This window comes from Varanus komodoensis, unplaced genomic scaffold, assembly GCF_004798865.1.
Source record: "Varanus komodoensis strain SLA01 unplaced genomic scaffold, ASM479886v1 scaffold29_1, whole genome shotgun sequence".
Classification (NCBI taxonomy): Eukaryota; Metazoa; Chordata; class Lepidosauria; order Squamata; family Varanidae; genus Varanus; species Varanus komodoensis.
Window position 1 is genome coordinate 10,845,155 of NW_025335759.1, and position 68,918 is coordinate 10,914,072.

At 49.3% G+C, this 68,918-nt stretch overlaps 6 protein-coding genes across 14 annotated transcripts in view; 2 read left to right on the top strand and 4 right to left on the bottom strand.

Moving 5' to 3' along the window:
• LOC123025896 (C-X-C chemokine receptor type 3-2-like) overlaps positions 1–719 on the bottom strand; it is a 2,406-nt gene extending 1,687 nt beyond the window's left edge. The window contains exon 1 of the mRNA XM_044435031.1: positions 668–719. Coding sequence (XP_044290966.1) covers positions 668–712 — 45 coding nt within the window. The 5' untranslated portion in view covers positions 713–719. The remainder of the gene's footprint in view (positions 1–667) is intronic.
• LOC123025895 (C-X-C chemokine receptor type 3-like) overlaps positions 1–11,547 on the bottom strand; it is a 20,589-nt gene extending 9,042 nt beyond the window's left edge. Inside the window, exons 1-3 of one of the 3 annotated variants that reach the window (XM_044435029.1) lie at positions 10,939–11,547; positions 4,528–4,600; positions 3,106–4,410 (exon numbers count right to left, since the gene is read on the bottom strand). In XM_044435029.1, the coding sequence (XP_044290964.1) occupies positions 3,485–4,410; positions 4,528–4,600; positions 10,939–10,941 (1,002 nt within the window). In that variant the 5' untranslated portion in view covers positions 10,942–11,547 and the 3' untranslated portion in view covers positions 3,106–3,484. Of the gene's footprint in view, positions 1–3,105; positions 4,601–10,938 lie in introns of those variants that run through there. The other 2 variants (XR_006415208.1, XM_044435028.1) reach the window with 2 other exon arrangements.
• Positions 11,548–20,072: 8,525 nt separating this feature from the next.
• Positions 20,073–34,014, bottom strand: LOC123025897 (very-long-chain 3-oxoacyl-CoA reductase-like). Of its 6 annotated transcripts, none has more exons than XM_044435034.1 (13): positions 33,840–34,014; positions 33,660–33,711; positions 32,419–32,495; positions 30,939–30,985; positions 29,918–29,993; positions 28,944–29,054; positions 28,114–28,178; positions 27,396–27,440; positions 26,633–26,667; positions 25,331–25,412; positions 23,801–23,866; positions 22,073–22,231; positions 20,073–20,351 (listed from the first exon to the last, which is right to left on the bottom strand). In XM_044435034.1, the coding sequence occupies exons 2-13, from the start codon at positions 33,698–33,700 to the stop codon at positions 20,190–20,192; spliced, it is 966 nt and encodes a 321-aa protein (XP_044290969.1). In that variant the 5' UTR covers positions 33,701–33,711; positions 33,840–34,014; the 3' UTR covers positions 20,073–20,189. The 6 variants fall into 6 exon arrangements, with proteins under 6 accessions (XP_044290969.1, XP_044290968.1, XP_044290970.1 ...); XM_044435033.1 differs by having other exon boundaries at positions 33,808–34,014; XM_044435035.1 differs by having other exon boundaries at positions 33,955–33,983.
• A 109-nt stretch (positions 34,015–34,123) lies between these two features.
• Positions 34,124–35,646, top strand: BLOC1S3 (biogenesis of lysosomal organelles complex 1 subunit 3). 2 transcript variants are annotated; one of them, XM_044435222.1, is made up of 2 exons: positions 34,124–34,172; positions 34,861–35,646. In XM_044435222.1, the coding sequence occupies exon 2, from the start codon at positions 34,872–34,874 to the stop codon at positions 35,445–35,447; it is 576 nt and encodes a 191-aa protein (XP_044291157.1). In that variant the 5' UTR covers positions 34,124–34,172; positions 34,861–34,871; the 3' UTR covers positions 35,448–35,646. The 2 variants fall into 2 exon arrangements, with proteins under 2 accessions (XP_044291157.1, XP_044291158.1); XM_044435223.1 differs by lacking the exon at positions 34,124–34,172 and adding an exon at positions 34,579–34,602.
• A 267-nt stretch (positions 35,647–35,913) lies between these two features.
• LOC123025995 (galectin-9-like) lies at positions 35,914–47,504 on the bottom strand. The gene is made up of 11 exons (XM_044435221.1): positions 47,400–47,504; positions 46,043–46,131; positions 43,323–43,518; positions 42,059–42,178; positions 40,984–41,049; positions 39,842–39,889; positions 39,147–39,164; positions 38,976–39,005; positions 38,440–38,528; positions 37,549–37,714; positions 35,914–36,799 (listed from the first exon to the last, which is right to left on the bottom strand). The coding sequence occupies exons 1-11, from the start codon at positions 47,427–47,429 to the stop codon at positions 36,656–36,658; spliced, it is 996 nt and encodes a 331-aa protein (XP_044291156.1). The 5' UTR covers positions 47,430–47,504; the 3' UTR covers positions 35,914–36,655.
• Positions 47,505–56,854: 9,350 nt separating this feature from the next.
• The window catches only part of NKPD1 (NTPase KAP family P-loop domain containing 1), a 15,013-nt gene continuing 2,949 nt past the window's right edge, over positions 56,855–68,918 (top strand). The window contains exons 1-3 of the mRNA XM_044435306.1: positions 56,855–57,006; positions 62,092–62,113; positions 65,980–66,151. Coding sequence (XP_044291241.1) covers positions 56,855–57,006; positions 62,092–62,113; positions 65,980–66,151 — 346 coding nt within the window. The remainder of the gene's footprint in view (positions 57,007–62,091; positions 62,114–65,979; positions 66,152–68,918) is intronic.

The window sequence follows — 68,918 nt, forward strand, 5'->3', positions numbered from 1 at the left end:
GGGGTTAGGATGCTTGGGGGCAGTGGGGCAGGATCAGACGTTCCTGATCACTGGACTGGGCTCGGAATAAGCTGGAGAAGCAGGGTGGCTCATTCCGAGCCCAGCTGGGGGGCAGCTTGCAGCTCTGTCAAAGAGAGAGAGACAGAAAGAGAGGGAAACTGACAGAGAGCTTAGAGGTTTTGTATGCTCACCTGCACTTAAGGCAGAAATTAAACGTTGCCAGTTCTATTCTAGCCAGGAGTTGTGCAAGGAACTGAAAACCCCATGTCCTCAGGACAAAAAATACAAATGACCATATCTACATAATTTGCGTGTGTTCCAGAGTCTGTTTGTGAGGTGCCCGCCCCCCGTGGACGCTCCTATTTGTAAGAAAAGGAGGCATGGACAGGGAAGAGGGGAGGCACTGGATTTCTGGGGGAAAGACCCCCTCATTGGAAAGCTTGGGGAGCAGCAGGAGGTGCCAAGCCCCTGTGGGCAACAACCCAGCTAGCCCAGGGGAATCCTTGGGGGGGGGGGTGCATTGCAACGAGTGCCCATGGAAGAGCAGGGGCGCCCAAAGCTCTGGCCCCCAGGTGGAAGCATCAGGGCACCAGCGGTGGTGGCCCCCCGAGCCTGTCTTTGAAGAGAAGCGTGGCCCTCGTTACCAGAGAGAGTGAGCAGCACATACCTTGCCGGTCTCATAATCCACGTCCCAGAAAGAGGTGGTGGCCATGGCCGCTCCTGCCGCCGCTACCAAACCCTTTCTTCAAAAGCCCGCCCAGGTTATGTGGCAAGGCAGCTGTGTTGTGTTGCGGCCTGCCCCCTCCCCGCCCGGGCTTCCAAATGTGGAAGAAAGATCACTCTTATTCTGGGGACAGTCCCTGGCAGTCCCCCCCCCCCCCGCATTATGAAACCATCCCAGATGGGGAAGTAAAGCTGATACAGAGGAAGGGCAGACACCTGCTTGCGCACCTCCAGGGGCAGTTGGCCCCTCAGGTATTCTGCAGGGAAGGCCTGCCCGCATCGTCTTCCCTGCGACATCTCTCCCCCCTTGCTGCGGCTTGCAAGACACGGGAGGAGGGCGAAAGAGGTGAGGAAACCCCACTTCCTTTCACAGCAGCCGCCGTTCCACAAAGGAAGCTGTCCCTGCAGCCACGAGCTTCCCGTTGAATTTCGGCCAGCTTCTCTTCAGAAAAACCAGCTCCATTGGCTCTTCCACCCCTTGAGCTGTTTGCCTTCCAGGTGGGCTTGCTCTAAGTCACCTTACCCACCTGCCTGGCCACGGAGGTCATCACAGGTTCTGCACGGACATGCGGCCTAGTTGGACTCCACGCAGAGAAAAGCTGTCAGTGGGGCCATCCCGTTCCTTCCCCCTGGAAGTCGAACCCTTTCTGGTTTTCAGTGCCTCCTGGAAACACTTCTCTTCCAGGAAGGCTTCCTGAGCCAATCAGCCTCTTTTTAAAAGAACAGTTTTATTGATACAGTTGCATGGCTCTCACTCCCTTATTTGTTTTTAATCTGTTATTGCTCATTGCTCTAAATTCTCCATACCCAAATTTGGAGCAGTATATACATTTTGTAAATAAGCAAAGAACTTTAAGAATTAGTACCTGCAGTTCCATTTTCCCTTCTGCCCTCCTCATCCCCCGTTTCTTTTGTGTGGTGTCTCTTTAGATTGTAAGTTTGTGGGCATTTTTTATCGCTGGCATAGGAGAGCAGCTTTGGGGCCCTTTCAGCTTTGGGGAATTGGTGCTTCAAACTAGGCAGTGTCTGAAAAATGGGGACAGGTTAGCGAGGGTGACCCAGCTCCAGGCCCAACTCAGCTCATACACCTTGGGCATAAAGAATTTATATACACATCACCTTTCCCCTTCTGAACAGGTCCGGTCTACAAACAGGTCCAATTTCTTATTCTGCCTTCCTGTCTGTTCCATCATGCAACCACTAGGTGGTGATGTGGTACAGTGGAATTGCACAAACGCACAAGGGTCTCCTGTTTCATTCCACTCTTTCAAAGTAATACCACACTTTCCTTCATCTAAAAGAAGCCACAGAAATGGTCGCAACGCATAACAGACATGCTGGTAGATGCAAGTGTCGTCTAAAGCACTCACAAATTATTGTGAATGAGAAATTTCACAGTGCAATAAAGGATGCGCATAGGGAACCACACAGAGACAAGAGGGAAGACTGGCCAACATTTGTCTGTTGTTGTTGTTGTTGTTTAATCCTTATACCTTGCCAGCCTGCAGTCCAGAACAGATCCCTCCTGAAGGAATTTGACCATCAACCGGGGTGGGGGGGGGGATTTCCCAGCCGTGCCTTGGAGGACATGCACACTTCTAGAGACACATGTGCAAGAAAATCCAAGCTTACATGCACTGTAAGAGCAATGTACAGCCTGCAACATTTCCCAAGCTAGTGAAAACCTACACTCTTTGTGACTTACTAAAATAGAAGGATATTTTACATGTCTTACTGAAGGCATCTGGTTTGAGAAAGATATGCCTTTCTCAACCAAGTCCTATTCACATGAATCGGGTTTTGTGGAGGACATGTTGCTCAGGCACTCAGGATGCAATCCTGTGGCCTCCCAGTGCTGCCCGGTATGCATAGGATTATTCAGGGTGGCAGCTCCGAGCTGGGATTCCGAATGCCCCATCCCTGCCCTACCCTCTCATAGCCAGCAAGGAAGGAACTGGGCAGGCTGCCTCTCCGAGGTCGGAAGCAGGCTTTGGGGAGGAGGGAAAGGGGCCGGTTGGTGGGCGGAGAGGGACTTGGGCCAACAGCTTGCGCTGTACACAAATGGCACAAATGTTGCGGCCATCTTCCTTCTCCCTTTGCGGGGCACAAGTCCATGCAAGGGATGCACATGAGACTCCACGCTTGGCGCTTCTGTGCATCAAGGGCTGGAGACACAGATCAAGGTAAGACCATAAGAAGAATCTTTTTGGACAGAGTGAGGTCCATCTACTCCAGCTTTCTACTGTCAGCAGTGGAGAGCCCGAGTCTCCTGAGCAAGGAATGAAGGCATCAGCTGTGCGCATGTGCGCGCGTGCGCGCGCGCGCGCTCTCTCTCTCTCTCTCTCTCTCTCTCTCTCTCTCTCTCTCTCTCTCACACACACACACACACACACACACACACACACACACAAGCAGGTCTACAGTTCAAAGGTTCCACTTGGTGCTCCAACAGAAGACCAGCTCTGCCCTGCTCCTTAGGGAGCCCGAAGAAGCAGAGATTCAGTTCCGAAAAGAGTTACATTTGAAGTGCTTTGGATGTGACTTTCCAACCAAACAAATCAGAATTCTTCTTCATAGGGTTTGTGATGAGCAAGCTGCAAACCAAGATGCACACACAGGACCCACAGCAGAAACGTTCAAGAAGAGACTGGGCAGCCCTCTGAGCGGGATGGTGTGACTTGGTGTCCTGCAACAGCAGGGGGTGGACCTGCTGGCCTTCATGGCCCCTTCCAACTGTACTCTTCTAGGAGTCTAGGACCTCCTAGACTCCCGTATAGGAGGCTTCTGTGCTTCCAGACCAAGTGGAATCTTTGAGGTAGCCCGATCTCCTGGTGTGCTTCTTCAGGAAACTCTTGCTCACACAGCCTAGCCAGGCAAGCAGCTCAAGGAACCGGCGCTGAAACTTGACACTGACAAAAGCATAGAGCAGTGGGTTGAGGCAGCAGTGAAGGAACCCCAGGGTTGTGGTGACGATGAGCGCGATGTCCACCTCCTCCTCCAGCTTGCAGTCCCGCGTAATGACGTCGCAGTCGATGAGGGTGTTGATCATCTGGGTGAAGTGGTAGGGCGACCAGCAGAGGAAGAAGGTGATCACCACGGCCAGGATGACTCTGAGGGCCTTGTGCTTCTGGAAGCCTTTGGAGAGCAGGAGGGTGAAGATGATGTGGATGTAGCAGTAGGCCATGGTTATCAGGGGCAGCAGAAACACCACCAGCTGGTTCAGGATGCTCAGGGCAATCTTCCAGCCTTGGGCCGAGTGAGGGGGAAAGCTGAGGAAACAGCTGGTGATGTTCTGGCGAGAATCAAACTCCACGGTCAAGAAGTTAAAATCTGGCAGTGTGAGGAGAATGCAGAGGACCCATACGCTCAAGGAGATGCAAAAGATTTGGGAGGTGACGTTCCGGTTGTACATGCGGATGACAAAAACGATGGAGAGGTACCGCTCGATGCTGATGCAGATCAAGAAGATGATGCTGGCGTAGAAGTTGATCTTGAAGATGCTGCCCACCAGCTTGCACAGGAAGCCCCCAAAGATCCAGCCGTGCACCTCCTGAGCAGCCCAGAAGGGGAGAGTCACCACCAGGAGAATGTCTGCGAGGGCCAGGTTGAAAATGAACACATCTGTCCCCGGCAGGGCTTCCTTGGCTCGAAGCAAGACGGCGATCACCATGCCGTTTCCCCACAGGCCTGTGAGAAAGATCAGGATGTAGAACGGAGGCAGGAAATGCCGTGCAAAGTGCTGCATGGGGTTGGAGGTGCAAGGAGGGGCTATGCAGCAGGTGCTACCGTTGTAGTCATAATTACCATCGTAGTCACTGCCATTATAATCGCCACTGGAGAAGTTGAATTCGCTCAGAACAAAGGTGTTCCTGCTATCCTAAAAGGTGTAAAAGAGGGAAGACTGTTAAATGCCTGCCTGCCTTCATCGCTCTCTGTTCTGCAGGAAAATCAGGGTTTGCTCTTTGGACTTTCTTTTCAAAGCAAAACTCTTAAATGCAGCTGTGCACTTGTAGACAAGGGAACCACGGGTTTTGTTTGGTTTTGTTTTGTTTTATTTAAAACTTTTGTAGACCGTCCCATTACCAAAGTCTCGGGACTGTTTAACACTGCAAAATGATAAAAAAATTTAAACACAGCATCCTAAAATTTCGCTAATAATAAAACCCCAATTAAAACAGTCAGGTCTTAAAACATGGGGATAATAAAAAGGGTGTGGCCCGGTGCCAAAAAGAATAAAGTGAAGGTGCCAGGCGAGCCTCTGTGGGGAGCGAATTCCACAACTGAGGCACCCCCGCAGAGTAGGCCCAATACCACAACTGGGATGCCACTGCAGGTTGTGATTGCAACACGGACGCTGCATTGTCTGAACCCAGCCATGCTAACAAACCATGGTGAACAACCCACAGCTTACAACACATCAACAAACCGCGAATTCACTTCACGGCTTGTTCATAATTAACCAGCAGAGTGGCTGGGTTAGCGCAACACAGTAACTTATGCTTCCACAGCAACCCACAATTCAACCACAATCCACACTCCATCCATGAGTCAGTCATCCGACCCGGGATGCTGAGCCCGTGATGCTGAGGCAGCTGGGGAGAGCCAGAGCAGCAAGAAAGGAACTAAAGCCGATCATCCCGTGTTGCTTGATCCTCCTCCTCCCTCATCACCTTTTCACCTGTCTCTGCCTCTGGTTCTTGCTGCTGCCTGCTTATCTTCCCCTCCTCTTTTCTCGCTTTGACATCAGCATCGCCCTGGCCCATCTCTCCTCCCTTCTTCCCCCCACACTTTCTCACTCACCTCCTCTCCTGCCCGGCTCTGTTTCACTTTCACCCCCCCTTTATAGAACTCTTTCCCCCACATGGCTGCACCACTTCCTTCATGATGCGCAGCCGCCGTTGGCACACATGCTTCACCACTGCAAATGTGCGGTAAAACCTGACATACGGAACAAGCAGGACCTCCTTTGGCCCGTCCCGAAGCGCCCATCCCTGAGGTTCTGGGGCCGGCCCTGGCTTCTGGGCTTAGGGGGCCGTTGGGAGAGGGGGCCGAAGTCACGAAGAACCACACATCGGTTATCATGCGGCCCCAGATCACACGAGTGCAAAGCCACCAGGGGGAGAGTTGCTGTGTCAACTGAACCCTCTGTCGGGGGAATTGGTTTAGAAACCGCCACGAGCCGTGGCAACTCTGAGGTGGAGCATTAACGTCCCCGCAGCGCCGCATGTTGCACGAACACGGAGAAGTCGTGTTACAAGCCACGTTCGCGCTGAAGGGCTGAAGAGTCCTTGGAAAAGGAGTAAGCAGCCCCTGGCCAGGAGCCTGTAGCCAAAACCTGCCAGGACGGTGCCCAAGCAGCCCCTGGCGCGGTGGCCACTGGCTCCCCCCGCCATGCTGCTGCGAAGCCAGCAGAGCGAGCTTGAGAAGCGGGTTCCGTCAGGAAAGACCCCTTTCGCCTTGAACCCCAGCAGTGTTACCGCAGGATCACCCAGGCCCCCTGCAGGTACTCCTGACAGCGTGCTGCTGGGTGGTGGCTCTCCTCACCAACTACATGCTTTTAGAACATGCACAGAGTGTTCTATAGATTCTGAGTCGCATGGGCCCAGCAGCTGGGCGGTTGAGGACGAAATAAGGTGAATACAGTCAGAAGAAGGTGAGAGGACTGCACGGGGGCTCGACACAAGGACATTTGCTTGCAGGATATTAACTTAATGTTCCAGGGATTACTGTGAGTCTTGGCATGCAAATCCATATATGCCCAGTCGCCCCCTGAGATCGGCGGGAGAGGCCCTCCTCCGGGAGCCCCCCGTGAGAGAAATTAGGAGGGTGGCTACTCGGAGGAGGGCTTTCTCAGCGGTGGCGCCTAAGTTATGGAATGCGCTCCCCAGAGAGGTCCGCCTGGCGCCGTCGTTATTTGTTTTGCAGCGCCAGGCGAAGACCTTTTTATTTAAGCAGCATTTTAAATGTTAATACCACTGAATTTTATCTGGCCAGGGCGGCTTATTTTATATTGTGTGTTTTAAATTATTATGATTATTTATATGTATATTTTAACTTATTGGTTTTATTTATTGTTGTAAGCCGCCCCGAGGCTTCGGTGAATGGGGCGGCATAAAAATGTTTTAATAAATAAATAAATAAATAAATGAGGGTGCTTGCAATGCAGGCTGACCAGTTCTTGCTGACCAGCCAAACACCGGCCCTGGCAGCTTCTTGGGGAAGCCACCAAGTCCCACTTCTTAAAGCAACAGCAAATGTCAAACAGCAGCTGGCTTGCAAGTTTGGGTGCCTCCTTGAGAAAGAAAGGTGCAGGCAGTTTATAACACAAAGACAAACCAGCATCCTTTTTCGGCCAGGATTTAGCTGAATTGCCCCCAACACATCGGCCGATGTGCGGGGCATGGAGTGGGCAGCGGCTGTGTGGAGAGTCCCCGCCTGGCAGCTCCTCTCAGTGTCCCCGGGATGCCGGCAGAAGGACGGATGGGGGAAGGGGGAGGGAGAGGAAGAGGAGGAGGAGGAGGCAGCCCCCGCCCCCATCCCCAACCGCCTGCCAGACACAGAGGAACCCGCTGCATGTGGTCATGCTTCTAGTGACTCGAAAGTGACACCTGAGCCTTCAGAACTTCCTGCCGCCATCAGCTTTTGTATCTCACAGGTAGAACATCGGCAGTGAATCAGCTCCGACTCAGACCCGAGACAGAAAACTTTCCAGCATGCTCACCAACTCTTCCAGGAACCCTTTTGAGCTTTTCTTCTAAATGAGTTCAGTGTAAGCCAAAGGGTCCCCCTCCTTTTACTCCCCACAATTAATTTGACTTTCCCAGCCGTTCATTTGCATGAATGTACAGCAGAGCCTCCGAGTCCACGGCAGCAATTGATCAAGCCGGTCAAGAATAACGCCACTTGATTCAAGGAGATCTTGTTCTCCCTGCAGTTGCACATATGTGGGATCTAAAGAGACCGAGCGAGTGCTTGTTCTCAGCCAGCTAGGAAGGAGATCGATATCACAGTATCCGGAGTATCAAGGAATCCACATGATCCCTTCTCTGCCACAAAAGCAGGTTCAGTGGGTCAGGGGGCGCTGGCTGCCATCCGGCTTTGCTTGCCCAAAGATCCCTCTGAGCTATTAGGGTGGGGTATAAATGCAGATAATAAATAAAATAATAAATAACGATAGCCAATGCTGAGCACAAGCTGGGAAGAGCCCTCTGGAAAAGCCACTGCTATGCCAGATCAGCCATCAGCCAGCACCGGCGCTGGCTCCAGGGGAGTACAATTAGCAGGCAGAAACTGGTCGGTCTGATAGCTGCCCCTATTCAGGCAGGGAGAGAAAGAGGGACGGCCTTCCAGCTCCCCTACACTGCTCTGAACCGCCGGTGGCAATGATTACCATTTTTTAAGGACCTTACGGGCGGAAGGAGGAAGGAATGGAGCTGCCTGGGCAGCATGGCCCACCTGGGCAGAGACAGGGTGGCCAGCCCAGCTCAGCCTCCCGAGCAGTGCTGTGGCCGAACGGAGACTCCCAGGGATGCTGATGTGCCAGCCCTACAAGTTCCCATTCCCTTTCAGTTTAGCTGTAATCTTCACTACATTTAGGGGAAATTCAGGGAAAGTAGGCGATTCCATTCATGGTCTGCAGAAAACACAAAGAAAGAAGTCCTAGGCCGAGCCTGACACAAGATATCACTCGAAGCTAAGATCACCAAAAAGAGACTGTCACGCTTGGGCCATGTCATGAGAGCTGACTCACTCGAAAAGGCCGTCCCGCTGGGTGTGAGCCCCGGAGAAAGCGGAAGGGGCTGCCCTGGCGCCTATTGGCCAGACGCCAGAAAGAAAGACACCAGCCTGGACACGGCAGCCTCGATGGAAGTGGCGCGAGACAGAGAAGCACGGGGAGCGACGGTCCATGGGGCGGACAAGGGTCGGATACGACTGAAGGGTCGACAACGATGCCGAGGAGGTAACAAAACGCCTGGAGATAAAAACCTCTAGAAATGTTTGCTGGGATGGACGGACTCCCTGGCCTGTGTCGGGCTTCTCCTTCAAAACGTAGGTCTTGCGTGTGATGCATCCCACACGTCAAAGTTGTCGGACTTTACTACTGGCTTTTGCATCAGCTAGTGATGAAAAACAGGGATGAGAATAAAAGCCATACAAAAATGCGCCTTTTGGTCTGCCTTTTGCTGAAATGTAATGTTCTGGATGCGTTTTTCGATGTACACTTCCCCCAGCAGTTTACAATGCAGCATGATGTCTTGCTTTTTGCACACAATCTCCATTTTGTGCACATTTTCCCCAATGTGTACATTTTGTCCGAGTGCTGCCCCCTCCCCTGCCAACGCAAGCTGGAAAGTTCACAAAAATGCGAAGCTTGGAACGCAGTTCTGTCTCTGCTCCCCAAAGACAGAGGTGAGTGTTTGGCAAACCTGTTTTCAAAATGGCATATCAGATTTCTGGCCGACTTGTCACCAGGGATTTGTGGTTTCTCTCCGCAGCCCAACTGCTGAGGTTCCATGCACAGAGACCACTTTTGGGGAAGTGCAATTGCGAAGGGGCAGCAGCCGAGGATGTTTCAATTCCCTCCCACACACAGCCTGTCCCCGCAGAAGAGCGATCCAAAGAATGCCACCTTTCTCGGATCCAGGCCACCTTCCCTCATCCAAAGCTGAGCACGGCTTTATGCACCGACTATCCATGTCCAGTTTCCGTGCCACTTCTCCCCATCAGCAGCAGTACTCATCAAAACGAGGAGATTAAACGGGCTGAAAGGGGGAACTGTAATTTGCAATTTGCTGATTGGAATGCAAGATATTTTTCTTGCAAACTTCTGGAGTTGGTTTGTCCCGTCTTCAGAGGAAGTGTCATGTAAATAACACTGAATCAAAATTGCTGCACTGAAAGTCCCGTTGATTTTGATGAGATGATTCCGCTCCTGTGCCTCTTTACACTCGATCTGATTAAGACTTCATCCATATTAAGTATATATGGGATTGCAGCCTTAACCATATGTCACTTTCTCCCTGAGGGTGCCCAAGAATGCAACGTCTGTTGCATCTTTTACCGCAATTTTTTTAAAGTGAGAGAACTTCCCGATGGAGCACTCCTAGTACTAGAAATTGTAAAAATTGTGTACTGATCCCCTCCTTTCCTTCTTAACGATTTATTATTTTACGAGGAAAAATATGGGAGTAGCAGGAAAACACAGGAATGTCACGTGTGGAAGATAAAGACATTCAAACCCATTGCGAAATTTCATGAGTGAGACAGAACCGTTGCACAAGAAAAGCATTCTTGTCTCATGATTCCCATCTATTATCATCGTTTGCGTTTTCAAAATCCAGTAAGCCAAGTCTGCAAAAGAGGCGAAAAGCTATTTCTCCAAAATAGTAATCCATTATTATTAATACAAGTCCCCACATATTACTTGATTCATTTAAGAGTACCCCTGAAATTGGCCATCCGTTGAACTTCCATCCATGAATTTTGTCCTAAAATCAAGTTCTCTTCCTCAGGGCTCTCCAAGCATCTATAGGGTTACCCCATTTTTGTTTTTTTAAAAAGTCTGCTAAAAAGTCACCCTGTATCTTTTGTTACCTTGAGAGTTTCAAAACAAGCAAAACAACTCATTTTACAAAACTAAGGCAGAAAGCCTGTGCAAATTTACTCAGAAGTAACCCTCATCGCATTTAAAAGGACTTGTAGCCAGTCATTCATATGCAGGACCAGACTCCAAAGCAATCTCAGAACCACCTGATCGAACCTGGACATGATCCCATTGGCAAAGCCGCTTTTCACTCCAAAAGCTGTTCAGATCCAGTTCTCATTGCTCAAAAGCACTTATTAAAATCACAATAATTAAACCCAGTCTTTAATGTACCCTGATCTTCATTCCACTCAAAGAAGGCAGCAATCCATGGAGAACTGTTAACCCCCCAACCCTTTCTGGAAAATCACACTTTCTTCAATTAGTATTCGGGCACTTTTCAAAGTCCTCAGGATCATTTGGACATCGTCTCCAGGGGAGCAACATTAAAGGCAAGGCTCTTTGCTCTAATTAACATAAGCAACCTACAAAATAGCACTGTGACAAAATTCACATCTCCAAATTTGCAAGGGCAAACCAGGTTGACAGTGGCATGATCAATAGGTTAGGGGCTCCCCCCCCATCACAGGATTTTAAGCTTCCGTCATGGATCTGACCTGAGTGGGACTCACCATGCCTGGAGCGGAGCACAGAGGCTGCAAAGTGACGCTGTCCGTGGCGTAAACCCTGATCAGGGCTCAGTGCTCAGCGCTTCTCCCATTATGTAGCTGCCTGCTGAACAGGAAGTCTGTGCCTGGGTCAGAGCTGAAATACTAAGAAAAGGGAAACTGAAGCAGCAAGTGCCCTGAGTACTCCAGCTGAGGTTGCTCACCTTCCAGAAAAGGTGCGGAAGGGAGACAGGATAGAGGCAGAGGAAATCATGTGTGGCCTGGGATTTCTCTCTCTCCCTGGTACTTCCAGAACCCAGAGGGAGCATCCCACAAAGCCGATGGATGAGCGATTCAGGACACATTGCTGGAAGGATGCTTTTGCACCGCAGAGTTAAACTACGGAATTCACTCCCGGCAAGCCACAGGGATAGCTGAAAGGGGACTGGACACACCCATGGAGCAGAAGCCTATCCGTGGCTGCTAGTCCTCATGGTGACTCCCTACTTCCAGCATCGGGGCAGGGTGTCTAGGCACACCAGTGGCTGGGGTGGGGAACATGGGTAGGAGGGTGCAGTTACACTCATGCACTGCTCGAAGGTTTATTGGGGCAGCTGACAGGCCCAAATGCTGGGATGGAGGGACCCCCAGTCCAATCCAGCAGGGCAGTTTCTAGCTTCTTGTTTATTTATTTTTAATACTTACAGACCACCTCATAGCCCAGAGGGCTCTCTCAATGGTCTACAATAAAATACAGTAAGATCAACAGTAGCTATAATAATTCAGTCATTATTCTTCTGCCCCAGTTCTCAAGGAGTGCTTTTAAAATTCCCTTGGTATACTTTATCATATGTTGTGTATTTTCTGTTATGAGAAATATGGCTATACCATGGCTCATAAACTGGATGGATAAATCATTCAATCAATGAACAACTAGGCAAGGATGTCTTTTCTGCCAAAACCCAGCCTTGCAATATAAGAAGGATTTTTAAAAACCCTGGGGCCTCTGACCATGTGCAGAATGCATCTCCACCCCCATTTTGGCAATGTTTTACCACACTCAGTGTGTGGCTCAAGGACGTCCTGATAGAGGAGGTCTACTTCCTGGTGGGCTTTATCAACTGACACCTCATTTTGAAATCCAGCATTGCCTGAAATGTGTGTTCTTTACATGGCACCAATTTTATATATTTATTATTTATTATGTGATTTCTAAGCCCACCCCATCAGTCACACAGCTCCTTCTATTAAAAGGAAAACCTGCACAAACAAGCTTAATTTGCATGCAGGATGCCAGGAGTTGACAAACTCCTTCATTATAACGAGACTTCATAATTTAGAATCACCAGCATTTTTCAACGACTCCGCTCCCTGTCTGTTCACAGGAGGTGACCAGATGCGACATCACTCCCATGAAAATGAACAGAAGAAGCTGCTTGGTCTGAAGCCCAGTGTTAGCATGGCAAGATAAAACAACACGGAAAAAGACTGTGTTTTTAAAACAACGTTTGCTTTTTTATTTCTTTTTCGGGGATCTTCATCAGGGTGTTTTGTAAAGGCATATTTTGGGACATCCACTGGGGTATTTTATCAGGGAATTTTATAATGCTAAGTCACCCTAAAAGACTTAGCATCACCGTAAGGAATGATATTCTCACTGGGAAAATTGTACCTCCCCTAGCGTGAGGGAGAGGGCAATTTGGAGCAGAATATCCAGCCCAAGCCCCGACTCCACCACAGCACCGGAGCATCCCGGAGCTCCAGGGTCCCAACGTTGTGGCCCCGGGAGCACATTTGGAATTTGGAGAAACTGTGGTGGGCGCCATCGCAAAGACCAGACCTGCCCACACCTGCCCAAAAGCCTGGGGACAAAGCAGAGCTGAGATGGGCTGAGCCTCGAAACACAAAACCACCACCGAGTTGTTTCTGAGCTGCTTTCAGAACTACTCCTGGTTAACCAGGGTCCAGGAGGAGGAGGAAGGCAGAGCAAACCAGAACAGAGCTGCTGACCGGTGCCAAAAGGGACGGGCTGCCCACGTGCGGCAGCCTTTGAAAGGCTTTTTAAACCAGAAAGTGCAGATCAGCGTAATCAGTGTGGTGTGACGGGTCCCTGGCAAGAGGAAACGAGGTGGCATATAACTGTCTGTATAACTGCAATGCAAGGAGAGCAGGCCACCTTCTCATCATGCAGATGAAGCTGCCGGTCAGAGCCCAGGGGCCGTGGCTGGCAAGACAGCCAGCAGCAGCCTGCTGGGGATGTGCTGAGCTCAGCCCCAAAGGGGGAGCACTTTGATCCAGAACTGACCTGGTGCAGCATTGACTGCAGCAGAACCCGAAATGCTACCAACGTGTTTCATGATTTGATACTCCTCCAACATACGTGGACAGATAAGGAGGTTTAGGTGGATCTCTTGGGGTCTACAGTGGCTTGACTGAATGATGCTTGTACAATAATTCATAAACACCAGGGCAATGGGGAAAACGAGAGGCAAAAAGCCCCCCTACAAATGCAAGCAAATGCAGCCTAAAATTCCAATATACAAAAGTGGCAAGAATTAGAACAACAATCAGAACAACTAAAAGCTATTCCAGTAAGAACTGGACCTGTGAAAGATTGTTGGATTGGGACCCAAGAGATCGGGGTTCTAGTCCCCATTCAGCCACGATGGTCACTGAGTGAACACGGTGGGCACAACATGAGCGGAGCCGGCTGGAGCTGGGGGGCAGACTAGATGGCCCAGGAGGACCCTTCCGACTCACTCTGTTTCTTCGTGGCTTCACTCTCAGGCTAACGTGCCTCACAAAGTGGTTCTTGTGAGGAGCAAATGGAATGAAGGATGATTGTGCAAGCCATCTTTGCAGGAGAAAAAGCAGGATATAAGTGTAATGTAAAACTGTAATAAAAATATGCCGCTTGATGCCTGGGAAGAGACGGCAGTCTTAACCTGGGGCTGAAAAGATAAGATGGATCCAAATGAAGTGAATACCTTTTGCACCTGGCTCTAGTTGGTAGATCCTGGGATTCTAAAAAAAGCACCCCAAAAAACAAAGTCTATTCTTTGCTGGATTCTGCTGCATTTCCATAACTTCACATAACTACTGCTTGTTTCTCTGCATGCTTACTTGAAACATAGAGTAATGCTGGACCCAAAGGGCCACACTAGCTCTATGTAGCAATGTCTGGGGTGAAAGGGCCAGGTGGAAGAGAAATGAAACTCCTATTTTGAAGAAGTGCACCAGTTTCTTCTCCCCTCGCAGATGATCAAGAGACATAACAGATGACTCAGCTGGCAAGCGAGTGATTTGAATTGCAAACTGTTGACAATTGGGACAAAGTGCCCCATGATCTCCAGAGGAGCAGACTAGCTAAAAGTAGGGCTAGAGGGACCAACCATCAGGTGAAACACAGATGCTTGCAGAATTGAACTCAAAGAGTGCTCATCAATGGCACCTTCTCAACCCCACATCCCCCCATTCTCAACCCCCACCCAAGACACACCTTCCCGTATAGAAGGCACTCGGACACTGTCAAGTGTGGTTGAAGTGGACTTCACTTGCCTTCCCTACACAATGAGGCAAGGATGTTTTTCTAACAACCTCGATGTGGGTTAACATGAAAATTATCCCTGTTCCTCTGTGGAAAAACATGTGAGTAATTGGCAGTTGCAGGAGAGGCAGAAACAACGGTGGAAGAGAAAAGAATGCTTGCGCGTCATTTCCGAAAGTCCACTGCAGTTGTTTCCTCCGTGGCTTGGCCAGGAAGATGAAGTGAGGCCGTGGACTTCAGGCTGCAGGACAGAGGAAGGGAAACCAAAAGGGTTTCTCTTTCTCAGATTTGATCTGAGCCAAGGCCTTCCAAAGTTCCCCTCTTCTTATCTAACCCTGCCTCAAGAGAATTGAGAGGCAATTCTCTAATTTCCAGAGTGAAAACTGTATGTTCAGTCAACTTTCTTTACACATCCTTCACACCAGTTATTCCTTCAGATCATTTTTCTGTCGACAACCTTTGCCCCCAAGATCCTAAACAGAGGATATTTGAACCAGAACATTTCAATCAGCTCACCAAAATTTTCTGAACTCCACTTTTCTGCTTGTCTGAACAGGAAAATTGTACATTTCATTCAGGACGAATACACATTTTGGTTTGCATTTTCCCATGAATTAAAGAGCGAGCATTTTCTCAAAAGAACACAATGCAAAAAAAAAAAGTGGTTCATTTTTCACATGCAATAGGAAGTTCAGAGATGCGTGGATATTTCCCAAAACAAATGCAGTCATGCCGGCATTTAGGTTTGTAAATAGGGCACCTTTCAATAAATCAAAATGCAATTCCCTTCCATCTCTGTTCGTGACCACACTCAAGATGTGCGTGTGCACACACATGCACGCACACAGAGAAAGCAAGCACGCAGATCAGTATCTTCACCCCAAACCAAAGCTAGCCCTCAGAATGTGCAGAGCTCACGACTGACTTCACGGAAAGAGCTCACAACCTGCTGAGCAACACACGAAGCTCAGTGAATCATGAGGAAATGGTGCACGGCGGGGGCCAGGAGGGGCCTCCTCCACTGGCAGATCCTGGGGAGACGAGTGCTGTAGATTTCTTCACTACCAAGCCAGGTGAGTTTTCTCCCCACAGGAGGAAGCCGCTTGACTACGACCAGGAGCCTTTGCTGGAGCTCTAAAGGTTCCATCATCCTGGCTTCCCACAGAACAAACTTTTTGCCACCCTGCCCTGGGCTCGGCTTCACACATGTAGGTCATCACCCAGCAGCATCCTTGAGCACCTGATGCCCAAGTCTGGAGCGTGGGACCAGGTACTTGCTTGTCCTTCATTCCAACTTCTCTGGGAGCCCCATCGAAATGATGTAAGAGTGCTCAGAGGGCAAAAATGGACAGGGGCGCACGCACGCACGCACGCACACACACACAGATGTAAGGTTTGCTGGATCAGCCAGAGCAGCACATGCTGGTTGTCATGATTCCTCCATCAGTGCAAGGGCACAGTTTGGTACATGTGTCCAGATCTGGTACTTGTCCAAATCTGGTACATGGGCACATTCTGTCAAAAAATGCACAGGGCCTGTGTCTTCAGATTGCATTAATCAGGAGGTGCCCTGAAGCTTGATGGAGCAGGCCGTCCCCTGACTGAACAGGGGTTGGACTGCTTGGGCCTTCGGACTGACCCGACAGGACTCTTCTTGCATCCTGCATGCAGGTCGGTAGTAAACACACCTGCCTTGGCATGTGATGTGCAGCCGAGCCTTTATCACACCATCTCAGCACTTGCCCAGGGCCTTCTTGGCTCAGCTCGGCTTCTTCCCGAGCTGTAGCGGCACTGCACAGTTCAACAGGAAGACAACAGGAGCTCTCACATGGAGGTTTCGTTTTCTCACCTTCAGCGCCACTGACAATGTTGGCAGATTTCTGGTTCCATCTGCACTGCCTCACCCCCCACTTGTGGTTTCAGAGTTTGCACTTTGTATTATGTTTTCTGAGCAAGCAGGTAAAAATGCGTCAGAAAGCAAGTCCGCGAAGAGAGAAGGAGATGATGTGGCTAAATTCTCCGCAAAGGCTCCTCTTTGCTTTGTGTGGCATAATCAAAGAGATATGAGATCCCTTTCTGAAACTGCTCTAGTTTCAGGGGAGGAACAATCCTTCCATCGCTGTAAACCTGCTTTGGTTCTCACTTGCAGTTACTTAACCCGCCCAAGATTCTACTTGGGGCAATTTCTCATAAATTTTGCTGCAATTTGAGCAGAGAGAGACCTTTTTTTATTGACCCCTCACTGCGATCTTCCAAGGCCTCCTTCAAAGGCGCCCTTCCCATTTCTTCTCATGGTACCCCCAAGGCCTTAATTCTAAAACCTAGAATTGCTCCGTGTCCGTGCTGCTGCTCCCAGCCCCCAAACGTGCCAAGCAGGGATGGTGCTGGTGGAGAGCGCCTGCTCCGAGCGCGAGCAAAGCCTTCCTGGCCAGCCCCGCTTCACCCTTCTCATGGCCGTGGCCACCTGCTCCTTTGGCTCCTCGCCGTCTTCCCTTGGGTGCGACGGCTCCCCCTTGCTTGCGCACCATGTGCAAAGCACAGGCAGAGGCTTGGAGGAGTGGGGCAGCTCTTGCCCTGAGCTGAAAATTAAGATCCTGATTAATCACCTGCCAGCCACCCCGCCCCCAATTAAAAAATAGCAGAACAGCAACAAACACTAAAGTCCTGGAGCCGGCCTTCAGGTTTAGCAGCATTTCAGTAGGGAGAGCTGCCAGGATTATAAAAAATGGGGAACCGCGGCAGTTCTTGAGTGGTTAAAACCTGAACTTCCACCCACAGATAAGAAGAATGCAGAAATGAAGGCAGGCGCCCAGCTAAAAGATGGTTGGAAGGCCAAGAAGAGGGGCAGGTTCTCTAGGGCAGGAGTATTTGGATGTTCAGGCTGGTTAACTTTGGGACTGCCTAAAATGTGAACGGCCAGGAAAGAGATGAACATCAGGGGAAACCTATCCATGACCGAAGATGTAAACAGGCAACGTTCTGCTGCAGCTGCCCATTTAGGCCAGCTCAGCTCAGCTCAGCTCAGCTCAGCTCAGCTCAGCTCAGCTCAGCTCAGCGAGATGGCCCTTGGTCAGGATTAGGGAGAAGCTTCTGGGCCTGAAGAGGAAAAGCCCCGGCTTGGGAACTTTTGCCCTCCACTCCAGAAAGGGCACCAGCTGGTCTTTTTGTGCTGCTTCTTTCCGCGTTTAGCCATCAGGTGCCTCGACAGGAAGGGGTAGCGAAAAGCAGGCAGTGCTTCAACTATGGGCGAAAGCAACGAGAGCCCCTTCCGCTCACAGGGGAGCCTGGAGATGGTGCTGATGCAAACCAGCTTTGCCATATTTGGGGCACAGGCTGATGAATACTGTACCACGTCCACTGTGTCAGACGTGTTGGGAAAATTTGGATAAATCCTGCCAGAAAAACACTGCTTCTGTGTGCCTTTGCATTGTGGGATCAATCCTGTACTCCTTCTCAAACCAAGCTAAGTCACTGCTTAAAATGGCCTTCCTCCCCCGCTCCTTTCTCTCACCTTTAGCTGTAAGCTACAGTAGACAGGCCATTTAGTCCAAATATACATTGTATACCTTCACAATGATTAAATAATAATCATTTGTTGGAATTCACAGTTTACCAGGAAGTATCTTTTGCTAGCCCAGAGGGCTTCCTGAACGAGCGCTTACGTCCGTATATGCCCGACCGCCCCTTGAGATCTGCAGGAGAGTCCCTTCTCCGGGAACCCTCCATGAAAGAAATTAGGAGAGTAAGTACTCGGAGGAGGGCTTTCTCTGCGGTGGCACCCAACCTATGGAATTCACTCCCCAAAGAGGTCCGCCTGGCACCGTCGTTACTGGTTTTTCGGCGCCAGGTAAAGACCTTTTTATTTAAACATCATTTTAATTGTTAAAATATATGATCTGGCCAGGGCAACTTCTTCTTCCTTCTCTTTTCTCCTCCTATATTCTTTATTTACTTATTTTATACTGTTAATCTTAATTTTATATTATTATGTTTGTATCTCAGTGTATTTTTTGTATTTTTGTATTTAGTGGTAATTATGTTCTATTGTAGTTCAATGTATTTTATTGTGTTGTAAGCCGCCCCGAGGCTTCGGCAAGGGGCGGCACAGAAATGTTATAATAATAATAATGTTATAATAATGTGCCCTGGCCATTCAGAAGGGTGCGGATGCATTACTTAGGGTCTGAGTCTGGATGAGCTTATGAGTTCATGAATAGTTTCTCAGTAGCTTGAATTTACATGTCTAAGCGGACCTGGAGATGGGTTCAAGTTACTCAACTAAAGTGTCAATACAGGCAATTAGAAATATTGTAATCTCATTGTCACTGTATGATTGGCTGATCTTCCTTTATCTGTTCTGTATGTGATGACCTCAGAATCTTATTGTAATGTCTGCATTCTGTCATCAATTGCTCTGTACCTGTGTACGTGACCAGGAGGGTATAAAATACCCTGTAGTTGTATTGAAGCTTTGCAGAGAGTTTACCTCTGCCTGCACGGTAATGCATTATCGTGAGTCTACCGCGGGAACCTGGGCTAAACAATAAAGCCACAGATGGTTTGAACACTTGCTCTTTCCCACGAACCCGTTTTATTTCCACCTCGTGAATTGAAATTCCGGGATTATCTGACACATGCGATCTTGAGTCACGCCCAAATGCTACTGTGGGAGTAGGGGCTGGAAAGGGGATGGGTGTGGAGAAATTAGTGTGCCTTGATGTGTGAGCTGTGTGCAAGTCCAAGCAAGCAGGAGCTTTTTAAAAGGGGCGGGAAGGCAGCACCTTCTTCCCCTTCTCAAGAAAGTCTCGTAAAGGAGGAAAAGATGGAGGCCACCACCCGCCCTCTCTCATTGGATGACGCCAGCACACCTGCACCCCCAAATCTCTCTACCCCAAAGCAAGCAATGCACCCCCTCTCCTGCACTTTCCCCTCCACATATGAGCTCTGCCGAAAACAGCGCAATGGACTTCAGGAAGCAATGTGAGTCGCTACGCAGCTTAGCTGGGTGCTCCTCAAGGCAAGAGGAGAAGGGAGACAAGCAGGGAGGCTTGGGAAGGTTTCGCAAACCTGACTTTTTCAAAGGACGAGGGATGGGGGCGGGTGGAACAGGGCATCTATTCTCCAGCTCACTGGACAAATCAAGGGTGGGGGGAGTGGTGTGGAAGCCCCCGAAGCCTGATTAGCATTTCCACTGGCCCACCCCAGCCCACCAAAGCTGCTCCTCTCCCCTTGCAGAAAAGCATCACAAGTTTAGCACACGTAAAAGGCATCCTGTGGGGGGAAGTGCAGCTTACGCAAAGTCATGCTATAAGCCATCAGAAGAAACCTGGGCTATAATGCCAGAATTGATGTGTGGAAGATGGATTGGCCATGCAAGCCACACAACACTGAATAATACCTGCATTTTCAGTATTATTATAACACTGCATTTATATCCCACCTTTTTTCCTTTCATGAGGGTCCCAAGCGGCTTACACAGCTCCATTTTATCCTCACAACAACAACCCTGTGAGGTAGGTTAGGCTAGGTGTCTGGCCCGAAGTCATCTAGTGAGGACTAGAACCTGGATCCCCTGGGTCCCCACTCCAATGCTCAAAGCACTATACAACACTGGCAGTCAAAAATTAGCAACCTTTTAAAGGCCCTTAGTATTTTAAACAGTAAGGAATTATCCAATACAGCCATTAAAATGATCCATTAATGTACATCAAGTTATCGTAACCTGTTTTCAGAAGTCCTGTTTTTCACCCGCAAGAGAAGTTTCTGCAGTATCTGCAAGGGGCAAGGTTTTCTTGCACCTTTCCAGTTTCTTCAATGCATGCAGTAGTGATGTGAATTCATCAGTTGTAAACTGGAACTTCTCTGGAAGCAGCCATCTGTAAAGCAAGAACTGAATAAAAACAAAACAGGAAAAACATTTTTTAAGTTGAAGCGCTGGCAACAGGACTTCCCACACCTGTTTAGGAAGAACTGAACTTTCAGTGTCAGTCTATACCACGGACTGAAACTAGTTTCAAATATCGCCTTTCTTTTCAGGTAGCCTTGCAATTGTTCTGGAAGGAGGGCAACTGTCTGGTGAGTTCCAGGTTCTGACTAAAGAATTCTGAGCCATTCTCAAGGATCCTTTGAAGAGAATCACGATGCATTAAATATCTGAATGTCAGCAGATGTCTGGGGCAAATATGCCCTTTGGCCTTCTGGACAGGTAAGTCCAGAATGTTTGTTTTGCTTGCATGTCGGGGTAGGAAGCAGCTATTTTCCTTTCGCACCATTTCTGGACTTGGTGCCAATGAGAAAAAGCAGAAGGGGATCTATAAAGGCAGGTTCCAAACAGGCAAAAAAAAATTATATTCCTTCTGCTGGAACTTTGTGGGAAATAATCCATCTCAGCCATCACACAATAGGAAAAAATGTATAGTAAAGGAAATGGGCCCCAGATCATCCCAGGTCAGAGTTTTTTCCAGAAGCTAAAGTAACCAAACTGAGGCTGTCCAACTTTGAGCACATCGTGAGAAGGCAGGACTCCCTGGATAAGACCATCCTGCTGGGGAAAATCGAGGGCAGACAAGGAAGAACAAGAATGAGATGGGTCACCTCCATCCAGGAATCACAGCCTTTTATTTACAAGAGCTGAGCTGGGCTGTCCTGGATAGGACTTTTTGGAGGTCTTCCGTTCACAGGTTCACCATGAGCTGAAGATGACTTGATGGAGCATAACACCATCATTATGATGGGCTTCATAATCATGACTTATTAGGTAAGTTAACAAAAATGTTAACTACAAACTACTCTACAACCTACGATTTTTGGAAACCAAAGTGTCCTTAAACTTCCCCATAAGAGCCTGTACATTCCAGGTAGCTTTGATCGACCTTTACTGTCTGAGAAAGAACATGTATATTCAAAATCTTTCTAGGCTATCTGAAGACAAATTGTATTTGTTTGTACAATTCCTGACAGCCCAGGGTTGTTTCCCGTGCCTTCTCAATGTCAGGAATAAACTACTTTTGCAGCTCATCGGTCTGGGAAAGCGTGTTCAGAACAAGCAGCTTGAACGTTTTCGTAAGGCCTGGCTGATTATGCTTTTTGGTGGGCAGGGCAGGGAGAACCCTGTACAAAGACGCTTACAGTAATTAAAGGGGAGATTAGCTGCCAGTCTTCCTCCTCCCCTTAAAGCTCCTGGCCCCAAGGGTGTGGCGAGGCCTTCCCAGGGATTGGAGAGGCACATGGCCCCATGCTCTCCCTCTTATCCTCCACTGGGATAGTTTTGTCACTGGAAGGACAAGCCCTGGCAGGTAGCAGGTGAAGGGCAAGCCCTGCCCGAGACAGGAGAGGTGCTGAACTGAGCAGAAAAACATTCCGACACCGTCTAAGAAACCTCTCTGGCATGCAAGGGCCAGGCACGCTGCTTAACTGGCGGGGGGGCGGGGAGTGTAATAAACACGTTGGTGCTTCACGCTCCTTCCAACATGGGACACACAAACAAGGCCCGGCGTGCAGCGATCCATGAGCCCCCCCCCCCCCCCCCCCCCCCCCCCCCCCCGGGCCGCCGCGGGGGGGGCCGGGGGGGGTCCCCCCCCCCCCCCCCCCCCCCCCCCCCGCAGGGCCTACCTGGATGCTGTGGCTGAGGCAGCCGGCGGTTTTCTTCGCAAGCCCCACCGTGTTCAAGGCCTCGCGGGCATACGCCTCCGCCGGCTTCATGAAGAACTTGGTGTACTTGGACTTGTACCAGCCGGTCATGTTCGTGTCCACAAGCATAGGCCTCACACACTGCAGAGGGCAAACGGGGTCCATTTCACACACGGCATCACCACAGTCCACCGGGGTGCCAAGCTGCAGGGGGTCGCCTTGCCGGACCAGCTCCGGACAGCCCAGGGCTTGCTTGAATGGTTGCTGCGCCTGCAGTGGGCTAGCCTGCTGTCCAAACCCCACCCTGGGTTTTGGGGAACAGCTAGGGAAACACTTGGGGAGAGCGGGGGAACCCCTTGCTGCGTCGCCCTGCTCTTTCAGGCCAACGCCCCACAGATGCCCATGCAGAGCCTTGGGGCGACCAGTTCCACCTCTGTGCCCCTCACTGCACCCACGAGCCCTTTTGTGCTCGCCCCAGAGTTTCTGTCCCTTTGGCCCGTTTTTCTTCCTTTTTCCGGAGACGACGAAAAGTGATCTCCAATCTGGGAGCTCGCTACAGCTCCTTCAAAGTGCCCGAGTGGCACCTTTTCCGCCCCTCAGATCTGCTCTTTGCTCTTCTTGCAATTACTGGACTTGCTCAAGCGGGTCCAAAATGGCAACAGCCAGGGCACCCCCTGCTGTGTGAGTGCAGGTGCAGAGACACTTCCCAGAGCTTTAGTTCTAACTCCGGTTTGTCTTGACAGCTGTGAAACGGTGATCTGTCGAGAGACACCAAACTGCACCAGATCTCTGATCCTTGCTCGTGAACGAGCAGCAAGCAGGCTGCGGCCACTGCAGCAAGATCCTCAAGCGCTCCTTGCTCCTCCGTGGGTACTTTCACTTAGCTACCTTTCCCCAGCATTCTAGGTGCTCAGGAAGGTGGAAAAGTGCAAGCCAGCGGCTTCTTTACAGGAGCCAGCTGGCTGTCAAAATTCCGGCTCCTTTGAAAAGTTTATTTTGACAGACTCTCCATGGGGTTTTGACAGGGGCACATCCATGCAAAAAGCAGGGGAAAGCCATGGCAAGCCAGAAAGGGCTTGTAGTCATGGTAGTGGGAGGAAAGCCGTTTTAGCTGCTGAGTCCCTGGAGGACAGAGGGAGAAAGAGAGAGGCAAATCTTGTGGCGAGCACAATTGCCTGAATGCTGATCCGTTTGTTTGTCTGTTGAAGATATTTGTATGCCGTCCTTTGCAAGAGCCTCAGGACGGCTTACACAAATAAAATACAAATACCTAAGAAAACAAAAATAAATTGATGTTATTTACAGGTTCTTCGCAGGATGGGTGGAGTGTATGCAGAGACTGCCCACTGTTGCAGCCCCACATCACACGCCCCGATCCCTCTGGGGCATGAAGACCTAACCACAGCATGGCCACGGTCCCGCTTCAGTCTAGAACCCAGTCTTAGTCACAGACCTTGACTGGAAAAAGACACTGCATCAGCAGTTCTACATCAACAGGAAAATTATGCCTGCCCCACTCAATTTATTTTAGGTTCACGACAATTAACCTCATAAAATACAACATGGCACAATATGAAAGTTCCAAAGTTTAAACCCACTGCTAAAATAAAATGAAAAACCAAAGCAAAACCTGACCGGAATGCAAAGATTTGGAATACTGATTTAAAGCATGGGGTTACCCTTCCTTGGAATGAGGTCCATGCACAGTACCTGCACGATGATGCCTTTGGAACCATATTCCATGTCCAAAGCTCGCGAGAAGAAATCAATAGCTACCTGAAATGGAAGCATGAAAACAGTGTCAGAAGATTTACACCTCTGAGATCAGGCCCCAAGCCATCCCCGCCCCCTTAATTTCTGCAGCTATGGCTGTAAGTGTGGATCATTCTTGGACTTGTATGGCCCTACATGGGATTTTCAATATATGCCACTGAAATTCGCTGGACAGCCTGAAGGAAAGTGGGCGCCCCTATTGATTTAATCATGTGTTGGAAACTGGAACACACCCAAGTTCAGAAGATCAGTCTAAGCCAGGGGTCTCAAACTCGCGGCCCGCGGGCCAATTGCCGGGACGGGCAGGGCACGGGGCAGGGGCCCTGCGGCCTTCAAAGCGCCGGCGGCGCCCAGGCCGGCCTCCGGGACCGACGCAGGATGAGCGGCCCACCACCACCGCACGAGTGGAATACTTGATGTGGCCCAGCCTCACCCAGACTCTTCTTCCAGCGGCCCCCAGGTAAGTTGAGTTTGAGACCCCTGGTCTAAGCTGTATAGACTTCAACTGTGTGGGTCAGAAGCCGCTCTGGATGGTCCTGAAAGCAACAGAACTCAATTGTCCTGACGCGTAACTTGTATTGTGGACAAGAAGCTACTGATATGGAGAAACAGAGTGGCTCCCAAAAAGCAAAGGCACCAAAGGTGTATTTTGTCTCTCTGTCTGCACACAGGGAGAGGTGAGATTAATCATGCATAGTCCCTCTTCTGGTTCATCAGATTTTTTTGGTGTGTTTTTTGACTACTCGTTAGGTTTGGTGGTGCTGTTGCTGTTGGCTACTCCAAAAATCTCCCTTCTCCACAAGAGGGCCAACCCGGTATCTATCACCAAAACCTGGCAGAAAGAGCTGGCGAGCGGTTGGTCTCTCCCAGGCACTCGGTCCAGCATCCACACAGACTTGAGGATTCAAGGGGAGGCCTGCCTGGGGTCTACCGGAATCCCATCTCCTTCTGTGGGCTCCTGCCCATTTGTGTATCGGTCTTGCATGTTTATAGCTGGCCCTGGGGATACCGATTTACGGGAGGTGGCACTTCACCACAGACCAAGTGAAATTTCACAGTGAGATGTTGGGGTCCCCATTATAGGTATTTTCAGATGGGAGGGTTTCGGATTGAAGGGCCACCACCAGGGCTAATATTACACTCATCCTAAGACAAGCAGAGACCTTTAACTGCTGAAGAAGGCTGAAGCTGATGAAGCTGAGAGAGAAGGAAGAAAAATCCACAGCTTTCTGCGTTTGCTTTTGCCTCCCAAATTATCCTTCTTCTGGGGACAAATCTTCCCTAGCAGTTGGGAATGGATGGGGCAGGGGAGTTTGCCCAAGGCTTGGCCACCCCCAAGCCCAAACTCGATCTTGCTCGTCCAGGGGGTGCCTCCCAAGATCAAGGGGGCAGCTCCGGGCTGCTTTTCATCCAGCGAGAGCACCCGATGCCCTGCCCCTCCTGACTTAAGCTTGCACTTCGACTCACCTTGGTCCCGCAGTACATCGTGATCGGTGGAAAGGGGCGCCTGGCAGAGGTCGAAGACATGTTGATGATGATCCCCTTCCGCCTAACAGAAAGCCATCAGAGTGACTTAGGACAGCAGCTGCTTTCTCTGAGGAAGACTCTGAACAGGGTGGCTCAGGCTGCACTAGAGCCAGAGCAGGGGGTGCCTGGGGTAGCGGCTTCACTATAAGCTCACCCCGTACCTCGTTCACGCGCTTTCTCAGGAATTAAAGGGGAAGGAGAGCGACAGCACATTGCTTCCAAGTGCATGTGAGGCACTAGAGGAGCGGTGGTCCCCTTGAGAAGAGGAAAGAAGGGCTGGCGTTCGCCTTCTTTTTAATGTTTGCGGTGTGTGTTCCATTTCAGAGCCAACTGAGCAGCAGAAACAGGCAGAGAACGTGGGAAAGGGAAGGCACGGGGGGCCTGCCTTCTATGCCCACAGAATACAGCATGACGGAAAGCAGAGCAGCAGGGACACAGCCGGGGACCCAGTCCAGGCTTGGCCAAGGAAGCCAGTTCAGGTCTGTACTGAAGACGCACTTGCCCATCGCTTTGGTTGTCTGGTCCACTCCTCCCAAATTGGACTAAGGGGCTTAGCCTCCTTTTTCTGTCAAAGGAAGTCAGCACAGAAATAAAAGCCACCTAGGGCACTTTTGAAGCAAAGGCCATTGTACACCCGATTTGTCAGGCCACGGGCTGCAACACAGATCTTCACAGCCATGAATGTGCATACGCACCTTTTCGCATGGCATTTTAATCCTTACGCAACGTGAAGCACCGTCATGCGCCAGGCTCACGTCTTGCGGTGTGATTTACACACGAGTGGCCGCACAACGGAGTACGATTTCTGCAGCACTGCCGGCTGCATGCAGCAAACCCATCGCCAAGCGCCCATCTAACTCTCCCCCTCCCATAAGCCGATCAGATCGGCGCCACAGGCCTGCGCCGGACTCTCTGGCAAAGTCTCACACCTCCCTGCTGGCCTGCAGTGACCCTCCACTACCTCCTGGGAAAGCCTGATCCCACAGCTCTCGGACTGCAACGCCGAGGCGCTGCAAGCAGCACTGGACATACCCTGTGGCATGAAATAAAATATATTTTAGAATTCCACAGAAGTGAAAGTTCGGGTCTTGCGCCAAGGCCTGCCTGTGGAGCTCCGCTGGCCAGTTCCCAGGAGGCTGCTGGAGAACCACCTCACAAAACTGAGCAATGGATTCTTTGGCCTCGCCCTCGCTTTCCTAGCAAGCTCCTCTGTGAGGCAGGACATCCCACCCTGCCCCTTACCTGGCAAGCATCTGAGGAAGGATGAGCTCAGTCATCTATGAAGACAAAAGCGGGAGAGCATCTCGTCGCCTGCTTCAGGGTCTGCAAAGCATGCCCTGCTCCGCTCAACCCCAGAGAGCCACTCTGCAGGTCCAAAAGAGGGGATAACTGGATGCGCACGCGGGCTCTCTCTCTCTCTCTCCAGGGGATTGTTTCCAGAATGGGCTGCCTACACTCGCAGTTGTAGGCAGCTAACAGCCTATCCAGTCCCACATCTGGCACAACCTTCAGCCCTCCAAACACAACCCCTCCCATGCTTTCTTTATAATGAATAAATTTTATTTAAATTAAAATAAATAAATGCTCGCTCGTCCATCTCAGCCACTCCCCTGCTTCCAGGAACACTTCTGCCTTTGGGATTATGTCCTGGAATGTCTCCCTGTAACTGCCTTTCTTTTCTGCTTTTGCCTCAAACCTAACCCTTTGCAGCAAGCTTTTCACGCCACCTCCTCATTCGAATATTTAATGCAAAATACATGTCCCCTTTCCTCCAGTTCCTTAGTACCTCTGTTTGGACCATAAGCACCCTGGAGTCGGGTCCTGTCCAAACGATTCTTTCCAAAGTGTTTGTTCGCTGATGAGACTTTTTAAACAAACAATGCACCTCTTTCCTCACAGATTCAGAAAAATGCCCATGAGGGACATCTGCACACCCCACATCTGTGCATGAACATGCACACACCTTCCCCAAAAGGGAACAGGATAATGAATCCATTTCGCCCACCTTCACTGTTGAGAGTAAGTTGCAATTCACGATGTCATTTATATGCTAAAGAGGGAGAAGAAAGAAAACAGGTCAGCTATTTTGAAAGGGCTTCTTATCAGGGTTTTGGGAAGCTTGGCTGTTGCTGAGAAAGAAAATGGGAGTCATGAACCTGGAATGGGATGGGCTGGAGCTCTCTTCCCTTCCTCTGGAAAGTCACAGGAAACAGCAAGTGAAAGGGGAGAGACAGACCGGATGGTGCTTTCACCTGGCTTAAAAGAACACTTAGGATTCTCAGGTATTGAGAGCCAGTGCACTGCAGTGATTAAGAGTGCAGGACTGGAACTCAGATGATCTGGGTTCGAGTTCCTGCTCATCCATGAAGTCAACTGGGTGATTTTGTGCCAGTCACAGACTCTCCGTCCAACCTCACAGGGCTGTTGTTTTGAGGATAAGACTGAGAGGAGGAGGAGGAGAATTATATAAACCACCTCAAGTTCTTTAAAAGGAAAAAGGTGAGATATAAATAAAACGGGTTTGATTTTGATGTATTCATCACCTTCTGCTCTCCAGATTGTAACCTAGGAGACCTCTGGACTGCGGAATCCTGGATTTTGGCCCACAGATCTGGCCCTAGTGGCCCCAGTGGGGGGTGAAGGACAAGCTTTGCTTTAACCCAGTGCCTGCTAAGTCTGCAAAGATGCACCCTGCCTTATTTTATGCCTGTGAATGGACTCACCTTGCCAACATCAGGGATATTCAAGAAACCGTCAAATTTCTCCTGGATCATACCAACATTGTTTACTGTGGAAAGACCAAAAACATAGAGAATACGAGCAGAGAATGTAAGCGAGTCCTAGCATGAATTAGCAACCTCTCTTCCACCGCCAAGGAACAAAAGCACCGTCTAATGCAAATTTAGGCAGGAAAAAAGGCCTTTTCTGTCCAAGTTTGCACATGGATTATATGCTAAGGGATTTCCATTGAGCTAAGTTTCAATGAAAAGGGAGCAGGTTTAGTTCACCAGGGAGGGGTTCCACTGTTCAACAGGTAGAGCGTGCACTGTTCTCTGATGACTTTCTCTTGCATAGAGGCAACTGCTGAGAGTTCCTTTTTGGACACGACACTGTTTTCAGTTTAAAAGACAGTTTTCCTGCAAAAACTCAGGTAGTGTGTCCAGAATAAAGAATGCAAATATGAAACAGGCAAGCCTGCACTTATATTTCCATAATCCACACATAGTAAGCTGCACATACTCTTGTTCAGAATACTTATTAACTGGAAAAGTATACTCCATCTTTTAAACATGGAAAAAATGGGCCACGTCAGAAGAATGGCCGTTGTTCTTGCATGTGGGAGTATTACGTTGCCCTGCGAGGTTCATTGGCGCAGAGGCAGGGTCGGAGAGTACAGAGTTGCGGCTGGAGCCAGGGGTCAGACTAGATGGCCCGGGAGGCCCCTTCTGACTCGCGCTCTTTCTATGCTTCTAGAATTCAGCACATCCACTTAACCACAGGCTCCAGGTCATGTCCAATCCCTTCCAATGATGCTGTCAATGTTAAGACTTACCCAGAAGGCCAATCTCCAGGCCCTGCAGAGCAGCCTGAATGGGCGCATAGATTTCTGAGCCCTCTGTGAAGTCTGTCTGGATCACCTTAGTGCTCCGGCCATGCTTTTGCTCTAGGAAGCAAAGGCGGAGAAAGAGAGAGGGAGGGAGACTCAACTAAGACATTAAATCAGGAATTGAGAAGACAACAACCCTGTGAGGTAGGCTAGACTGAGAGTAAGTGACTGGCCCAAAGTCACCCAGGGAGGTTCACAGCTGAGTGAGGAGTAGAAGCCATATCTCTTGCGCCCCATCCAACACTCTAATCTCTGAGCCAGCTGTAAGTATTAAAATCATTCTTTAAAATTCACAATTGAAAACTCTTTCAGGAACAGGATGGTGGAGCAGCACATGAAGAACCATCTCAGTGGAGCGGGACAGTTTAACTGGGTCTCCTGCAACAGCAGGCAGTTGAACCCAAAGCCCTCCTGGCCCCGGCCAACCCTTCTATTCCACGATTCTAACTGCAGTTGCTTTTCCTCCGGAGAGAGCCTGGATACACATGCCTTTTTCCAGGGTGTGTGCCCCGACGGTGTCAAAAGCAACCGCTGAAGACTCTGCAGAGTTGCTCCCAGCTCAGTCATCCTGCCCAACCCACATTTCACCATCCACCCAGCCAAGTTCTGCATCCTGACACCAAATCCCACTGCATCTGCAACCCTGTCATTAAAAAAGAGACGCTGTGGCTGCTGTCTCTGTCCAAGAGGATTTCTTCCTGCTAGAAGCTCCTCTCCAGAACAACCACCTCACTTGGTCTAAGCGATATTCAGCCCTCAGGCTGCACTGATTTCAGTGCCTCCCCAACACCCCCCAACAGCCTTTCCCAATAATCCCCTGCTCTGTTCCTTCCTCCACCCCATCACCACTTTTAAAGGCTTAGACCTTCTTTCGGAGAGCCGGGCTCAGCATCCCCCTGGGACCACCAGATGCCACTTACCGATTTCCGCAGCAACCTGCCTCAGTCGTTCCAGAGAACGGCTGATGAGAACCACGTTGAGGCCTCTCCTGGCGAGCTGGCGAAAAGGAGCGTTACAGGAAAAATGCCAGGTTAGACGCAAAAGATCAGAACACAGGCACAAAGCTTGCGCAAACTTTGCAGCGTCTTCTAGTTTTTGCTAATGCAATTAGGTGAGGTTGCTTATCTATGAATGCGAAACTGGTTATGGCAGGTTGTTTAGAACAGATGTCCATCTTTCCAAATTGTGTGTGAAAGTTCTTGTCCCTTCCAAAGCATTGTGAAACTTTTGCTCTCCGACAGAGGAAAACTTGTGCTGAACGTGACTAAACATGGCCAAGAGCTCATTTCTGAGCCTATTACGGGGCAACAAGGGAGGCAACGATGCAGTTTCTTCTTTCCCACTGCCATGGCATCACCTCAAAGTCATCCAGCAGAGCTTTTCCACGTGGTTCACAGTCTGCTGTGATGAGTCAATATGCCGCATTTTGAAGATGAAGATGCACTGGACACCGGAATTAATGCACCTCCAGAAGAAGAGCTATCCAGAGCACCATCTGGTCCCATTTAATGGGATGGATTTCAATTTCAGACTGAGGAGGTGCTTGGCCGTGTCAGGTAACCCACCTTGGTGGCTTGCTGCTTCTAAGAAGGAGGGGCTGTCAGGCTGAGGCCAGGATAGCCTGGCTACGCTTCCGGGCACCTGCTCAGCCCTGTGACCTGCTCTGGGGGCTTTTGGGGGACAGGTGGGAAGAGCAGGTCCCTACTCATCTTCAGTCCCAGAGGGCAGGCAGGAAGGGGTTCACCCTGATGAGCACTTCACCTTCCAAGGCACCTGGTCTTTGAGAAATCATGCCCCCAGCGGCAGTGGCAGCGGAAACCTGTGAATCACTCACAAACGGCTTCTTTCTCCATTTCTTTGAGCACACGGGCTGCCTCAGCCAAGAAAATGCCTATAATCACACACACACACACACACACACTCCGCCCCCAGTTTACTAACCTCATGGGCATAGGCTTTTCCAATGCCGGACGTGGCTCCAGTCACCACTGCAAAGACAACGGAAGGCACATGAGAGGAGGAAGAGGAATTCTGCACCAATTTGTTTCGTGGGAAGCCTATGGAGTCCTGGAAATGAGTTCCTCTTAGGGGACTTTATACACTGCAATGGATCCAACATGAAGCACGAGTCAGCGCTTGCTAGGCACACGATGAGCTAAGCCGAAGGGGTTTATTTTGCCACAAATGTGAAAATGGGCTTGGCAGCTGCTACATGAATGCGCACAGGGTCCACTGCTAAACATTAGGAAATATGCTGGAAAGAACTCGGGTTAAGCGGTTGCTGGACAGTCGTGTTCTCAAACCTGGAAATAAGCAATTTTGCATCTGGTGCGGGACAGAGAGGTGTGGGGGTAAAATGGGGAATGCTATGCGTGAAGTATGAAACAGGAACAAAAGAACACCAATCTCACAAAGGAAACTGGGAAGCACGAGAAGGGACAGGGCAGGAGTTCTGTCCTGAACGGCTTCAGGAAGATCTGCCCCTCTTCAGCTGCTTGTCGATTGAATCTTGGGGTATTTCCACACCACAGGCTTAATTTGGTTTAACAATGGCCCGTCTTCCTGCAAAACTCTCTGAGAACACTAAGAAGGAGAGGTGTGATCTTAACGCCTACAACCAAGCTACAATTCCAGGTATTAATGCATGCATCTTTACAGAAAGAATCACAAGAGTTTTTTAGTTGCTGTCCAATTAACCACAATACATTTTCATCCATTAAGGGGGAGACCCGATGCACGTTCAGACAGATCAAGTCCTACACAGGCTGGCAGCAGCGGCGCTCATTTCGATCTAAACATGCATTGGATTGTGTCTTTAAAACTTTAGTTTGAACAGTGATGGAACGGACCTGTGGACCTTAGACAGCCTTTGTGGGGCTGTAGGATAGCTCAGGTTTGCAGCTCTGGGGTCATAAACAGGCTCCGGCTGCAGAGCTGGGAACTGGCACCCTGACCCATGGCAAGCAATGCAGAAAGAACCATGTTGCTTGCTTTCCAAGGTTGGGAAAACAACCTCGGGGAGGGCTCAAAGGGAGGGGAGGGGGCTGGGAAGGTGAGGATTCGAGGGATCCTGTAGCGTACAAAGGAGGAAAACAGGTACGCACACAGCACTCACCTGCCCAGGGTCCATAGTGCGACAGGTGTGCCCCTTTCCACACCACGGACAGTATGTACACCCTCACTCTGTACAGCAAGCCCAGGCCAGCATACACAACTAGGCAGAGCAGGACTAGGCCTCCAACAACAGAGAGAGCCTGGTCCAGGATGGAAGGGATGTGGGAAGTCATCCTTTCCCTTCTCCCGCTTTCCATGGAATGAGCAGCAAGAGAGCTGCACAACCCAGATAACTGACAGGGGAAAATGTCTGAAGCAAAGCCAGGCTCGTCTATTGCACAATGTGCATTGCAGAGCAAACACCCACCTCTTGGAAACACCTCCTGTTTTGAATCAAGACATGCTGAGTAGCTTCTGAGCCAATTTGGATCCCACCTGTTGGCACTTAGCACAAAAAAGGACAGCTTTTATAGTTGAAAACATTGAATCAGCCTTAGACAAGGAAGGAGAAAATATTTGCACACCCCTTCACGCCCAGAAGAAACTTCAGAATAGATCCCAGCTCACCTGCCTAAAATATCTGAGCATTTAAATGCTCAAGGATTGGCAACAGCACGTTACGTATAAATCAATCTTAACAAAATGAAAAGCATGGGCTAAGAGGAGGCTAGCCATCTGGGCAAGCTTTCCTTCCTGAGAATGGTGATTTTGCAAAGCATCTTTTCCTTTCTCCCATTCTGTCTCCAAATGCCAGGATCTGGGCCACTGCAGGGTTCCATTTGCTGCCCAGAATGGGAACTGGCACTGTGGTGCAGGATCAGTCCCAAATCCTGCAGGTACACCCAGGTGCGCATGCACTCGCACGCACGCACGCACACAGCCACCTAAAGAGCACCAGCTGGAAGCCCTGGGGGACAAGCTACATCAAAGGAAGCCCAATCCACCAGAAGCTGTTTCAGGCAATACTGGTCTTTGCTAGCAGCTCTGAGGTCCAGTGCCTGCATTTTGCCTGACCCAGTTCTGGCCTGGCTTGGCCTCCTCTGCTTCTGAATCCTTTTTATTTCCCAGCATTTTAAAAGTTAGCATTGTTTTAATGTTGATTTTATATATTACTGTGCTGTCGTGCCTTATTTATGTTATTGCTGCCCTGAAACACTGTAAAGGGCGGGATACAAAAATTTTAAATAAGTAAATAATAAATCCCACTCACTTTTCCTGCCTCAAGTACCTGTCCCCACTTCTCATGTCTCCAAACCAGAGCGTCTGGTCCATGGCCAGAGCGTATTGAACTGCTGCTGCTTGGTAGTTTGCCTCCCTTTGGTCATTGCTTGGATTTCATTCCTTACATGACCAATCCAAAGTCACCCAGGAAGCTCCATGACTGAGTGGAGACTAAAAAACCCTCAGCTCTTAACCACAATACCACACTGGCTCCTGCTATTAGCCACCATTTTCAACATAAATCCTTTTAAAAGGATTATGTCATAAGCAGTCATTAATACACTCCTCAAACACACACACACGTCCAAATGTGGCTAATGGGCTTAAACCTTACAGTAAGCACGACTTGCTGGGTGACTTCGGACCAGTCACTAACTCTCAGCCTACCTCAGAGGGCTGTTGTGAAGATAAAAATGGAGGGAGGGCATGCCTCGAGTTCCTGGGCAGAAACAAAGGGTAAATAACAGGCATTCATGTTTCTGGAGCCGAAACACAAGCTACCCTCCGCTTCCTTTCCTCCGCCCATCACTGGCACCTGTGCGTGCGGCTGCAGGAGGCTCTTCGCACCTTCCCAGGGAGAACCGAAAGAAAACGCCCTCTGCACAGGCTCAGGGGCACGCCCAGCCAGGCTTGCAGTAGCCTTGCGAAGCCCTGTGCGAGGGAGCCTGGTTCGGGCATTGACCTGAGGCTGCTGGCGCGGGGGGGGGGGCGCGCGCGGACCGAGCCCCCCAAGAACCTCGCTCGACGCGCCCCTACTCCGGCAGCAGTGCGCATGCGCCGCCGAAGCCGCGGGCGAAGCCTCTTCCCTCTGGGGAGGGGCCGGCGGCGCGCCACGTGATCAGGCCGCGTCACGTGACCCGCCAAGGTGGCGGCGCTCTTCCGTGGGCAGCGGAGTGGCGGGTACGTTCCCGAGAGGGGCGGGCGGCGCGCGCGGGGGGCCGTAGAAGGAAAATTGACAGTGATTATGACTCGCATGGCTCAACCATGTGATGCTGATCTGTGCGCACCGGCTCCACTGCAGCCCGCGGCGCTTCCGGCCAGCCGGGTGGGTCAGGCCGGCCGAGAGGGACGCGGGCAGGGGGTCCGCGCTGGGGCGAGGGTGGCCGCCGGGGCCGCCCGGGAGAGCGGCGGCAGGCTGGTGCCTTGCGTGCGGAGGAGGCGGGGCGGTCCTGCCTGGCCTGCTGCCCTCCGGAAGGCTTGGACTCCCAAGTCCCGTTAGTCGCAGCCAGCCTGGCCGGGGTCCGGGGCGGTGAGGGAGACCGTGTACAGCCGCGAAGGGTGTGGACTGGATGAGGCAGAAGGCGCGGTGGAGAGAGGTGTCCCTTCGCTGGTGTGTTCTCGTGGGCACTCGTCAGATGTGCACCGTCGTTGAACGGGAGCGGGGGGCTCACGGGGGGCTGCTTTCCCCCAATTCGTTTTGACAGTCTGCCCTCTCGAGATATCCCTGCGGCGCTTGGGGGAAGATGCTGATCCTGGACATGCAGCCTGCCCAGAGGAAGCAGTTCCTACGTTTGGCTCATTTGAGCTGATTCTGGCCTCTTCTCTTCCAAGTTCTTTACCCTAAACTGTCTTCCCTTTCCCTCTTAAGGTAATGGGATCATGACTGCTCCAAGGCACAGGACTGTAGTCCAGGGCGAAGCTTCGGAGACAGATTCAGAGGAAGAGGTGTATCTGACCTCTGTGCCGGGTGGTTCCTTGCCGCCTGTTTATGGGGTGAAAGTCCCTGGGGAGGCTTCTGAAACAGACGAGGAGGAAGATGCAGGACCCCTTGGCCCAAAAGCAAAGCCTAAGTTAATCAGCACAGAGTTGCCCCCGCTGGTCGTGTTCCGGAATGAAGAGCTGGGCTCTCCTACAGCCGTCGAGGAGAAGCCCGCCCTGCGTATCCAGCACCACGGGCGCTACAGCACCCTGCTGCAGCAGAAGCTGATAGAGAGTAACACCCGCCTGTACTACGATGTCAACAGCACCATCAAGCAGGTGTACCAGACGGCCGTCAGAGAGATCGGGGCCATTACTGGGCAGCTCAGTAACTCTCAAAACGGCATCATCAGTGCCTCGCATAACATCCGGCTTGTCCTGGAGGACTTACGTGCTGTTGCAGACAAGATAGACATCATTACCAGCTGCAATCTGTTGCCCGATATCCAGATAGAGCCGCCCCCATTACACACCTAGCTGCATCAGCAACAGGTGTTTCTTGCTCACAGCAGCTCCAGGCATGCTGGTGCCCGGACTCTAAGGTGCAGCAAGACACTGAAGCAGTGTGGACTTTTGCTGCCTGGGGTTTAAATCACAGCACTTGTATAAGCCCATAATGATCAAGTGTGACTCTTCTGACAGAGCAAAATCAAACAAAATAAAGTTGCTCTTGATATGTTTTGTCCCACTCCAAGGTGCACTGGGTTCCCAAAGCGAATGCTTACCACATTATGCTCACACTGCAACGTATGTATAGGTGCTTGCATTTCAGTAACTGTGAGAAGATTCTAGTTCACCAGCCCACACATAATTTTCTTGTTCATTGGTGAGGCATAAAGAGAGGAAAAGAAACCATTTCCTTCAGTCTGGAAGTACTTCCCTGCCTGGTTATCTGCAGGGATCTCTTATTCTCTGGAAGAAGCCAAGCAAATGGTTATATTTGTCATATTTAATGTAGGTGGAAGAAAGCTGGTTTCAAATTAGCAGTGTCTTTCTGAATACACAATCATCTGAAAGTAGAGGCCTGAATATTTGTGGGTTGTATTGGTAGATACCTGCAGTACTTTGTAACTTAGATGCATCCCTTTAGCACGGTTTTTATGCACTTCTAAGGCTGACTGTGAAGAGCATTCTGACTGAAATTATGCAATACAGAGTACATTGAAGACTACAGTTTTCCAGCTGTCTTTTCATCATCAGTTTGATAAGAATGTACTATATTTCTCACCAAGGAGAAAAATATTTATTATATGCCACGCTATAGCCCAAAGGGCTCTCTGGGCAGCTTAGGACCAAATTTATGTAGTTGTATAAATTATCATTTAAAAAAGAGTATGGGAAGGAAGTAATCAAATATGGTTTAAGTGAGATGTGATTATCCAGTCTCAGTTTACTAAAGTTTCCATTTCAAATTTATGTATACTCCAAATTTAAATGAACTGAACACATTTAAAAATCATAGTTTCCACATCCCTCCCAGCTGTCCTAACACGATTTTTCTAAAAATGATCCTTAGTCCCCTATAATTACCAGGGGAAGCCACAATAAATGAGTTAGTTACGCGCGATAGATGCTTCGAAGCAGCACTGATCTGGTGGAGGAAAAGCAACTATTGACATGCCCTGGCTGTTCTCTCTCCACAACAGGCTTGAATAAAAATGGTGTGTAAGAAGAACGGAGCCTTGTCAGTATTGGACACAAGAAAGTGTCACATCTCCAGCAATTTCCAATTGGTCCACCTGTCCTGGAGGGATTCGATGGATGTACTCAAATACTACTATTCCATTCACAGTCACTTCATAGGTATTCCTCTGGCAGGCAATCTCCATCTAGTGGTAGAAAACAGGAGAGTTTTTATTATCCATACTGATTCAGCGATGGGTCGGGCATGACTTCGCGAATAACATTGATTCAGGTACTGCAGAAGATACAAAAACTTAGATTCTCCAAGTTATTTCCATTTTGTATGAGTTTAACTCTCAAGATCTCCAAAATATTCCTAGAAACCAGTTCGGTGAAAGTGCAGAAAAGTATTGGCTACCTAGTTCTGAGCTTTCGGGAAGGAGCGAGAGCTAAATCATACACTTCGGTATCTGGTACAGAGATACTCCTAGAACAGTCCAGTTCTTTAACTCCTTATCAGGCCCTGGGTGGCCAGGTGCTGGGTTTCCTCAGCTCCCTAACAGCCTCTGCTTGAGATGATGCTTAAATAGATGGGCTGAAATGTAGCCAGTAAGAGGATTGTGAGAACTTAAGGGTTTGCTCTTTGGGATAGGACCAAAGTCCTACTTGGTCCCTCTGCCAGCAGTTCTCAGCAGCTGCTGAAGACCCCCAAGAAAGCAGCCAATGTTAGAAGCAGCAGAAAACGGCTGGGAGCAGTTTTCGCATTCGCCGCTGCCATAAGGGCTCGGGGCAAGGAAAGGGCCCACCAGAAGCAGATGTTGGAACGGATAGTGCTTCCAGGCCGTCGGCACCTGTGTGTACACACTCTCCTCCCAAGGGTGCTGCTTGAGCCAGGGCAACCTGAGCTGGTGAATTCATACCACGATGTAAAGCCCTCCAACCCAGTCCCTCTTACATGGAAGGCCTGACCAGGGAAGAACGGCATGGCGGACATGTGCCGCTCCTCGGATCCCCACATGCTGTTGGTGCACGTGTTCCGGACCAGCACTCCCTCCTTCAGCCGGGGATTGATTTGTAGGGCGATGTTGCCAGTCATGGTGTTTCTCAGGTTCACATGGAATCTGGGCAGAAGGAAGGAACAGTCCTTACACCAGTGCAGCCCAAAGCCTTTTCCTAAGCTGTGATCCTCAGCAGGTGTGCAGAGGGGAAGCTGTACCACTGCATCAGCCCCGAATACCTGCCTTATTCCATCTCCCTTCCCACCCCTGTTTCCTTGAGTGTCTTGTCTTCAGATTAGAAGCCCTTTTGGACTGTAAGGGTCTGTCGTAGCGTATTGATGGCATATGAGCTGCTCGCAGAGCCTTTTTGGGTCAGGAATGGGATGAAAGCATTTTAAACCAATTAAACACGGATGTTTTGTGTTAAACGACTTCTTTCTCAGCCTTGAAAATAAGTCAACAGAAGTTAATTGCCCACAAAACTTGGTCACCAGGCTGATTGTCCCTGCCATAAAGTCTTAGCTGGCAATCCTTTGTGTGTTTATTGTAAAGAAGTACCACTTAACGCAAGAGGGCTGATTTCTGAGTAAATCTGAATGGGACTGTTCTGTACAGTTTCCTGCCTGGTTGCCCGGGGGATTCTCCCACTTGCCAGAGGTGGCAGGGCCATTGCGCCAGAAGTTTTGGCCCCCAACTCCACTAGCCCTGGCCAGCAGGGCCAAAGATGGGGGATCCTGATACCAAACACTGAGGGCTGCACTAAAGCAGGCATTCCATGATCATGCAAGCCAAAGCTAGGAAGATAATGCAGAAGGGTGAGTGGGATCTTATTTTCTCTACAAACACACCTGTTGGAATGAAAAGGCACATTCCCCACAATTACGATCTTCCGAAATGGGCCAAAGTTTCCTGGGATAGCAACCTGGAATGGGACAGCCTGGGAATGGAATACAGAAGGAACTTGGTTCATCAGGTTCGGGCAATGCAGCACCCGTGGGTGCCAGTGCCCCCCAGTCACCTTTCATGGCACCGATGGGGTACCCCACCCCATTGTTTTCCTTTTTTAAAATAAAGTTTCTTACTAGCAGGATCATTTCAAGGCACCCAGAGGTCCTCACGATCATCTGCGAAGGTCCTTCTCCAACAGCCCTCCTTGAATGAGGTTGGGGGAGGCTGTTACAAGAAGGGCCTCTTTCGCTATAGCACCCCAATTATATAACTTGCTTCCCCAAAAAGTGTGCCTGGCACTGACACTTTACTCATTCTGGGTTTTCAATGGTTAGATTGCATTTTTACCATGTTAATATCACCCACCAGCACTTTGGCATTTTTAATGATTCTGTTATTTCTAACTGACACAAAAATAGAACAGCAAAATACTCACAGGATTGGACAAGGTCACTCCGCGGAGGCCCTGGGAAGACAGGAAAAAACAGAGAGGGTCCTTGTTACAATATTTTAGATCTTAGAACTGAGCACCTCAAAGCACTCCACACCTTGCCAAGTCACACTTAACTAGCTTAAATGGGGCTACAATATTAATTTTAGCACATACCTGGTAATTCTTCTTCTTCTGCAAAGGAAGCATGAAAAGAACAATAATTTAGAAAGAACTATAGCTTGTATTATTCAAAGAGCAGTTGTTGGTGCTCAGGAGGGCAATAAAGAAGAGTTAAACAATGGCTTTGGACTGGTAGTGCCAGAAGCCCTCTAGAAGCATCCCATAAAGAGTACATTTTGTTTAAGTATTTTTTCCTTTTTTAAGAATAACACAAGCTTACAATCGACAGGGATAACCTAGCTTTCAATAATCTTGCTCTGCAGAGTAAAACAGGTTCAGTCCACAGCTTCTACGGAAGGGAACCTTGACAAACCCTGCGGAGGGGCTGCCAGTTGGTGTAGGAAGCACTGGACTGGGTGGATCCATGCTCTGAATTCAACATCCTGTGTTTTAAACAGAGGCAGGCAACCTGCTCTTCTCCAGATGCTCTGGACTCCAACCTCCCTCAGCCCCAAACGGCACGGCCAGTGGTCAGAGGTAATGGAAGCTGTGGTCCAAAATGGGCATGCGCTGGTTCGCCGGCCCCCGTTTCCATGTGGTTCAGCTCTCCTTCCACTGATCTTCCGGTATCCCACACTGCTGCACTGGTGACCAGAGCAAGCCAACACTGTGGCTGCACTTTAAACTTGCCGTCATTTAATCCCGCATTTAATCCCAAGACGTTTCCACAAAGCTAGGGACATACTCACAGACGCGTTGCGCGCTCCGTGGCCCGGCTGAGCAAACATCATGCAGGCCTGCCAAAGAAGCAGGAGGAGTCATTAAGCAGCCACGGACATTTGCGATGCTATACGAATTACTCGGCGTTTTGACCCTGGAAGCCCTGGGACATAATTCAGCGCTGCTTCCGAAGGCCACGCTGGGGCCGAGAAGCGGCAGGCTGCGAGACAGGATCCGCATTAGGCAGTTTCGAAGCTCACAGCTGTGGGTAAATCTGAACCCGTATCTTTCCGGATCACAGTCTTAATCAGTACAGAGTTCATGTGATCTGAGGCTGTGATTTCCAAATCATGAGAAGCAAGTTCCGCTTTATTCTGCATTAGTCCAACTGGGCCCAGTTAGCTACAATTTACGTTATATTTTATATTGTAAACCGTCCTCAGGCTTTTTTGCAAATAGGATGGCATATAAATATTTTAAATAAATAAATAAATAAATAAATAAATAAATAAATAAATAAATAAATAAGAACAGTATAGAAGAGGACAAAGATGATGAATCAGGGACCAGGAGAGCGGGAAATGTGACAAGGGGCAAAACCTGCTCATGGCAACCAATTGGTTGCTTTTTGCTGTGTGGGGTCCTTTAGTAGCCTGTATTCCTGATTCTAAAAAAGAAAAACCCATATGGAAATGCTCAAAAACCCAGGAGAGGCCCCGGTGGGGGAGGAGGAGGTTGTGTGAAGAGCCAACAGATTTCTGTGGGTTGGGAATCGCACGAGCACACCAAATGCTTCATGCAGAGATGCCCATGGCAGCTGGCCTCCCGGAAGTCGATTATTTCTCAGTAGCCTAGCCGAAAAGTGCGACTGAGCTTAGGGGTCCCGCGAAAGTGACACGCATGCAGGCAAGCCCTTGAGTCATGGAAGGTGCCACCCTCTAGCGCCCTGACATCGTTTTTTGGGGAGAGGGGCACGGGAATTTTTGGAGTTAGGATGTACACAAGCCTTCAAGTCCAGAACTGGAACGCATCGAGCCCACGGTGTCTGGCATCGCACCCTAAAACCGCTCCACGAATCTGCTAGTATTCCTCACCACTCCAGACCCTAGTTGGTTGGACAAATAAAAGCGAGGCAAGCAAGCAAGCAAGCAAAAGAGGTTGTTCTACTCACATTGGTGGCTGCGACGGCATCAAACACAGGAGGAAAATTCATGGGGGGAGTATAAGGCGGTGGTGCCTGAAACAGAAGGGAAATGTATCTGGAAATGGAAATTCACTTTCAAAAAAAGTTGCTTCCAAAAAAACAACTACCATGTACTGGGGGAAGAGGAGAAAGTTCCTGGGAAGACAGTGAGCAGGCATGTATTTTTTTAAAAACTCAAATACAGAATCAATATGGGGAGATGGTTTTCTGTAAAGAATCGACTGTGGTTAAGTTGTTTGCAGAAATGTAAGTTCTCGTTTTCCTGCTACCTTGACACCTAAGCCAACTCGTGAATCAACTCTTCCAGAGCTGCACTGAATGGTCGTCACTGATGCTTTAAATTGGCTGGGGCAGGCAAGAGATTCGTGGAGTCCCAGCATCCAGGTCACCCCGGGAGGGAGGAAGGCGGCAAGCACAGGTGTGGTGCAGGTGAGACTGGAGCCATTTAGCACGGCCGTTTCCTGTTGGTGCTGCAGCTTCTGCACTTCCCCCTCCATAGCACTATCTAGAAGATCAAATATGCTCACCTAGATAAAATACTTGGTACAAGGCACCAAGATCATTGCTGCTGTGACTCATTCCATGCAGAGGCACTGGCATCAGAGGCACTGGCATCAGAATTGTTATTATTTGATTTTATGCTGTCCTTTAACCAAAGCTCTTAGGGTAGCTTAAAAGATGCAGTGAGCCCCCCCCCCCCCACATAGGGGGGCACCCTTGACAAGCGGGTCTCTCTCCATTCACATGGTGAACAGGCTTCACAGGGTGAACAACCCCCACAAGTGCCAAGATAAAAATGGGCAGCCTCGCTTTAAAATGGGTTTGCCTGAAGAAACAAAAAAAACCTTTCCCTTGATTTGCAACAACTTGGTTTTTGCACTGAAAGCTACAAAATTTAGGATGTTAAGTTTCAATAAATAGCATGGAAAGGAAGAGGAAAATTATGTAAACCACATTGCTGGGCGGGGAGGGGAGGCAGGATATAAATGGAATGAAGGAATGAAAGGATTGAGAGTTGGAGGGATGAAAAGGTGTAACTTACACAAGTCCCTGAAAAGCTGATGCAACTCACGGAGATTTCCCCACCGACGTGCAAAGTCTGGACAAGATGGAAGGGGAGGCGGTGTTTATATTCCAGAAAGTGGTTGCCGTTAACAGATACCTAGAGAAATAATGGAACCAGGTGAAGGAAACTCTTCGGTGAACAAGAAGCAGAATTAGATTTGGGGTCCCCAGAAAACAGGGTCGCAGCCACACGGTGGCAGCTATCATAGAAAAAAAAATGTGGAATGTTTTCACTAAGGGATGAAATGAAGGGATTCCCTGTAATGACTGGGGGATGCTGGGAACAGCAGGGCTCTTTTCTGCCTAAAGATCCATAGGGTGGCACCTTCAGAGTCCACCAGAGAAGGAGGGTTTCTCTACTTTCGGGAGCTGAAACAGAAAAAGTTTTGATCTCAGAGCCAAACAAAATGTGCGGAGTTTTATCCAGCCCACTGCTCTGTCCACACACAAAGCAAAGACAGGGCAAGCCAGTTCTTTCCATGAAAAGGTGCTGGGGAGGAAGGAAATGAGACCTACTTCACTGTCACTTTTTTTTAACCTCTCCGTATTTTGCTGCTTTAAGTTGGAGTAGACAGAAGCTGTTTCGCACATCAGCAAGAGTTTCGCACTTCCTGCGTTGCCACAGGAGCAGTTAAAAACAATTCCCCTCCTCTGTGCCAGCAGCTTGTCTTTCAGCCACAGTGTTCCTCCTTGTAAATGATCCATCTGAATTGCTGGAGCCACCGGGCCTTTATCTGCACAGATCTGCTAGCTCAGACCTCGTTTTGGTAGTACCCAGGATGTCCTGCAGATCACCCCAGTGTAAGTCTCACGGGAGGCAGGATGCTACTGGTGCCAACCCTGAGCCTCCTCTTCATATCTGGCTCTTCCCACCCCCACCGAGTGCAAACTGGTGGCTCCAACTTTACTGGGGCTGTGTATCCACTCTGGGGTTTAGCCTGAACTGCAAAGGAGTCCTGTGCTCCTGTTGATGATGATGATGATGATGATGATGTTTTTACACTGCCCATCAGATCACAGGTACCCTGGGTGGTGCACATGATCAAAATGCAATAAAAATATAAAACAATCATTGTAAAAGCACCATAAAAATACAACAGTACAAATCACAGCCACTGCTGTGAAGAGCAAAACACCATCTTTCCCCTTTGGCTGCCTGACCCGCAAAGCCATCTTGCTCCACAATGGCAAGGCGATGCCTCTCGCGCCGCCCCAGGGAGGGCTCCGTGAGGCTCCCCCACCTGATAGCAGTGGCCGACAACGTTGATGATCAGCTCGAAGTAGACACCGGGCTGGAAGGGCATGCTCCTGCTGCGCTCCTCTGACCCCCATTGGCCTCTCTGGTGCGTGTTGCAGACAACCACCCGGCCTTCATCGAACCGCGGGTTGAAGTGGAAGGCAATATCTCCGTTCGCACACACCAGATTAACGGTGAACCTGAAAAGGGAGATCGAGGTGGGGCCGAAACCCATCAGGCTGGAGACGGGGTGGGGACTGGATTGCCCACGGGGAGGCCTGCTGAGCTGAGATGTAGGAAAAGTGGGGGAAAGGGGTCTCCTGGGGACAGCAGGAGCCTGGTTCCACTAAGAAGCCATGGCTTGTTAACCAGGAACAACCCATGAAGATACCTATGGTTTGTGGTCGGGTTGTGAACCGTGGGTTGTTCACCATGGCTTGTTAGCATGACTGGGTTCAGACAATGCAATAAACCACATTTCAAGAGCCACCCATGATTCAATGACAACCCACACTCAACCCTTGTGGATTATTTGCATGCAGTCAGAAATCTTGTCCAGAGGGATCGCAGCTTGAAAGCACGATGAGAGAGCGCTACTATTTCTAGAGAACCTATTTCATGAATTGGGACATGGCATGAAAAGATAACAACACCACTGAGTGTTTAGCGGCTGGTCGCTTAAAGATGTGATCAGCAAGGCTGTGCGCAGGATGAATTCAGGAAAGGGCACGATGTAACTCACCTGTAGCTTGGGGAAAGGGCAGATAAAGCTCAGAAAACTTGCCTTTCTATGCATAATTGGACAGAAGGAAGTTGGGAAGGAAGTTGTAGGGCTGTATTTCAGTGTAAGCATGTGCACAACTACACCATAAGAAACACGCAAGTACTAGACATCACAGACGAATAATTTCACACATAGTCTGAGCTGTTGCAGTTTTAACAACTGTGAAGCCAAGTCTGATTTTTCATTCAGCACTGCGGAAAACAACATTTGCTTTGATGAACTCTGCTCATATTAGCATGCAATCGTTGAATTTCCGCAATTCAGGTTAACCATTTTAAAATAACCGTTCACGCTGGGGTTCAAAGCCGCTTTCGGCATAGCAGCTTCAGGCTGTGTAATGTGCTGTTTTTAATTATTCCTGAGCAGCAGATTCTCTACCATCCTGGTTTGCCACGCTGTAGCATAAGCTGTCCCGAGACTTTTGTAGGGGAGGGGATAGAAAAGCTTTTAATTGATTAATAAATGAATAAATGAGCCAATTTTCCAAGTCCTTCCCTTTCAAAAGTGTCTTGTTCTCTAGAAGCAAGACAGGCAAAGTTCCAAGTCCACCCTAGTTGCTTGTTCCTCTGAACACAGGTACCAAAGTTAACACCATAAAACCATAAAACCCAGAATAACCCTTTCATTTAAATTAAGCCTCACAGAAGCACTGCCAGTTAGTAGAGCGGGAAACTGTCTGAAATCGCCAGCAGCTGGCCAGCCTCCTTAAGCCAACACCTAGCCTGCAAACAAACAGAAGCGATGCCGCTTTAAGCCCCCTTTAATCCTCGAAGGCCAAACATGTTCAGGACAATCCTTGTTAGCCAGTCACAGGCTGGCTGGCACCATGTTTCCGTTTATTTATTTCTCTTATTTATTTATTAGGATATTTTTATTCCGTCCAATACGGGTCGGCTTTGGACGGCTTACAATATAATAAATACCACCAGTGCTTCATTTCACACAGTATATCCATGCTTCCCCCCCCCCCCCCCACGTACTCCTGTGAGTATGTAGAGAGGTTAAGCCACCAAAATGGCCGCTCTCCATGCAGCAGGCCTCAGCCGCACCTCCGATTTCCCCAAAAGATCCAGGGCGATGCGAAATCGGGGGGATTGTGGGAAGTCAAAAGGCAGCCTAGAGCTGGAAGCTTTACACTGCTCTGTGTGTTGGGACAGAAAAAGAGTATTGTTAAACTGTCCCGAGACTTCAGTAAGGAATGGTCTAGAAAAGTTTTAAATAAAATAAATAATAGTATAATAAATATTATTATTATATAAACCTAAATCTTAATAATAGTGTAATAAATAGTATTATATTATAATAGTAAAATAAATATTTATTAATATAAATATTACTAGTAGTATAATACTGTTATTATACCAAAATAGTATAATAAATAAAATTAACTTTTATTTATGTGTTTATTTAAATAACAACATAAATACAAGTTTTAAATAATAAAATAAAGGGTTAGGGGCGGTCAGCTTCTGCAGGGGGGCCTGTGGCCATCACACTTGCCCACGGAGGCCAGAAGGATCTGCTGCCCCAAAGAAAGCCTTCCCAGACCCACCGAGACCCAAGCCAGCTCTACACCTCTGGCTCCAACTGAATGGGTGCAAAGCCCTCTGCGCTGGGGTGAAACAGAAGTCAGCAGGTTAGTGCAGGTTTAGGGGCAGAATCTGGTGCTGCAGCGAGCAGAGGCATGCAGTGCAATAAAAACCAGTCTGGAGGTGGAAGGGCTGCGACCATCGCGCTTCTAGCAACTGGTCCACGCAGCATCTTTTTGGGTCCATTAACCACAAGAGTGGTGTCTACTTTGGGGAGGCAGGGGAAAGTCACAGGACCAAAGCAATGAAGAAAGACTTTCTGCCACAGGAGGATCAGGTATGCCAGATCAGGTATCAGATTGGCCAGGTGGGACATCATTGAATGGGAGCCAAACAAGCTGGAGGACAAACCTTTTGACGGAAGGGTGAACTTGGCCTTGGATTTGAATCTTCTTCCCCTCATTCAGTCCCCCCAAAATGGGGCCCGTAAATGGGACAAACTGGGGGAGAAAAAGTAAAGGTCATTGCTGGCCCCACACCTTGAACGCCAAGCATGATTTCCCATCATCCGCATCTTTGAATTTCGTTTGCATTTTAAGTTTCGGTTTGAAAAATCAACATCCTGCTTTTCAAATGTCCAGTCGTGGCTTCGAGGCGACTTGGAGGAGAGCAAGAATCGGGGAAGTTCAGACCAAACGTTGGCCCTGAGATGGCCTCACATGGAAGAAGGCAAATCAGTTCACCAGCTCTGCTTTCCTCTGCTCTGCCTTGAATAGCCGGCCGACCAGGAAATTAAGGAGACGAGCTTTTCCCATCACTTACCTCCACGAGATGAAAAGCTTTTGCCAGCTTTTGTGCATTTCTGTACAACATTTGAATGATTCTTGCAACACGAACCCCACACACCCTCCACTACGTACCCTGCACCCTCCACTACGGAAGTTCACAAAAGCCAAATCCCCCCGCTTGATTTACCACCAACATCACCACGGAACGCTGCTGTAGCTTGGCCACTAAATTCGGCCTGAATTTGGCCACTGTGGCGTTCTGCACAGGCCGGCCTCTGAGCCTCGGTGGCAAAGTTTACGGCCACCAAATTCTGCGGCATGCCGGGGTGGAGGTGCAGCCCAGGGAATGGGGAGGGTGGAAAGGAAGTCTTCTGAGGACGCCTGCCCTTGTAGCTGCAGGGCCCCCCCACTCGAACCGCTGGCCGTGAGCGAAAGAGCAGAGGGGCTCCAGGCCTCCCTCTCAGCAACGGCCTGGCCCCCTGGGCTCAGGCTCGTATTGCCAAGGGTGCCTTCAAATGGAGGCCGTGGGAAAGTAGCCGTCGGAAGGCAGTGCCCAGAGAACACATCTTCTCTTAACGACTGTCCATGGTGACAGAGAAGAAGGAAGGTGAGGGAGGAAAACTCGGAAGGACCACGAGTGGAAGGCATCGCCCTGTGGATATGGAGAGAAGTGCAGCAGGCAGGGCAGGGTGGCCCAGAGGCTGGTGGCCAGTGGCCAGTCTCCAGCTCCACAGCTGCTGTGCAAACGGCACCCCACTGGAAAGAGCGCTCCAGGCTTCCCGGCCCCCACCCGAAAAGGTTTCCCAGGAGGGTCTGTCCCTCACAGCGCTGCAGAGTCGAAAGTCCCAGCATCTCCAGGTCAGGCTAGGAGAGGGTCTTGCCCCGAGCCCTGGAGAGCTCCCGCCAGTCAGCGCCAGCAGCCCTGGGCTCCATCCTTCTTGGGCAGCCCCCTGGGCTCCCCCTTTCCTCTCCACACTCACCGGGTTCAAAATAGGCTGCTGCAAGGCCATCGGGAAGCTTGCTGAAGCCAAGGACGTGGACCTGCTCTCCCTGACACTCACTCTATCAGATGCTTTGGTGCTGCAAGTTTCGTTTCCTGAAAAAGTGGGCGGGGAGTTCCTCGCTTTGTTCGACAAGCAGCCCGGGAGGCAAGCCCCGAGGGACGAGCCCAGGCCGAGCAGTCCTGCTTGCCTCCCATTTTTAGGCAGGACTCCGCTTTTTCCCAGCCTGCAGAGGTGGCCAAGGTGGGAGACCAGATGAGGGAGAATCACACTGAATGTCTGCTTGCCGTGAAGAAAGACGACCTCATCCGCCGGAATAAACAAAAGCTTTCCCCTTTCCCAGCTGGGGACTCCTCGGGATTCTCAGAAGATGCTTGGAAATTCTGTGAATGGGGAAAACAGCAGGAACCTGCTAAAATTCTCCTTGCCACCCCTTGGTCCTCGCTGGAAAGTTCCCAGGGAATATAAGCCCTTGGTGTCCGAGTGTCCACGTGTCCTTTCTCTCTGGAAGCCAGGGCTCCGTGTGAAGGGCTGCCAGAGGATCGTTCTCTAGTGGGAGACACCCTTTGGCTGAAGAACTGCCCAGGCCCAACTCAAAGGACCCTCAGACTTCATTGCCTGGCTGGTGTGTCCCAGGACAGCCGGCCTGAACATGTAGGCCCTGTACTAATCTTTCACACTAGGTAAAGATGTATTTACGCTCACACTGCAGTATACATGCAAGCTATACATACAAATTAGTGTATGTACCCTTTTTGCAAAGGCATTGTCTCTTGTCCGCTTTTTTGCTGATGCGTAACCGGCTGGTGTACTTGGTATGGGAATGCCAGATAAATCTCATATTTTCTGCAAGCCAAAACTCACCAGCCAACTCGTTTAAAAAGTGTGAGACAATTTTTCCTTTCAAATTCACCTTCCACGCTTCTTAAATAAACACATGAGAACACTTGTGTATATATGTATATCCATTATTTGTAGTTAGGAAATAGTTGTGTGCCAAAGTCCCACGCTAAAGATTTAATTCTTCCCCAGAGGGCAACTCCAAGCTGAAAGACAAATTTATGCCAGCATAAACTTGCATAAAGATTAAACATACAGTTTCTATTAAACTATATCCATTAAGTAGAATGCACCTACTTCCTCAGAGTAACTCTTAGGCAACAAGAGTTTATAAACAGGCAAACTATTTAAACCATGCCTATTTAACAATGCAGTACTAATTATCCTGCAATGTTACAAATAAATCATGATGCAGGAAAGCCACATTCCCTATTTAAACGCACCTGTTTAACCACAGGGTATCTATTCACCATGAAGGGCAGGTGTATGCAAAATCTGTAACTCACAGCGGTACATGTGTTATATACATCCATTTCTTCCCCGTTTTGAACCCACGGTCAAGCGCCAGAGTGTCTGTGACACTCCAAAATGGAGCCAGCGCCGTGGCAGGAAAGCCGGGATGTGAAACCTCTTGCAAGCCACGGGCTGATCTTGGAGGAGCTCCCGGGGGCTGCGTTACAATGGTGGGGCGGGGGGGCAAACACAAAAGGAATGAGGCCACATAAAAATCCTGGCTTATTTCGGGTTAAAGCCTTGGGTTATTTTTTTTCACTCTTCAGAATTCATGAACCCCGAGAAAGCACCCCTTGACTGGTGGTCAGAGGAAAGGTACAGGGCCTTCTGGAAGTCCCTGGGGTGGCCCCCAGACCTGCAGCTCTGTGCCCCTCGGCAGGTAACCAGTAGTGGTCCTGACATCATCCGGAGTGGTGCTTCACCCCCCATGGCTGCTGTTGCCATAGAACAGAAAGGGGGCAGATAGGAGTCAGCAGAGGAACAAGTCAGAAGGACACCTGGACTGCCCCTGCTCAGCATCCCTGGCAACAGACCGAAGCTCAGCAGAAAAACACGTGGTCCCCGGGGCATCACCCAGTTTTTAAAAGATGCAGGTAGCAGGTGGTGGCAGGTGATGGCACCCCAGAGAACTGCTGTATCAGGTTGTGCATGGAACAGGAAAAGCATACTGCTTCAACTTTCTTTCGCTCCTCTTATCAAATCCAGGTTCCTCCCAAGCTCCATGACACACACACCAAGTTTCTTCCGTCATGGGCAAGTGCAGGAAAGCAAATTCCCCAATTCCAAGCAGGAAAGTAAAGGTGCTCTCACAACCACTTGCTATAAATCAGGAAGGTCCCAGCCTGCAATGTCCCAAGCGAGGGCAAGAGACACCCCATTCCCCAACAAGTGGAAACAAATTGCGAGATGAACAGGATTATCATGCTGGAAAAACAGACCAAACACAACCCAGAAGCCACCCTAGTCTTTACCCATCACACTGACGTAAATTCAAACCATGTGCTACAGACTGATTCTTCTTAGCTTAGGGACACACAAACAAGCGCCAACTCCAGAACCTGCTGGGTTCCTAGCAAGAAACCTTCTAACTTGGAATAGGTTGCAACCTGGATTCACTCCCGAGCTGCCCTTGGCCCAGTTTTCCTTCTTAGAACAGGAGTGGGGAACTGAGGCCCTCCAGATGTTGAGCAACAACACCCATCAGCCCAGGCACTGTGCCACATAGCAGTTATAATCCAACCATGTTTGGAGGGCTGTCGACTTCCTGTCCATACGCCGTAAGTAAATATCCCTGCTACCACAAACAGATGTAGGACACCGTGCTATGGATGTATAGAAGAAAAGTCCTACAATTACCAGCATTTCCGGCACATGCCTTGGATCCCACTCTTATCCCATAAATTAGCTTATGATTACAAAATGATATGCCCCAGTAAATAAATTGGTCCTCAAAGTACCAGAAGATTGTTGTTTATACAAGGGTAATTTCCTCTCCAGTTATCCAACCCACTAACATTCCAGTAGTGTTTTGCCTTCCGTTTGGATTCCCAAACAACTAAGGCTTGTTTTTATTCTACATGAGAAAAACCGTCTTGATCATGATGATGCTGAGCTGAGACGAAGAGCATGACTGTATCGGTTGGACCAGGACAACCTGCGGCCGGCCAGATCACAAGGCTCTTCCACTTGAGTGCAGTGATTCTCAAACTATTTGAGGGGTGTCCAGTCTAAGTCTAGTTTAAAGACTTTATCTTTAGTTTAAAGATAAAGATCTGTCTGAAAGGGGGGGCCAGGTGTGATCATAGAATCACAGAATAGGAGAGTTGGAAGGGACCATGAAGGCCATCCAGTCCAGCCCCCTGCTGTTGCAGGACACCACTCAGAGGGCTGCCCAGTTTCCCCTTGAATGTCCCCAGTGTGGGAGAGCCCCCCACTCTCTAAACAGCTGGTCCCACTGTCCCATTGCTCTGACAGTGAGGAAGCTCTTCCTGATGTCCAGCCTGAACCTGGGTAGTCGCAACTTGAACTGATTATTCCATGCCCTACACTCTGGAATGAGCGAGAAGAGATCTTGACCTTCCCCTTTGTGACAGCCTTTGAGGTCCTTACAGAGGGGTACCATGTCCCCCTCAGCCTTCTCTTCTCAAGGCTGAACATGCCCAGTTCCCTCAGTCTCTCCTCATAGGGCAATGTTTCCAAACCCTCCAAGATGTATCTCTTTTATTTCTAAACTTGCATCTAGACATGTACACTGGCCCAGGCAGGTTCTATTTAACTCGCTGTCCTCTTTTCTGGCTATGTGCTGTGCTTGTGTGCAGGCAAGTTGTCTCCGACTCGGGCGAACCTATGGAGAGCCCTGCAGAAGGTTCTCTCCAGGAACATTCAAGACCGGGGCTTCCGTCCTAGGGCCGATCCTGGTCTGATTTGGTCCTTCTCCTGCCTAGGCAGCGGCACAGCTGTTTATCCCTCAATCTCCCCATGTGTGGTATGGAGTGATAGGGTTGTGTTAGATCCGTGGGGCAAAAGAAAGGAAAGGCACTGGTCGAGCTTCACGTTGCCAGCAAGGCTGAGACGTTTGTCACCTCGCGGTGACTCACACCAAACGCGGCCCCGGGCAGTGTCTTGGCATCACACCTCTGCACGTTCATCCGGTCGCTGCACCAGCTTGTTTTCATCTGGCAGCTCATTCCGGGAGGCTCTTCCACATGGGCTGCAATGACTCCGCGGGACTTTACCTGTTGGGCGAACAGTTGCCTGGATCTCTTTAGATCAGGCTTGGGCAGCTTGTGAGGAACCCCAGGGGGTTTTGGCCTGCAACTCCCATCACCCCCGCCACAGACTACACTGCTGGGGCTGATGGAAGTTGTAGGCCAAAGCACGCCGAGGTCCGCAGGTCGGCCATCCTTGGCTCAGATCACACGGTCCTTGAGCTCAGCAGCTGCACAAGCTCCCAGGACTGGCTTTGTCAAGCTGTCGTTCTCTGGGCATGGGGAACTGGAACTCACGCCTCCCACCAGAACAGCCACGCGGACTGGGATGGTCGGAGTCGTGGCCCAACTCTGCAAGACAACGACGTGGAGGCTGCAGGAACAGAGATGCAGTGCAGGATGGAGCGGAGATGCCCGGGCACTTAAAACCTCCCAGCCCGCTTGGCTGTAAGAGGCAGCCATCTGCTTCTGGACCTCAACAGCCCAGCTTTGACCTGGTTCTGCCAGTCCCTTCTCTAACAGTTTGATCCACTGCCAGGACCACGTCCCCCAGGTCTCCGAGGGGAAGAAGCACACCTCCTCGGGGAGAGCGTTCCTCCAGCAGGGAGCAACCCTGGCTGTGCCGGCCTTCTCCGGCTCGGCCCACTCCAGATGTTGTGGACTGTAACTCCCATCAGTCCTGACCTGGGCCAGCAACAGGACTTGCAGTCCAAACAGCTGGAGAGCATCAGGTCAAGGTGCACTTGGGCCCTTCCGTTCTAGATTAGCATCAGTTAGTAGCGCTCAGAGGTCAGCTTGCTTTTGCTGTCTGGATCCCAGGCAGAAGGACCACCTTCTCTGATCCAGGTGCTAACAGGAACCCACCCGGAGGCAGTGCTGGGAGTTAACCCGTGAGGCCTCCACCTCACTGCCCAGCCTCCTGACTTATCGGATGCCTGGGAAAGGCATTCTTGCAACTGGACAAACTGGTGTTCCGACCGCTACAATTTTCCAGTCGAGGAGGAAATATCTAATCAAGTCCCTCCTTGCCAAAGTACACAATAATACAACGATTGTCACATGCTCTGCGCATCCCAGTGAGTGAGATGGGCCAGGCAGCATCAGCCAGGTGTGCTGTCCCTTGGAGGACTGGAGACTGAAAGGAGCTTGGTGAGGTTTGCTTTATTAGCCACAGCCGGCGAAGGTTGGATTTTTAGTCTGGTTTCATTCCAGTTTACACTTTTTGAAGCTTGGCTGGGGCATGCTGGGAATTTTAGCCCTTTTTGCTCTCAAAGGCTATATATGAGTGCACCTTAAGGCTGTCACAGAGTCCATATCGGCATCTCTGCTCCTTCGCTGCTGTTGATACCTGTCCATAGGCAGATCCCGAGCCTTCTGCTGCGAGGCAAGAGCACCATTCTCCAAGACAGACTATAAGCCTTCGATGACACAAATGGAGTGGTTTGAACAGAGGAATGTAGGGCCCCGTGAGGGGTATAGTGACACAAGGTTTTAGCTGGATGGAGGCTGGAAATTCTTTGGGGCACAGATTAGCTGTCTCTCCCCATGGATTTGAGATCTGTATGCATACGTGGATGGCGATCACCTCCATCCTGTTTTGTAAATAAAGCAAAGGCTGCAAGAACAGGATCTTTTCCAAGGCTGTTGGCTACACCAAAGAAAACCAAGCCCAAAAACACACTGCACTGACCCCTGGAAATTCTCGCTATGCCAGAATGTACAAACTCAGAGCCCTGCAGAAAAAGCAATTCACTTAAAAACATTGAGTGTTGATCAGTCCTTCTCAATCCAAATAGCATGATCCTATTTGCTTGCCCAGTCATTTTAATTGAAGGATATATCAGATGGGTGTGTATAATTTTTGAATGCCTAATTTGTTTTTAAAAGAGCAATTATTTAATTTCCTTCAGGACTAGTCTATATGGATTATGTGATGCTGGGGTTTTTTTTTTTTAAACAAACTGGCTTAATTAATCTTTATGAGTTAAGAGGGGCCCACATTTCTAGATTACAAAGCCATGGAATGCTACTGGTTTTCAATTTTAAAAACAAATTGTACATGCATTGCTGTGAATGTATATTGTGCTTTTCAGACCTCTGCCCTGTGGAGGAAATGGAGCTTCCTTCTATGTTTAGGGTTATTCAGGTAAGCTAGTTTAACAAAGCAGTGACATCAGCGGTTATGGGAGAGAAAGTTGAAACTCACAGCAACAAGTGTCTTTACCCTCAGAGAAAATTTCCTTGCTTATATAGCATTCTTGGTTATATAGGTAGAAATGGAAACCTATCCAATTACTATGTATGTAAAGTACATACAGATGAGAGACTGAATAACATACATTCAATCAGAGATGCACCAATTAACCAACATTTGCCTTCCCGACACATACATATTCGTATCCTTGTTTCCCATCAGGCCTAGTTGACCAGCAAAATATGCAAGGCCGAAAGATTTTCTCCTTCTACAGTCTGACGGTGTGAGTGTGGAGAGAGGATGGAAGGATGGGAGGGGGATTCTGGGTAATAAGAAATGAATGAGAGCAGATGCACTAATAAGCGTGGCAGACTAAGCTGTGCAGTTCGGGTTGTCCACATTCCTCCGACTCACCTCTCCATGCTTCGGAGAATCTTGTACGCAATAAGACTTCTGGAGGAGACCTGGTTTCTGGGAAGAAGACGGCGACAGACTCACTGCAAACCAGGTTCATAATCTTCCACATCTCCCCTGGAACTTTCCCCCAGACTGGCACATTTCTAGGAGTAGCGGGAACATGGTCAGGGTTCCACACCCCATGTCTGCGTCTTATCTAACTTGGCTTCTATGAACTTTGTGCAGTGGGCTACACCCAATGCACCGGCATAGACACTGCAGGCAGAAGGACCTCCATCCAGTAGAGAGAAACAGTGTGGGCTTCTCTCCTAGGAGAAGGATCAAAACGGTTAGGATTCTGCTTCCACAACACAAAGAAAGCTGAACTTCATTAACTTAACATCCAAGGCAACTTGAAGACTGGAACAGCCAAGAAACGGGACACGTTGTACACCTGGCAATGGAAACACACAATCGGTTGTGTGCACCCAACAAGGGCAAACGCCCACCCCAGCAAGGGTGAGCCAAGACTCACTGCCCTTGGGAAGATTTGAGCCCATCTCAAGACCGGGAGACGTGCCCACCTCTGCAACTCTTTTTCTTTACTTATTTAATTTCAGTTACCAGTCAATCACTGAAGCTCTTTTACACTCGGAACATCGCTCCAGAACTGCTCCATCAGCCTCCCCACACTCAGCCTGGGGTTCCCCACATAAGTGGGGACTATGGCTCCCAGATTCTAGAGGGCACCAGTGGAGGAAGGCTGACCTAAACAGTGTTACCTCTCACTCTCTTTTGAGAATTCTTCCTCATAGGCCGCCTTCTCTTGGGCGAGGGAGTTGTTAAACTGAGCAGCTGGATCCCTCCTTTGTAAGTCAACAGGTTCAACCACACAGTTAAACAAACCACCAGCATTATCCCACATTGTGCAGTCAACCGATGGCTGCAAACAGGAACAGGATATTGGGCAGCTGTGCATCTTATGCCCTGTTTAATCCAGCAATAGCTCTTTTCTGGCAACACACAAGCAAGTGTTCAGACCCAAGACCACTTTGTCGCCTGGCTTCTTCCTTGCTTCGGCTTTAGGTTGCACACCCTCCAACCCAGCCCTTCTGCACGAACCCGATGCTCTCTCTCCATCACGCAAAACTCTTGCATTCCCAAGTTCTCCAGTCCTCGAACACATACAGACAGGAAGAATGTGTCAGAGGGCACCAGCAACACAGGAGGATTATGGGCAGCTAATTACACATAATAGCATTAGGGACGAAATTTTGAGCTGATTAATTTCTTAATGACACCCCAGCCTGCCTTTGGAATCATCCCATTGTCTTCCACCGCCAGGCTTCGGTGCCCCACAGTATCGGCGAGACAAAAAAGCGTCACTGGATTTGGTCCAATCACAAGCCTGACGCGGGTTCGAGGCACAGCCTTGGTCAAGTCACTGCTTTCTGTCTAACATTCCTGTTTCTGGGCAAACGGGAGCAGGAGATCTAATCCAGGTGTGTGGCCGATGGCGCTCAGGCTCAGTTCCTTAGCGCTATTTATCTGAACTGTTACATCCATGTCAAATTTGGCACAAACTGCACTGAGAATTGTTATTACATTGCATTTAAATCCTGCTTTTTTCCTCGTGTGAGGAGCCCAAAGCAGCTGATAAGTTTCTCCTCCTTTCCATTTTTATCCTTGGAACAACAACCTGTGAGGCAGAGGTTAGGCTGAGAGGGAGTGACTGCCTTTCCTGCCCCCCGATTATAGCCTCCAACATCTGTTTTAAGAGGAAAAGTCAAGGGGTAGTTATGCAGAATTCTGTGTAATGTGTACTTCGGCCTCAAGGCAGCTTCATGTGTTCAAACGTCCAAGTCCCGGCTTGCATCAAAGTCCAGAGCTCGCCTGGCACACGGGTCCAGAAATGCTCCTCACCTGCCAAAACAAACAAAATGCTGTTCACCTGTTCACCACCTGCTCTGTAGATGAAACCTTGCCAGCCTGAAGGGGAAAAGGAGACCAATCTGCAAATACTTCCTATCCTAAGTCACCTAGAGGTGGCTCTTGAGGGCAACAGGTGAGGCTTCTTCGAAGCCTGAATTGGAGCCATTCATCCATCTTCTGTTCTCATCCAATTAATTGCACAATAAGTCCTTCATGGAAATCTAGAGAGACAAAATGTCCCTAGGCAGCCAGTGGAAATCTGCTTCCTTGGAAGAAAGTCCCACTGAAATCAACAGGAGTTGCATCTCAGGAAACACACACGGCCTGCTAGTCACAACACTCTGCAGGTGATTGTCTCCCCACATATTTTAATGTGCCAGGTATAAAATGCAGCTTCTACCACATCCACCTCCCACGTGTGGGCATGTTTCTGGTTAACCGATGAGTCAAATCTGCCTCTTCCCTTACTTTGACAACTCCTTTAAGCAAGCAAAAGCAGGGAAGCTAGAGAAGACCTCAGTCCGGAAGTGGTGCTACCCCAGCAAGCAACTGCAGAAGGGGAGGGCTGGGAGCCCCGGAGGTTTCCACAAAGCACCAGCTGCAACGCGGGAGCCGAAGATTCCTCCACGGGACACGTGGCACCCCCGCCAGCCCTGACAGGGTCCCTTTCATCTGCAAAGCATCACACAGTCCTAAACCAGAGGCTCTTCTTAGAGTCTGCAGCTTCAAAGGCTTCAGGAAAAAAACATGCTGGGCAGAACCACATTGCTTTAAATCTCCCACGCCACGGGCTGTCCTGGTGTCTCAGCCAGCCTCTTTCTCGTCTTGGGACCACTTGCTGGACAGGCAGAATGCCGGGGAGCAAGCGGCCACAGCTCCACCTGCTCCAGTTTCTTTCACCCGCTTTTAGCTGGGCCAGAGTGACCGAGAGAGGAGCAAGCAAGCTGCACCATGATGAAGATGGGCTGGTCCTGGGGACTCTGCTGGAGGGGGCCCACGGCAGGTGCCCCACCAGGCTGATGCCTGGCACTGGCCCGGGGCCGAAACAAAAGCTTGTCGATCAGCAGAAAGGACTTGCCTCAGACTGAGCAACTCATCGCAATGCATGGGAAGTCGGTGGGACCCAGCCAGATTCAGAACCACAAGAGCTGTGAATATTTTTCCAGAGGTGCTCCAAACTATTTAGCAGCAGCCTCACTTGCAAAAATTTAACAGGCAACTTTTTTCTTGGCAAGAAAGGAGGGGAAAACGTCACCTGTTAAATTTCGGCACACCAGACTACTTTTTAAGCACACCAGCAAGCTAGGAATAAAGGCAACCACCTTACCTAGCGTGCCCTCCAGCGCATGGAATACCCCCCACATTCCTACTCATAGGGGCCAATAAGCCGTTCCAAGGTTCATGCCCATGTGTCTTGCACATTTCGGGGGGGGGGCCTTGCCGACGTAGCAAACAAAAATGTGATGCTATTTAGCTCTGGTCTCTGAATCAGCCCACGGAGTGTCTTCTTCCTGACTCACTCCCTAAAGAAGGAAGATGTGTGTGCTTTTCCCCTGCTCTTCTAGCATCCAACGCTATCCCTTGCATAGCTCGAATTTCTACTTGGTGCGAAGTCGTAATTATTTTGATTGGAGAAGGTTACACTTTTCATGCAGCAGGGAGTGTTCCTCACAGAGTTCCTCCCCTCTACACTCAAGGAAAAAACTGGAGGCTTGTGCGGGATTAAAAGAAAGGTGCTAGGTAAGTGCCAGGGCACATGTGCCTGGCGAGAGAGGAGGACGAAGAAGAGCTGGGACGGGGGGCCCTCCATGAGGACAGGAGGAGGACACTGAGAGCAAGGAGAGCACCCCTGCGAAGCGGCCCAGATGCATCCCGAAGAAAACCTCGTGGAGGGAAGCACAAAGGTAGGGCGTCGTGGCTTTTGCAGATGGGAGGGACTTGCCAATTTCGTAGCACGGCTACCGATGTCTTGCAGAAGGGGCGGAAGGGTGGCTTGAGGCCCGATGCAAGCATATTGAATTCCCGCACCGCTGCGAATTCCCCAAGCTTGCTGCTTCCCAGATGTGTTGTATTACAACTCTCATCATCCATGGAAAGCTTGGACATAGGATGGGGAATGTTGCACCTGCCCCTCAGGTCAGAGACATCCTTATCCAGAGCGCACTTATGAAATGCGCTCCCCAGAGAGGTCCGCCTGGCGCCGTCGTTATCTGTTTTTCGGCGCCAGGCCAAGACCTTTTTATTTAAATGTTATTTTAATTAATTGTTAATTTATTTATTGTTTTAACTTATTGCCTGGATGTTTCTAGTTTTTATATATTTGTATTGTTATTTATTTGTTGGAAGCCGCCCCGAGGCTTATGCGAATGGGGCGGCATATAAGATTCCCAAATAAATAAATAATTAAATCCTATAGAGCAAAGACTCCCAACAGGGTGCCAGTTGGTTGCCAGATTTTCATTTTATTTGTTCTGGGTTTTTTAAAGAATCATGGGTGTGTATGAAGCGTATAGACCTTTCTAGCAGCAGTATATATAAGCATCAACATAAGTGGTCCAAATATCCAAATAAATATCCATTTGTATTCCAAATACTAAAAGTGTTGTAACATGCTCGGTCCATTGTATTTAAGAAAGTGAGTGCTTCTCTTCCTATTTTTGTAATATCAATCTGGTATCTGTCAAAAGGATGGATGAATTCCTTTCCCCTTCCATTTCTTAATTTCAATGAAGCAAGTGAAGAATCTACAAGAACATTTACATCAATGACTATTAGGAGGCAAAGTACCCGGAGGAAGGCCTTCTCTGCGGTGGCGCCCCACCTATGGAATGCGCTCCCCAGAGAGGTCCGCCTGGCGCCATCGTTATTTGTTTTTCGGCGCCAGGCTAAGACCTTTTTATTTCAATGATATTTTAATAACTTTTAATATCAGTTTATAGGTTTTAATATGCAGTCAGGGTGGATCTGGATTTTATCTGTATTATGTTTTATTTATTTATTTATTTATTATTTATTTAAAACATTTCTATGCCGCCCCATCGCAACAAAACCTCGGGGCAGCTCACAAAAAATACATAAAAACATACATAAATAATAATAATATAATAATTTAAAAGAAAAAAAATTAAAAATCCACGGTGCATTCTCAGCTAATTTTAAAATCCTAATTAATTCAATAATTTAGCAATTAAAATAAGTTTTAACTAAAAAGGTCTTAGCCTGGCGCCGAAAAACAAATAACGATGGCGCCAGGCAGACCTCTCTGGGGAGCGCGTTCCATAGGTGGGGCGCCACCGCAGAGAAAGCCCTCCTCCGGGTACTCACCCTCCTGATGTCTTTCACAGAGGGTTCCCGGAGAAGGGCATCCGTTGCTGATCTCAAGGGGCGGGAGGGCATATATGGGCGCAAGCGTTATGTAAGCCATCCCGAGGCTATGCTCTAAACAAACAAATAAATAAATATTAAGGACTGTTAAGAATAAGATGCAGCCTAACATCTGGGGAGATGCTAAAAGGGTGACCTGCAGCAGCTTCTCAAATTCCCAGATGGGCTGCTAGAGCCAAAGAGGTGGAGGACGCCTGCTAGAGCGCATGCCCGCCAACATATGGGTAGAGATACGATCCTGGGGAAGGAAGCGCCAGATTTCTCCTGCTTTTACCGAGTGGGGCAAAGCAAGCCACAGAAATCTGGAAACTGCCCCGGGATCCATGGCAACGGCGGTCCATGCTTTGGTAATGTCCTGTTTGGACTACTGTAACTTGCTCTACGTGGGGCTGCCCTTGAAAAGGGCCCGGATACTTCAGTCGGTATGGAAAAGAGCTGCTAGGCTACCTGCTAGAACTGGCGAACAAGATCACATAAAGCCAGTCCTGTATCATCTTCACTGGTTGCTGATTGAAGTCCAGGGCCAACTGAAGGCGCTAATGTTGACATATAAATGGTTTAGGGCCCTGGTTATCTGAAGGAGTGTCTCCTTCCATATACTCCTGCCTGAGCTTGGTTTTTGTCCTTTTCTAAGCTGTTTAGGAAGCCTGTTTGGGTATAAGACAGGGTAAAAATGTTACAAACTCATACATGGAAAGGAGGAAAGGTGCTTGGCCAGGGGAAGGGGGTGTGCCCCTCTGAGGATCCCTGGAGGGTCAAACTGGGGGTTCAGCACCTCAGCCTGATGTTCCCCACCCTGAGTTAACATCTCAACACAATCCAACTGCACCCGAGTCCCACACAGGAAACAGGGACCCCACGGGAGCAACCTCTCCACACTAGCATGAAGCAGCACGGGCAGCCAGCTCTCTCGTGATGCTCCCAGCCACCAGTTTCCACACTCCGTATTTTAACACACCTGCAGGCCAATCTCTCATGGCTCTTCTTCCTTCAGCTGCAGCCTCTCCCAAAGCCACTTCCCCTTCCAGACTCCATGTTTTCACACCAATCTACCGTTGAGGTGAACTTTTCCAGGGATTGCTGTTTCCATGCACTACTAAGTCACATGCCTTCTGATCTAGCGGTACTGTCACAGGTGGGAGCAGCTCTGAAAGGTACAGAACCTGTTTGCATACCTGCAGACTTGGGTTCCCCATTCCACATCTTCCTCCTCCTCCCTCTCCCTGATCATTCCGCACACAGAATCGGATTGCATTTGGGTTTAGGTTTTTAGAAGCCTCTTTTTCACCACACGACCACAGAGCTGTGCAGTTGTGAATAACCAGAGGCGAGGAGAGGAGAGGTGAGGAGAGGAGACCGCCTGCATCTCCTACCTGCCCCCTTTTAGCTCATCTTTCCTTGCACAGATTTTGACAGGATTTGTGAACAGGAAAGCCACAATTTATAGAATTATGCAAGGTGTGGAAAAAGTGGAGAAAACTTTTTCCTCCCTCTCCCAGAATACTAGAACCCAAAGGGGGTCATCCCATGAAGCAGAGGGGTAGGAGGTGCCTGACAGATGAAAGGAAAGGCTTCTCCACCTGAGGCAGAGTCAAACTCTGGGCTATTAGGGTGGTATATAAATGCAAATAATAAACAAACTGCAGAATTCGCTTTTGCAAGTTTTAGTGCCAGCTACCCATTTAGACACCTTTAAAATGTTAGCTTGAAGCTTCCACTGCTGCTCAGTAAGCCTTCAGAGAGGCATTTTCGACTGGGAACAAAAATGCACAAAATTTGGAAAGCCCCCAACAAGCAGGGTTTAGGGGAAAGGATGGCCTGGGGGATTGGATGTAGCTGTCTGGGGAACCTCAGAGGGCTGGATTTGGCCACTGGGATGGAGCCCCCCCCCCCCCCACCGCACAGCTATGCATCAATCACCACAAAGGACTTTTAAACACAAGTTCCTGTAAAAGTGCAAAGTCACACACCAGCGTTTAAAAAAAACAGCCGCCTAAAATAGACGCGAGTCCTTCCCTTCTGCAGTTGCAGCGCTCAGCTGGCTCTTGTGACACACACAAGTGCTCTGAGCACAAACAACAACACACCTGGCCTTTCACACTCCTCCTCTTCCTCCCACAAGTGGCCACCCTACGCACTGGGGCATGGCAATGGATCGAGTCATGCAGACAGCAGAAACCACACGGGTTTCCTTGACATGTGCCCCAGAGCAAATTGTGCATTTTGAAATCAGAATCGCAGCCTCGCCATCGATCCCAGCTCCAGCGAACGTGAGAGAGTTTCTCAGTCAGCCGTGAGGTGAAATGGGCAGAAAAGGCTGCGCTGAGCGGAGGGTTTGGGGGAGGCTGCCGTTCTGTCCCCTGGCCCTCTGGCATCCTGGCACGCGAATGAACCTCCGACTCCTGCCTGGCACAGGCAGCGCCCGCCTCCACATTCCCCACACCTGACAAACCCAGCCCACGAAAACAGGTCAGGGGAGGTTTGAGGGAGCTGCCGCAGTGAGGGGTGGGGTGCTGAAGCAGGAATGCTCCCCAGCTGCCTGCCTCCTTCACAAGAACAAGGAAGGATCCCGAGGGGAACAAACACTCCGATTCCCTCCCAGCACCATAAATACGGAGATCTGGGCTTGCCTGATGCTCTGAGGAGTATAGTGGCAGTGGGTAGATGAGGAGGGCTTGAGAAATCGCGCTCCAGGTCTCTTCAGAAGGGCCACCTATGTGATCCAGGTGAGTCTGCTTACCTTTCCAGACTTATAAGGTGGAGCTCTGGTAGGAGCGAAGTGAGGGATTCAAGGGCTCAGCTCCACTGGGGAGAAGGTCTGGGGGCTGCGTTCTACTGCTCGGGGACAAGAGTTCCGGGGTCCAAGCCCCCAAATACCAGCCTGTTTGTGGGTAGTTTTTTTGCGAGCCAGTATGGTGTAGTGGGACTCAGGGGATCTGGGTTCGAGTCTCTGCTTGGGGCCAGACACTGACTCTCAGCCTGGCCTACCTCACAGGGTTGTTTTGAGGGAAACATGGAGAAGAAGAGCATCTTGTAAGTCACCGGGGGCTCTTTGCAAGAGGAATAGCCATAATTAATTAATAATTAGCCCATATTATTATTATTATTATTATTATTAAGCTTGAAGATTTTACTGCCAGTGACTAAGTCTCTGGAAGGCATTTCATTCTTTTTAGAATAAAGGCAAATCTATGCAAAAGCCAAGAAACCACCAAAAATTGGTGGTTCGGAGATGGGAGAGAAACCTTCTGGGGAGCCCTGGTGGGACAGACTGGGATGCCAGGAGCCATTTGTGGGGGGGATTTGGCCTCCTGGGCCCCCTTCCCCTGTGGCGGGACCCCAGACAGACCCGTTCCACATGCGCTTACCTGTTTCCAAGGCATGACTTATCTCAGTGTAGCTAGAAGCAGGCCTGGGCCAGGCCGGTCCTTGGGTAATGTCCACTGGCCCACCTCAGCTTCAGAGCATCATTCAAGGGCAGAAAAAAACCCAGTTATTCCATCTGTGATATTTTTACTGCCAAGGATCAAGAGAATGTTAGACCTGGCCCCAAAATGGCCATCTTTGTGTAAGCTGGTCATCTGAGCAGCACACGCATATTCCCCATCAGCTTCTTCCTCGTTAAAAGCAGCCCTGCTGGACCAAATGAAGTCTCCGTCTGGCGCAGCAACCGGTCCTCACAGTGGGCCACCGGAACGAAGCGGCCACAGCCCACCTGGCACTCGAGTCTTTTCCCCCTTTTGCTCTTGCACCTAATTTATCACACAGCATACAGAATATTTCGTGAATGGCACTCACCACATTCCGGATGGGCAGTTTCCGGGCGTTTCCAGGTGAATGGCTCCTTTCTCACGAAGGGTTTTCGTGATAAAATAAAATGCAAGAGAAGCAGTGGGGAAAACACAGGAAAATGATGAACGGAAGAGGTCATCTGGGTCCCTGCAAAGTTATTTGATTCCACAACACAAAGCTTGTCTGGAAGTGCTCTTAAACACAACCCTGAGAAAGTTCACCCAGCTAGTTGCACTGCAGCAAAAAACAGGGGTTTGCAACCAAACAATGGTACTGTAGCAGCAGCAAGAAAAAAACCCCAGTTTGTCTTTAAAACAAATCACACAAGGAGTAAGTGCCTTGTTTTGAACTAAAAGCCCAAAGCCTAATGGGAAGGGAGAAATTTAGTGACTTTCCCCAACATTAAGATGCTGTGATGGGGTGCTTCACCAGTTGCATTTCTGCCTGTCAAGCAGTTGTTTAAAAGCACAGTTGTTTAAACGTATTATCCAGGAGGCCTGCCGGAATAACGGGAAAATCTAACCGCTCCCCATTCCTGTAGTACCAGGTACTCATTTTTTATGTATGCATTCATAAAATTTTAAAATTGCTTTTCAGCCATTCTGATAGGATAGGAATGTAATAGCAGGAAATTCTTCCTTGATCAATAACCATAATAGCTGATAATGATTCTCTTCATGTTGCTGACTGGCCTGTAAAACAAAGTTTCCCCTTCCTCAGCCTTAGTCACACTCCAAGCTTCAAGCCTGGATGATTTCCGAGCATCGTTCTGCCAGATCGGAGCACTTCCAGCCAGAATTAATTATGCCTTTGCATCCATTTGCATCCTAAGAAGCTGCTGGGACTCGCCCAGTATACTTGCATTCCCTGCAGCTTCCTTCTTGGTACATCGTACGAGAAGAAGCTTGCTGGCTCCATCCAACCCGGCATCCTGTTTCCAACAGCAACAAGTCAAAGGCACAAGATAAAAATCCCATCAGTTAGAATCATACTAAATTTAAACTGAACATTGTTGAATGGAAGGGATTGTAACCTTGTGTCCCATTTCTTAATGGAGTAATAAGATTTAAATACACAATGAATTGCAGAGTGGCCAATCTGACACTCTTGTGTTTTTGAGGTTGCATTAAAAAACAAAGTTTTGAACATGGCAGGAAGCAGAGGGACTTGTGTGTGCTCTTGTATCTGTAGGATCACTGGGGATCCTGACCTAGGTAACCCGATGCAGGGGGAACTTGGAGAAAGACCACGGTTGCTCAAATGCCTTGCATTTAATTCCTGGGTATCCCTCATGAAATATTCAAGTTCCTTCACCTGCGCTTAGCTCCTCAGAAGACAATCTGAAAACATATGACTTGAACACAGGTTTCCTGGTGGGTGATTCCTCCCCAGGCTTTTCTCAGCTTAACAGGGAGGGCTGAGTCATGTGGGTGTCTAAAATTGCGGTTTGGTGCAAGTTGCGACAGAAAAAAGGCCTACAATTCCCAGCATGCTCCAGCAAACCCTATGAGGGAGACTGGGCTGAGAGCAAGAGGAAGAGAATGATGTAAGCTGCTTTGAGTCCTTTAAAAAAGGTGGGGTATAAATCTAATAAATAATAAAGCGGTATATAAACTTTATGTCACAACCAGTGAAAAAAGGAGGCTCATGGCCCTGGGAATGTTCTCTGAATGTTCCCTATATGCTTTCTGTAGGCATCCCAATTTAAGGAGCAGAAGGAGGAGAGTGGTTTGAATTGTATCTGTCTTAAAGCATACTCCTGTGTTTCCCCTGACCGTGAACGCTTTTCTTTTTCAAGATGGTACCTGCCATGTATGGTATTAACAATTAAATAATAACAATCCACTGCCAGATAAGTAGGGTATGCCTTTTCCATTGATTAAAAGTTTAAAAATGGAATTAATCTAGCCATTTAATCCTGTTTGGATTGCAGCTTGAATGATAAGCAACACCGCTTGCCATGGGTAGGCACGGATGCTGTTCGCTGATCAGCCCTCGTTTTCTTCTAGCAGGACCAAGGTGGGGCCGGGGGGATTGGGACTGTCTATTTGGGTCTGAAAAGCCAAATGCCCCCAGTTGCTACCCATGGCCCTCCAGCAGGGTTGTCAACTGATCCAAGGAAAAAGGCCCTCCTGCGCCGTCTTGACCTCAGAAACACCTGAGCCATTTTCCCCAGCAGAAATTCAATGAAACACCATCATCAGTTGTTGCAGCTTATTAACAATCACTTTGCTCACCTTTCAAAACTCGGACGTATAAACAAATTGCTAAGGCCGCAGGTGTGCCGAGAGGATGCCTGCTTTAGAAGCCCTTAGTCAGCGTGTGTTTGTACAAATGAGGGGACCTCCCTGGCTTACCCAGAGAACACGCCAAGGGCAGAAGTTCACAGGCCGGGAGCCAGTCAGCCCTGGGATCGCGCCCACCTTCCACAATCCCGGTCAACACCCATCCAGGACTGGGCAGAGTCATCGTCTTCCCCCGGTGACTGAGACGCTTGTTGAGTTAGTTAGTTTTGCTGGCACGCAAGCAGCAGCTGTGGGGCTGGCCTCAATTGGCCGCACCTTCTGAATCGGTGCTTGCGTCCTTCACTCACTGCAAAATGAGTCGAGCCATCTTCTGGGTTCCCGGGGCTGAAACTGCCAGAGTAGCAGCAAGACTCGGCCTCTGACTGGGGTTTTCTCAGAGGAAGAAAACTGGAAGGAAAGCGGCGGCACCGGCTGGGATGCCCACGTACCGCGTGACATCGGAGGAAGCCTAGTGGGCGAGGCCAAACAGTGAGCGCTGTGCTCCTCTTTCGTAGGGTGCCCTCCGCCCGGGAACGCTGGTAGGCATCCCACCTGCTCCGATGCCAATGAGTTGCTGCAGTGAAGAAATCACAAGGCTCCATCACTGCGAGGAGCCCCCCGAGGCGGGCTGCCTGTGCTCGGGCGACTGCGCGAGTGGCGGCCCCGCGGGATACCGGACAAGCGCAGGTAGGTCAGCTCCCGGCTGCATGGCCGCTGCCTCTGGGTGGATGGAAGGCCGCCAGGTTAAGGCTTTGCCTCATGTCTTCCTTCAAGAGCAAGGCGCTTGGGGGGCCTTGACTGCAAATGGTTCACAGAAGATGCTCATGTAATTAATTGGGTTGAAGGCAGAAGGAGAAGGGGGCGGCAGAGGCTGAGGTGGCTGGATGGGGTCACTGGAAAGGTGGGTGTGGGCTTGGGTGGACTCCAGGGGATGGTGGAGGACAGGAAGGCCTGGAGGAATGTCGTCCATGGGGTTGCAAAGAGTCGGGCACAGCTTTGCAACTGAACAACAACAGCAGTGCCAGTGTGGTGTCGTGGTTAAGAGCATGGGACTGGGACTCGGATGATCTGGGTTTGAGTCCCCGCTCAGCCGTGGAGCCAACGGGGTGCCTTTGGGCCAGTCACAGACTCTCAGCCCAACCTACCTCACAGGGTTGTTGTGGTGGGGATAAGGTGGAGGAGGAGAATGACATAAGCTGCCTTGAGCCCTTTGTAGGAAAAAGGCAGGATATAAATCAAAAATAAACAAACAACAAACACAAAAAAAGGAAAATCAGAGAACAATCCCAGATTTTCAGGTTAAAGGGAATATCTGAGATCAAAGTTAGGGTTCTTGTCAAATTTATCTTCCTTGTTAAAGTTAAACATCAGTAGCATTTCTGTTTTCACCATTTTGGAGCCAACGGTGCATTTTCTGGTTACAACTTTTTCTGGTTGTGCTTCCAGATGGAGAGGTGTAAGTGCTAGAGGTAGATACATTATGCCAAAATTTTGGCTCTTTTTCTCTTTAAATTTATTTCTGAACCTCTCTGATGTTGACATTGCTGAAATGCATTATTAAAAGACCATAATAAAACACTTCTAAAAATAAAAAATGAATGAAATAGTGGGATGCATGGTTAACTTGTATGAATAAGATGGAGAGAGAAAGGCTGCATCTTCAACCCCAGCACTCTAAAATGAAGACTGGGAAAAGAGCCAGGAATGTTACAATGGAAAAATAGTCATATTTGCGGTGGGTTTTGCAGTTCCTGTAAGCAGGAAGTTAATTCAAGTTTCATTTAAATACAATCATTTTATGTATTAGCATAAAGCACCAACCTACTGCATCTTTTGTTTGCTGGCTTCCGTTTTGGTTTTGCTTTTCCACTTCCTTTGCTACAACCATTCTAGCTACAGTTAATAAGTTATAAACTAAATTCCTATGCTTTGTTTCCTGGAAACACTTGGCCCAGACAGGATTGTTTACAACCCCTTATTCATGCTATCTGTATAACCATTTAACAGCTCTCTGTGCAGAATGTCTGGATTGCGTTATAGAGCACTTAAATGACTTTTCTGGTGTCTTCAGGGATATGAAGTTGGGCATGAAAAAAATAATTTACCTGGGAAAGCTTTATTTTCACAGTGAAGCAGCTTATTTTTAAATATAATGCCACAGATAAGTGTGGATTCTTAATCCTCATCTTCCTGGGACGACTCCATTGCACCAAGAATCTTAAAGAACTAACAATGTACTGCCCCTTCAGGATAGCCCAAACCTCTGCCTCAGTTTGCCCAATGGCTGAGAGACAGGCTAGGAAGGAGGCTCTGCTAACCACATCTTGGATTACATGCTTCCTCCAAAGCCTCTGGGACCCCTTTTCCCGCTGCAGAGAGGAAACCTCAGCCGTGCCAGTGCCAGTCCAAACATTTCTCCTTGCGGCTAGGCGAGTGCGCATCTAAATGGGCCGCCCACTTGATGTGCCCTGTGCCCCCATGGCAGCCTACAGCACCTGTGAGTTTCGAGGCCAGGTACCCCCTCGTGCTCCCATGTTCCCTCTCATGATGATTTTCCTAAAAACCAGTGTAACAGTTGCTCTGCACTGAGCTTCGTACCAAGACTTGGGCAGGGGGGTGTGCAACATCTGGAACAAATTAATCCCCTGATCCTTTTGCTTTCCTCTTTGCCTGTTAATTGTGCCACCTGGTACGGAGGCCAGGTAAAGCAGGTGGCACACTCGCTCTGGCTTAGCTGTAACGGTTTAATTTTTAAATTAAAAATTTAAATTAAATTAAAAATTTAATTTTTAATTGTTAATATTATTTGATTTTATCTGGCCAGGGCGACTTATTTTATATTGTTATTTTTTGTATTTTAACTTAATGTTATGTTAATGTTTTAACTTAATGTTTGTATTTTATCTTAATGTTGTGAGCCGCCCCGAGGCTTTGGCGAATGGGGCGGCATAGAAATGTTTTAATTAATTAATTAATAAATAAATAAATAAATAAATAAATAAATAAATAAATAACGGTCCCAACCCCATTTAGCCAGAAGACACACGTTTGGCTAAATGAGGCACATACGCCGCCGCCATAAGAATAGCCTCAACAGAACTCCCCGGGGCCCCACGCCCGGGCTAAGCTTCCTATTATTAACCCGAGACACAAACATGAAACAGGATATAAAACACAAAGTAGGATATACTTTAAAGGAAGGACACCACACACACCACTTTGGAAACCTGGGAAGCGTGGAGTGGATTTCTTTCAGGGGTTATCTGTTCAGGGCATAATTTTATCCCTGTTTAGACAGAAAAGAAACCCTACAAGCCCTGGCTGGGACCTGTGGGGCTTTTTTGCCTTCTAAAATGCTTTTCAGATGATATAGAAATCAGTGGATCCATCACTGACGGTCCCTTCATCACCAGGTAAATAAGCAGGTGAGCTTTGCAAGAGCAGGGATGCCAGA

Coding starts and splice junctions, on each gene's coding strand:
- LOC123025897 (XM_044435032.1), bottom strand. CDS start 33,323: ATGGACCAGACGCTCTGGTTTGGAGACATGAGAAGTGGGGACAGGTAC. Junction 29,994..30,938: donor GAAAAGCCTATGCCCATGAG/GTTAGTAAACTG, acceptor CCTTTTCGCCAG/CTCGCCAGGAGAGGCCTCAA. Junction 29,055..29,917: donor GCAGGTTGCTGCGGAAATCG/GTAAGTGGCATC, acceptor TTTGCTTCCTAG/AGCAAAAGCATGGCCGGAGC.
- LOC123025995 (XM_044435221.1), bottom strand. CDS start 47,429: ATGGCCTTGCAGCAGCCTATTTTGAACCCG. Junction 37,715..38,439: donor GTGCCTTTTCATTCCAACAG/GTGTGTTTGTAG, acceptor CCTTCTGCCCAG/ATTCCATGTGAACCTGAGAA. Junction 36,800..37,548: donor TCCCTGGTCAGGCCTTCCAT/GTAAGAGGGACT, acceptor TTCTACCACTAG/ATGGAGATTGCCTGCCAGAG.
- BLOC1S3 (XM_044435222.1), top strand. CDS start 34,872: ATGACTGCTCCAAGGCACAGGACTGTAGTCCAGGGCGAAGCTTCGGAG.